The sequence below is a fragment of the Miscanthus floridulus genome, chromosome 17 (genome assembly GCF_019320115.1).
Source record: "Miscanthus floridulus cultivar M001 chromosome 17, ASM1932011v1, whole genome shotgun sequence".
Taxonomy (NCBI): Eukaryota; Viridiplantae; Streptophyta; class Magnoliopsida; order Poales; family Poaceae; genus Miscanthus; species Miscanthus floridulus.
This window is the reverse complement of record NC_089596.1, coordinates 38,134,372-38,205,773: the sequence shown is the minus strand read 5'-3', so window position 1 is coordinate 38,205,773 and position 71,402 is coordinate 38,134,372. Positions and strand designations below refer to the sequence as shown.

The 71,402-nt window shown below is 43.5% G+C and overlaps 4 protein-coding genes, 1 long non-coding RNA gene and 3 pseudogenes across 6 annotated transcripts; 6 read left to right on the top strand and 2 right to left on the bottom strand.

Annotated features, from left to right (window-relative positions):
• The first annotated feature begins 29,450 nt into the window (after positions 1-29,450).
• On the top strand, positions 29,451-40,845 carry LOC136516808 (uncharacterized). The gene is made up of 3 exons (XR_010774125.1): positions 29,451-29,556; positions 40,489-40,640; positions 40,730-40,845. It is a non-coding gene; the product is annotated as an uncharacterized lncRNA (long non-coding RNA).
• A 2,396-nt stretch (positions 40,846-43,241) lies between these two features.
• Positions 43,242-44,085, bottom strand: LOC136515049 (RING-H2 finger protein ATL8-like; annotated as a pseudogene).
• A 2,070-nt stretch (positions 44,086-46,155) lies between these two features.
• Positions 46,156-48,783, top strand: LOC136515557 (uncharacterized). The gene is made up of 4 exons (XM_066509114.1): positions 46,156-46,167; positions 47,166-47,439; positions 47,609-47,921; positions 48,007-48,783. Exons 1-4 carry the CDS (start codon positions 46,156-46,158, stop codon positions 48,047-48,049), a joined length of 642 nt encoding a protein of 213 aa, XP_066365211.1. The 3' UTR covers positions 48,050-48,783.
• A 14-nt stretch (positions 48,784-48,797) lies between these two features.
• Positions 48,798-49,884, top strand: LOC136515556 (uncharacterized). The gene is made up of 2 exons (XM_066509113.1): positions 48,798-49,233; positions 49,305-49,884. The coding sequence occupies exons 1-2, from the start codon at positions 48,798-48,800 to the stop codon at positions 49,769-49,771; spliced, it is 903 nt and encodes a 300-aa protein (XP_066365210.1). The 3' UTR covers positions 49,772-49,884.
• An 804-nt stretch (positions 49,885-50,688) lies between these two features.
• On the top strand, positions 50,689-53,732 carry LOC136515555 (uncharacterized; annotated as a pseudogene).
• Positions 53,733-55,021: 1,289 nt separating this feature from the next.
• LOC136515554 (uncharacterized) lies at positions 55,022-56,096 on the bottom strand (annotated as a pseudogene).
• Positions 56,097-57,617: 1,521 nt separating this feature from the next.
• On the top strand, positions 57,618-60,612 carry LOC136518035 (nudix hydrolase 11-like). 2 transcript variants are annotated; one of them, XM_066511686.1, is made up of 4 exons: positions 57,618-58,026; positions 58,126-58,268; positions 59,736-59,855; positions 60,006-60,612. In XM_066511686.1, the coding sequence occupies exons 1-4, from the start codon at positions 57,723-57,725 to the stop codon at positions 60,231-60,233; spliced, it is 795 nt and encodes a 264-aa protein (XP_066367783.1). In that variant the 5' UTR covers positions 57,618-57,722; the 3' UTR covers positions 60,234-60,612. The 2 variants fall into 2 exon arrangements, with proteins under 2 accessions (XP_066367783.1, XP_066367784.1); XM_066511687.1 differs by having other exon boundaries at positions 59,955-60,078.
• Positions 60,613-60,907: 295 nt separating this feature from the next.
• LOC136518721 (signaling peptide TAXIMIN 1-like) lies at positions 60,908-61,678 on the top strand. The gene is made up of 2 exons (XM_066512409.1): positions 60,908-61,161; positions 61,260-61,678. Exons 1-2 carry the CDS (start codon positions 61,043-61,045, stop codon positions 61,381-61,383), a joined length of 243 nt encoding a protein of 80 aa, XP_066368506.1. The 5' UTR covers positions 60,908-61,042; the 3' UTR covers positions 61,384-61,678.
• The last annotated feature ends 9,724 nt before the right edge of the window (positions 61,679-71,402 follow it).

Below are 71,402 nucleotides of genomic sequence, written 5' to 3'. Positions count from 1 at the left end.
CTTACCCTATGGCTTTGAATCTTGGGGCGAGATTTCTTTTAGGGGGAATGATTGTAACACCCCGGGTGTTTAAATATTAAAAACTAGGACATGTCATCATATGCATTGCAAGGCATTGGTCATATTGCAAACTTTGATATGTATTCACTAAAACAAGTTTACCTTTATGTTATGAGTGTTGAATTGGATTGTTTGAATCAAGTTCAAAATTTGGTCTGGATTTGAATTTTCGAGAAAACCCTGATTTTCAGCATTTAAATCCTACCCTAAAAACTCATTTCAAAATCTAAGCATATTTTGGGGTTGAGCCCAAAACCAAAAGTGTAGAGCTTGACAAGTTATACAAAGTTTGTTTTTGGAGTTTTCAAAGTTGTTATGAAAAATTTGAAGTAATTCAAAAAGGCGTACTTCGTTAAATGTTCCCTATTTGAATTCAAAAGTTCATTTCAAAATGTAGACCGAATTAGGGATTAGTTATAAAAGCAAAGTTGTAGAACTTGGAATTTTGAACAACTTTTATTTTTGGAGATTCTTGAGTTGTTACACAAATTTGGGAGTAATTTGAATTTGAAAATGAAGGGCAATTCTGGTAAATTCTGTGAACAAGTGTTCACCGCCTAAGCTACACCGCCGACGACCTTCGGTTTGCTTCCAGGCATGGTCGTGGCCATCTTTGGCATTGCGCTGGCGCGGTGAAGGCCACAGCGCAGCTTCCTTGTGCTTCTGAGCCACGCTATTTAGCCTTGGCCGTCGCTGTTTGTCCCCGCTCTCTTGCTCTGTTTTTCCGACGCCATGGCCATAACTCCGGTGAGCTCTCACCGTCGCTTTAGCGCACTCCTACCGCTGAAAAGCTTGTCATAGCTCCGCCTGCTGCTTGCGTGCCCAACCAACCCTGTTTTTGTCATTTGACTTCACCGGGAACTCGCTGTCCACGCCCTTCTTCCTCGCGACCAGGCAACCTCACCCGCGATCCCGTTTCAGTCGTGCCCAGCACTGTTGCGGTGAGTCTCTGTCCTTGCCGAGCCATGATTCAGTTTTGCCACTGATGCCAGTGGTGCTTTGTACCTTGATGCTTGATCAAATTGTCCACCACAGCCACCTGGAGCACCACCGTCGCCGTTGCTTGCTCTACCGTGACCGCTGTGACCAGTCGAACTGGCGTCTCTAGTGCTCCTCCGACCTTGTGCTCTACTCAGTCGCGTTTGGTGTGAGCTACTGATGCTTCCTGGGCCATCTGTTTAAGCTTTACAAGCCTCACATCGCCAGCATAGCATAGCCACGCCGTCGAGGCCACCATGGCCGGCGTAGTGCTCGGTCCAGTCCGTAGCTAGTCCAGCTTGTGCCCCAAATCGATGCGCCTAGTCGAGGGTAGTGTTTTGGTACCTTGGTCGTCACCGTTGGTCTCACCGTCGGCGAGATATCGCCAGTCAGTGGACGTGTCGCCGGAGTCAAAGCCTGAGGTTGAAGATAACATGTGGGGTCGGTTGTCAGTGACTCAGCGTTCAAAATGAATTTTCTATTTTTCAGATTTGAATGAATAGTGATATGATTTGTTATTTTTGTGCAGAATTATTTAGAGTTCCAAAATTATGAAAATTTTTGTGTGACCTCTCTATGATGTATATTATTTAAGAAAAATATGAAATATTGTTTTTCAGTACTTTTTGAATGTGATGAAAATTACTCAATTAATTAATAAATGGGTTTCCATGATTTTTCTAGGCTTAATTAATTATCCAAAAATTATGAAAATTGTTTTGGCACTTAGTTATCATGTAATGAACATTTACAAAAATTTTGAGGTCAATTAGAACAAGTTGATTTATTTCATAATTCTTAATTAAATAATTAATTCATAAAAGCAAATAGTAACTTTTAATGATTTAAGTTTTGATTGAATTTTTGATTGAGTGATGTCCTTGGGTCATTAGTTGGTAATGATCTTTGGCAATTGATGTAAGTAGTATGAAAAAGATTTGGTTAGTTTGACTTGTAACTGTACCGCGAAGGAAAGTTGTATGCAAATTGTTAATTTTTGCATCCATCATCGAGCATCATGTTTCGTATTCCGCATCATGTTAAACATGGCATTGTTACTACGTGTAGTGAACGAAGGTGAACACGTGGTAGTTAATCAAGTTGCAGAGGAGGTTAATCCGTCTATTGAGGTCGGATCGAATACTTGTGAAACGTCGCAGGAACCGAACTTTTCCGTCAACGAAGGCAAGCCCCGGATGCATACAACCCTACCTTGTGTTTTACAAATTAATTTCGCTTTTGCTTTTCTTTACTGCATTAAGTGATTAGGAGTTAAGTAAAAGCCAAATTGGTGCATTACCAACATTGTTTTTCCATATCTACCTTGTTACCAGATTTATTTCATAAATAACTAGTTATGCTTAGTCATGCTTAGCTGGGTGATTACCTATCACCTGAGAATTTTAAATGGATCTTTGGTTACTTATGTTATCATGAGATATGTGCATGGGAAGAAATAAATCTAGATCGGGCGGACTCGGTGTGTGAGAGCCACAAGACATGGAGGTCTTATGAGCGGCTTCTTTCCGCCTATGTCGATTAAGGTCCGTACCGTTGTTGAATTGCATGAGGTGAGACTTTGTAATACTAACCACATACTCCGATAAGCCTTAACTTGGTGATTCTAGTACGAGAATGGCTACTCGCGCACTAGGAGTGGAGAGATGGTGGGAATAGCGTGTACCCACGTGGCCATGGGACTGGAATGGTGGAGTACTGTATTCTCGGGATGGCGTGGACCCATTCTTGTTTTAGAAGACCTGAGGATAGGTTGGTATATGTGGGTCAGGGACCTGCATATATCGTGTGGTCTGGAATCCCTAGCTGGGTTATAATCGGTTCGAATCAGTCGTTGCTCCTCGGTTATGGAGACTTCAACTCACTGTTCATCATCGTAGTTTAATAACTAAAACTTGAGAATGATTTGTGAAGGTGTTGGTTATGAAGTTTCATGATCTTAATGCGGATCGTGTCATCTTTGTATATGATTTTATGAAGTTTTAACTGTCGAAATAAAGAATTTGTAAAAAAAAGGCTTTTACACAAAAAGAACTTTGATTATTGCTAAAGCCCTACCTTGAATCCCTGAAGCCTGCATTCCTGAGTTTATCAGTCTTATTTCGGTTAAGTCTTGTTGAGTACTTTTGTACTTAGGGTTTATTGACCCTTGTTGCAGGTGAGCCTCATGAGCAGATCTGTTTTGGATCATGCTGCATGACTTTTGTTCGATCTGACGATGAGAAGTAAATGTGTGGCCCTTGGGCAGGGTAGTTTTATCGTGTGTTTTGTATTATGTAATAATGCCACTCCACTACTAATATGGTTTGTAATAATTATTGAACTTAGTTTGTAAGGTTTGAAACAACTAGGTTTGTAAACTAAGTTATCATAAGACTTCCGTTATTTTACTCTGATGTATATATTTGAATAAATGTTGTAATATTGCAATGACTCTATAATGTGATTCTGCTCGGAAATCAGTGGATGAATTCGGGATTCCCCTGAGGACACCCGATAGTCTTCTTAAGTTACCTGGAACATATGCATAGATGTCAAAGGTCGTTGGACAGTGACAGGTGCATGTAGGCCCTATAATTTAGGAGGTTCTGCCACAGTGCAGGAGTCGGCGGGGCAAAGTTAAAATCAGATGATCAATTTTGGCACATCAGGCCACATACCGTTGTCGGCTCAGAAGATAGCACCATTTGTTCAGAGGATCCATAGAGATATAGATCCTTATGTCTATAATCAGAGACTTCAAGTAGCAAGCCAGCAAAGGACCCAACAGATTGAGATTCCATAAGGCTATCATTATGGCACGGATTATAACACCCTCCACATGATACCAAATCCAGGATATCAAGGCACACGGGATTTCAATCCATAGATGGGTCAACAAGTACCGAGAAATCCAAATCCGCAAGCTGATGAGTTGCTGCTCAAGGTGACCGAGATGATGAAGAATCAGTTTGGTCTAAAGCCAAAAGGAATGACTTTTTCATACAAACGCCCATATCCAGAATGGTATGATTTGGTCGCCCTTTCTACAAATTACAGGCTCCCAGAATTTGCCAAGTTCACTAGTCAAGACGATACAAGCACAATAGAACATGTCAGTCGGTATCTTACACAATTGGGCTGAAGCGTTAGTTGAGGATACCCATTGAGTTCATTTCTTCTCCTTGTCCCTGTTAGGGCCAGCCTTCACTTGGTTCTCGTCACTACCAGTGAACTCCATTGCCAATTGGGCTGACCTAGAGAAGAAGTTTCATACATATTTTTACACTAGGGACTAGGAGAAAAGAAAATAACCGATTTGACAACCATGAGATAGAGGACTAATTGAATCGGGCACTAAATTTCTTTAGAGATTCTGAGAGATTAAGAATATGTGTTTCTCATTGAGCTTGGCCGATGATCAACTAGCTGCTTTAGCCGTACAAGGAATGCTGTCGATGTGGAAAGAGAAACTGCTAGGACAGGAGTTTGACAACTTGGGTCAATTGGCTCAACGAGTGGTAGCACTTAATAGCCAATTCCACAGCATACGTAGAGATACCCGATTCCAGAAGAGTACCTCAGTGGCTGAAGCTTACGATCCATATTCAGTCAATGATAGCTATGAAGATGAAGAATGAAGAGGTTGCTATAGCTGAATGGAATTGGGGCAAGAAGATAGTGATGGTGTCAAATCCTTGGGGAAGAGGAGTTGAGGAGAGTTATGACTTTGATGTTACCAAATCGGACAAGCTCTTCGATTTCTTGCTTGAGAAGGGGCAGATCAAGTTGCTCGATGGTCATGTCATGTTGCCCCCTGATCAGTTGAAGAACAAGAAGTTATGCAAATTCTATAACGCTACTTCTCATTCCACTAATGAATGCAGAATCTTTAGGTAGCATATACAGAGAGCTATTCAGCAAGGGAGGCTCAAATTCGATACACCTTGGAAGATGAAAGTCGATGATAATCCTTTCCCAAGAGATTAGAACATGATTGATGCTGGGCTGTTCAAAGGAAAAACTAAGGTCCTAACATCGATCAAATCGAGAGAAGCTGGGACAGTCGATCCCGAAATGCAAATATCGACTGATGAGTACAGAGAGATTAGAAGATGTCGTGCTGAACAAAAGAGCCGATACTGAGCAGAGGAAGACGTCGAAAGCAGAGACTGTCAAAGCCACGGGTCATATCTCAGATTCTGTTGAATAAATGGCAGCGGCAGAAGGAAAAGGATTATCAACATTGGTTAAAAGATCAAGCATACTAGCATCAATTAGAAGAAGAGAGGTATGAAAGGGAACAAGCTGAATTACATTGGACTTGCCCCTTCTTTAGGCATTGCTGGAATAAAGGTTTGAAGTTGCCTACCAGACATGACTATCTAGAATGTAGCAATCAATATCAGGAGTATAGACAATCTTGAACCAACCACCGGTCTATCCATGCTCAAGATGCATATCATCATAACAACATGGATCATCATTTAAAAAATGAAATTGTTCATGATCGGTTGGGAAAAAGAGTCATTGGACAGGACTGGGCTGATCATGAAAAGGAAGGCACTGAAAGAAGATACACGTGGTAGGAAAGCTAGTGGTGCCCAGGAGATTTGACGAGAAGCCAAAAGAGGAGGGTGCAGCGCCTAAGGAACAGAGAGATGGAATAGGCTCAGGCACCCGCTAAAACTCAAGTATGGCGTACCAAGCAGATAGCTGATAAGAGGCAACCATCGGCTAATATCCAAATGGTTTTTCTGTTACCATCAGAATTCATAGCTCCGGTAGATCAGAAAGTTTATTCAGACTTCGATGAGTCAGAGTATGAAAAGATGGTTGCCATGTTAACAGTTGTGCAGCAAGCAATATTTGATAAGCCAGCCAAGCATCGACACTTAAAGGCTTTATATATGAAAGGTTTTATTGATGGGAAGCCAATGAACAAGATATTGGTGGACGAAGGTGCTTCTATCAATCTTATGCCATACACCACTTTCCGTAAGCTTGGCAAGGGACCAGGAGATTTGCTTGAGACCGACATGATGCTTAGAGACTTCAGAGGAAATACATTCAAGACCCAGGGGGCAATAAACGTTGAACTAACAATCGGGTGTAAAACCCTGCTCACGACATTCTTTGTCATTGATGGGAAAGGATCATATAGTTTACTCCTCGGTCATGATTGGATTCATGTGAATTGCTACATACCGTCGACCATGCATCAGTGTTTGATTCAATGGCATGGAGATGATGTCGAACTGGTTCGTGCTAATGAGTCCGTAAGCATCGTAACAGTCGATCCAGTCTTTTGGGAACTAGGCGATTTCAAGTGTTTTCTGGCAAGTCATGGGAAGGAGGCTTCATTAAGATCAGCAATGTAAGCCAACAGCCAATGCAAGCTATCGCCTTTGAGAATTTATTTTAGTAAAAAATGTTACGGCTTCATATCGGCCATTGGAATAAAGGAAAACAAGTATTAGTTATGAGGTTTAGGCCAATGTATGAATGCTAGATAAGGTGGCGAATTCAGAGTTAATGGATTTGAAGAAGTCATGTTTCACTTGATAGGATGTTTGACCTAGGGTTGATTGCTCGTTTGACTTTTGATGTGAAAGTTTCTATGGTACGTTATCCTGACACCCAGGGCAACATTCGATAGCCGATTCATTCTCGGCTCTAATAGCCAGTAACAAAGTAGTATCGCCTCTAGTTCAAAAAATAAAAAATCTTCAAAAATAGTTAAAGCCGATACGATATGTATCGCCTATAGAACAAAGAAAAAAGAAAAAAAACAGTCATACACATAGGTACCAAATGGCTGAAGGAGGGAAATCGAAGGATTCTCTTAATAGAAGCCGTGTTTTCAGACTCAACTGGATTAAAATCAGAAGTCTAGGATTGGTTGTTTTAACTCAGCTCTTTAGTCAAAACAAAGATACGATGAGACAATAGGAAAGTATGGTCATACATGCATTAACTTATGAATTACAAGTTCAAGACATCCTGGATAATTTTCAATAGTTCTAGCCGGATGACATCAACTTCTGCAATCTTTTGCTCGTACTCTTTGGCTGTTCTAGGAGTGTTCTCAAGACTGCTATGAATGGCTCTGCTTCTTTTTACTTTGGCCAGCAATTCCTGTTTCTTCTATTTGACGACATCGGGGATTTGGGCCAGAGTAAACTTGCGACGATCAATAGCAGCTTTCACGCTTTCCTAGTTCCTTCTCAAGTTCAGCACATTTGATTTCTAGATGGGAAAGCTCTGGATTCGGTCCTAGAGGAGGAATTTTTCAGATCATCAATTAGCCACATCAACTCTTTAGCCTCTTGCTTGTTGGAGCTGTCCTAGGCCATCAAAGCTTCGCGGTTAGACATGTTTCTCTTAATCTTTTTTGCCTTCAGAGCTTGATCTTCAAAAGAAGACAAATATAACAAGACTCTAGAGAGGGTTGGAGATGGATCACCCTTTATAGCCAAGAAGACTCTCTGCATCGAGTCGGTGTCTTGGATCAGATTGGCTATGTCCTTCTCGAGCATTGGCAATATATGTCTTAGCCACTTTCTAGGTCTCTTTCCGACTAGGGCTTCACTAGGAGAAGTAGCTGACGATTTGATTTCATCCTCATCAAAATATTCCTCAAAATTGAGAGAATGGCTCTGGGCTAGAAGATTGGATGCCTATGTACAAGAGAAAACTTGATTAGAAGGTTTGGCTCGATTTATCGCAAAGTGAACAAGAAAGAAGATATGGCGCCTTCTCTATAGCGACCTCTATCAGAGGGGAAGGGGCAGCTGATGATGCTCCAATAACATCTAGCTAAGTCAGGCTCTAAACTTCCAACGTTGTTATCTGTAATGATAGTGGAAATTTTTAGTTCACAATCAGTCGTGATGGAAAAGACGTATAGTTTCCTTACCATCAGGTGTGTGCCAGATTGGGGGATTGGCAGTCTGAACACCGACCACAGGATTATTCCCAATGTCAATTGGATCATTGCCAATAGGTGAACTACCAGATTCCTGTTCTTGCACGAATGTTTCATCAAAAGATGTCTAGAATAATGAAGAGCCAAATAAGAGGTGGGGATAACAATGAATCAAGAAGGATGCTCCAGTAAATTTCAAAGATGGAACTTACATTTTCTGTCGTTATGAGAGTATCGGTTATTTCAGCCGAGATCGGCTCCATTCGTGGATCAGCCGATGAAGGTTTAGCTGGGGCTGAATCAAATGCCTAGGGATAGCAATCCGGCACCCAAAGTAGACTGTGACGCAATGCTCGATAACTATGAAGGAACGAGATTAGAAAGTTAAACACCAATCCAAGGAAAAGGTGAATTGATTACCTAAACAGCTGATGGTCTCGTTCTATGCAGTCTCTTCCCAGTAGTAGCCTTTTGAGTTACCACTGGAGACGCCTTGCGCTTTGGGGGGTGACATGTCACAATTGTGGGAGCAGTAGGGGTTCTCATCAACCTCTTCAAGGAAGGTGCGGCAGATCCCATCCTTGAAACTGGGCATGAGGGTTGGTAATCTATGGGACGCCATCTCCTATCCAGGCTTGGAGGGTCGAATTCGATGTCCTGAAAGGATCAATCAGAATGATTGGCAAAAGGATTTGCCAAGTAGTCTATCTGAAAAGGGAAATAAAAGATTACCTCACTACCAGAAGCAAATTCCTCGTCCAGAGCTATACATAGAGGGTGGACTGGCCCATAGAAAAGATGGGAACACCATTCTTGCCACCAGGTGTTGAAGAGGCTGGAAGAGAAACTGGCTTTGACCCAGTCATGTAAGGAAAAAGAAGGAAGGTCTGACCTCAATTGAAAGATTCTGGAAGCTTCCAGCACGTCGCTGACATCTTCCCTCGGCTTCAAGATGTTCTCAAAGAATAGGCAGGGGGGAAGGTGGCTGAGGCCAAACTAATGGGCCATAAAAGAAGGGTTGTAGAACTCTCAGGTCAGAGGATTGCCCAGGGGTGGAGGAGCCTTTGACCATTTTGCCATGACCATGATGAAATTTGGCCGAAAGAACATAGGGCTTGATAAAGGTATTAAAGATCGTGGCCACTATCTCGTCTGAGTAGCCGGACTCAAATCGGAACTTGAATGGAAAGATCAGTTCATCATCCTCCTTATAAGGTAGCCAAGTCAGGATGGCTACATCAAACCCTCTGTAAAGATTTTTGAAGAAGTGGCCAACATCGAAATCAATGGTTATGGCCGATGCAGCCTCACCATAATTCATACACTGTTGGGTTCTTCCTTCTTCGCCTCTGTATTCCTCATCAAAATTGGAGGAGGGAAAACTCAGATCTCTGAGATCAGGCCTTATTGACTTATGCATGTATAGATTGAGCCATAATTGTATCAGCCACCAAGGGCCACTGATAGTCTATACTGGTTTATTCTTCAGCAGTTGAGCAGCCACTTGGTACATCAGATGATAAGCAGCTCCCAACAAATATTTTCCAAGAGGGATATCCTTACCTAATGGCAGGTGTTCTGCCATAAGTTTGTAATTATAAGTCAGGCCACAAGACGACCCACAAAAGATAAATTTCTCTAGCCACATATTCAGAAAGGCCACGTACTCTTGTTCACTAACAGATGATCCATCCTCAACATGATTCAGAATGTAACTCGCCCATCCGGTACAGTCTGCTATCGTGGCCAGTCTTTTGGAACTAGCACTCAAGTACTCATAAGGTTGCATTGATCCAGTAGTTCTAAGGCTGGTCAACATATATACATCGGCCAGGGTAATGGTCATCGGGCCATGGCCAAAAATGAAAGCACTTAGAGCATTGGACCAAAAATAAGAAGTAGAGATCAGGAGTGAATCGTTTCTCTCCATTTCGGACAACAAAAGTGTCAGACACTGGTTCAGATCATAAAGCTCTCAATCTCCACCGTTCTTCATGGATACCCTACAAAACTAGTCTCTCCATCCCTTAGGCGCTTTAGGCTAGCTTCTGAAGGGAGTTTTGTTCCAAGAAGACAAGTCCACTATGGACCTTTTAAAAGGGATCTAGGGGGGTTTCTTGGTAGATAAAATTAGATGGATTAGGGTCTCCCATCGGCCTCGAGGAAGTAAGCATTAGGGACAACAGCCGATGGAATCAAGATCTCGTTCTTCATTTCCTAGAAATTGGATATAATAAATTCAAAAGGAGCAGAAATACGGGGTAACGCCCGACACCTGGAGAACGGAAACTGGAAACATACCTCAAGAACATGATCATAGGTCGCCATCATAGCCGAAGCAAGTTCAGATCTAACAAAGATAGCTCGAATAAATGGTTTGACGGAACGACGGATTTGCTAGGGTTTGGGTCCCCGGTAACGGCGGTGTCGGCTGTTGAAGTTGGCTCCAGAAAAAAGGGGAAAACAAAAAGGCTGAGTGCATCAAAAGAGGCACTATTGATGTTATGTGAGGCTCAGGCTGAAAAGTCAGGAGTTATGTGTATTTCTCGGATAAGGACGGTTTCGGCACGGTAAACCGATGAGTCAGAATTTTGGGATAAAACCATTTTATCCCAAAATTGGGGGCATGTGTTTACACTGAAATTTGGGAGAAAGAACGCTGGGAACTCGCAGGCTTTCAAGGTTGTGCCAGTCAAGAAAGATCGACGTCAGCCGATTCGAATACAACTCTGGGATCGAATATATTAGGGTGACGTCAGCAGACAGCAATGATGAACTACGGTTGGCACCAGGAAATTACATGTCGGACTCTACAAGAAAGGAAAAATTAGAGTCCAAGTTATCTTAAATTAGGAATGTTTTCATTTTATGCCCAAGGTTGTAAACAAATCATGCTCAGGTAGGACTCATGTTTAGGCTTCGGGTATAAATACCAAACCCCGGCTATTGTAAAATCAATCAATCAATCAAATACAAATCAATTACTTTTTTGGCTCCTGGCCACCCCTTAGGAGTAGGAGTAGAGTAGATCTCGGTGAGTTCTTCGGCAAGTACGGCTGCATCGATCTGGTCGACCTCCACTGCTTGTTGTAAGTACCAGTCATGGTTTATACCTCTGTCCGTATGGCTACATCGATCCGGTCGACCCCCACTATGGCTCTGGTATAAGCTAGTTATCGACTCTTGCCTAATTCAAGTATGGCCTATGTGATTCTGCCTCACACCCCACTGCTTGAATTGGATCAAGGTCAAGTTATCGACTCTATCTTAGAGTGGCAGTCTTTGGTAGATTCATTAAGTTACCGATATTGCTTATTGCTTTCATTGCTTATCTAATTACGAACAATATCACTCTGCCCTGATTGAGATTGATCTGGATCGGCCTCATATCTTGTTTAACTCATTGTTTGCTAATCTAAAACTGATCTAATCTACATCTTAAGCGATGAGTTATGTTTTTTATCGGCTGTTTTGCTGTCAATCTTAATCGTGCATAGCGTGCGGTTAAGGCATGTTCGATCTTGAGTAGATCTATCGGTTAGCGAGAACTATTTTATGGCCCGCCATCACTGGCCTATGGGATTCTGCCTCTCACCCCACTGTTGGCACTGTGGAGTGGGGATCGCTGGTTGATAGATCCGTTCCTAAGAAAACGTGACCTTAACTGTGCGCTATGCATGAATCGGCTGTTTAGCCGATATCGAATGCTTTCACGAATAGTTCACATCACGAGATCGTTGAAAGTAGAGATAAGTTGAAAGATGTGTTAGCCCCATGATCTTGTTATTGTATTACGGCCTGCATGATTCTGCCTCATGCCCCACTGATATTAGTAATGAGTTAGGGTCGTCGAGTCTATTGTTGTTTCTATGGCCTGCATGATTTTGCCTTATGCCCCACTGGTCATGGCGATAGATGAGATCTAACATGTTCATTAGATTTATCTTTATTAAATGATTACGTGATGTTGAATTATTTCTTTATATAAAAAGAAGTTCGGTTACTCGTAATCATTGGCTCAATATGGACCGATCATCATTGATATCTTATTGCCATTGATTAATATTCATTTAAATGATGTTTATCCTGAATGATAACCAATTCTCTTCACACAACCCCATGAGCCCTAACTGACTTATTCTCATAAATATACTGGAATCGGCTATTTAACCGATTTCCTTTCATATCAGCTCTCACAGCCGTACATTCAGGGCTGTCTAGCAACACCGGCAAGTCTTGCCCTTAATTACTGATGAACTTTCTCTCCTTGTCAATTGCAGGGTCAAATTGACTAGCATGCCTCGGGAGGATTGCGCAGGATCGACCACCCCTGCGCTAAAGCTAGGCGGATCTGCTCCATCGAGCGGAGCCTTCTGGCTTGCTGCGTGTGTCATCGGCACAGGACGAAATTCTGTGTTGACACTTTCCTAAACAGAGAGTTGGAGGAGATCTATATGGATCAGCCTGAATGGGTTTGTAGCAAATGGTCAAGAAGGCAAGGTGTGTAAATTATTAAAGTCATTATATGGCCTAAAATAAGCTCCTAAGCAATGGCATGAGAAGTTCGACAGAACTTTAACATCTGCTGGCTTTGTTGTGAATGAAGCTGACAAATGTGTGTACTATCAGTATGGTGGGGGTGAAGGAGTCATTTTGTGCTTATATGTTGATGACATACTGATCTTTGGATCTAGCCTCAAAGTGATCGAGGAGGTGAAGGAATTTCTATCTAAAAGTTTTGAGATGAAAGATTTGGGAGAGGCTGATGTTATTCTTAATATCAAGCTTCCAAGGGAAGGTGATGGTGGGGTAACTCTGTTACAAACCCATTATGTGGAAAAGGTGCTGAGTCGCTTTGGGTTCAGTGACTGTGCACCTACTCCTACACCTTATGACCCTAGCATGCTATTGAGGAAAAATCAAAGAATAGCAAGGGATCAGTTGAGATATTCCTAGATCATTGGTTCGCTCATGTATCTTACCAGTGCAACAAGGCCTGACATCTCATTTGCTGTGTGCAAGCTGAGCCGGATTGTGTCAAACCCGAGAGATGATCACTGGCGTGCTCTTGAGAGAGTAATGCGCTGCCTAAAAGGGACCATGGGCTACGGTATTTGTTATACCGAACATCCAAAAGTGTTGGAAGGCTATTGTGATGCCAACTGGATTTCTGATGCTAATGAGCTTTATGCCACAAGTGGATATGTGTTTTCGCTTGGAGGTAGTGCTGTTTCCTGGAAGTCTTGCAAGCAGACTATCTTAACGAAGTCTACAATGGAAGCAGAACTCACAGCATTAGACACTGCTGGATCTGAGGCTGAGTGGCTTCGTGATCTCCTTATGGATTTACTGGTTGTTGAAAACCCCATACCGACTATTTCTATGAACTGTGATAACCAGACTGTGATTACAAAGGTTAATAGTTCTAAGGACAACTATGAAGTCCACAAGGCATGTTAAGAGACGACTAAAATCTGTTAGAAAATTGAGAAACTCTAGAGTAATAGCGTTGGACTATGTTCACATGTCTAGCAATCTAGCAGATCAGTTCACTAAGGGTCTATCACACAATGTGATAGGAAGTGCATCGAGAGAGATGGGTTTGAGACCCACTTGAAATTTACTATAGTGGTAACCTGTTCTATGTGATCAGAGATCCCGTGAAGTAGGATGGTGAACCAAGCTAGTAGTAAATTGTGAGGAAAGATGCTGTCGATGTTTTACCACCGGCAACCCGTCACGGGGTACTCGGGACGGTGATTTGTTCGGAGGGGTATCGGCGTTTGCAGGAACTTGATGGTAAATGTAGGGAGACAATGATTTATACTGGTTCGACACGCTGGAAAGTCACGACGCCCTACGTCCAGTCTGGTGTGGATAGTATATTGCGCCCTATGCTATTTGTTGTGTTGCGAGGTATGTTGTGGTTGTGAGTTCTGTCGGTTATGTGCCTCCTGATCTAGGGACCCCTGCCCTCCTTTATATAGTCTAGGAGAGGCTAGGAGTCCTAGTCGGTTACAAAGTAGAGATCCTAGTAGGATTACGTGTAACTAGTCCTAGTAGGATTACATGTAGGGAATCCTAGTTGGACTAGGTCTTCTTCTCTCTTCTCCGTAGGGAAACCCCATGGGTCCCATATCGACAAGCCCCCGAGCATTTCATGGATGAGCTTCAGAAGCCTTCTTGTTCTTCTTGGTCTTCGTTGAGTTGTTGTAAATCCATTCTAGGTTCTTCTGAAGTGAAACCTTGAGATGGTCTTCTTTGTCTTTTCTTCGACTGATGTGCACTTTTGGACAAAAGTGCACTCAGTGAGTGTAGCCCCCGAGCCTCTTGCTTGTTGGGACAAGAAGCCAGAGGGTCCCTTTAGTCTTCTTGGTTGCCCCGAGTTCTTTTTTGGTGGGTGCAATTTTTCGTAAAAATTGCACTCACTGAGTGTAGCCCCCGAGCCTCTTGCTTTTGCTTGCAAAAGTTGGAGGGTCCAGATTCTTGTCTTCAAAAATTTTTTGGGGTTATGTATCCCGCAGCCCCCGAGCCTTCTCCGAGTACTTTTCTTTAGAATAGAAATCAGAAGAAGGGTCTTGATGTGTTGTCTTTGTTGTAGTCTTGACTACTTGTATTCTTGGTCTTTCATCCTTGAATTCGAGCCCTCGGGCGTAGTTGAAGCGAATGCCGAGCCCCCGAGCTTAGTGTTTGACTAAGCCGTGATGCTCTTCTGAGTTGTTTTTATTCATCCAGGTCATTTCTAGACTTCTCTGGTTCTTGATGTACCTCTTCCAGGTTGTTTGCACTTCGTCCAGGTTCTTTTTGAACTTGTATGTACCTTATTCGGGTTGTTTGCACTTCGTCCAGGTTCTTTCTGAACTTGTATGTACCTTATCCGGGTTATTTTCTGATCAATCTAGGTTCTTTCTGAATTTGTCTTGGTACTTGTGGCACCTCTTCGGGGTTGTTTTCTGATCGATCCGGGTTCTTTCTAAGTGTTTGTCTTGGTTCTTGCCAGCACCTTGTCAGGGGTTCTTTTTTTATCAAACCAGGTTGTTTCTGGGCTAGCTCTCAGGAGCGTGTTTTTCGTGATCTCATGGTACAGATGTAGCTCCCCTTATCCGGGTTGTTTTCTGATCAATCCGGGTTCTTTCTGAATTTGTCTTGGTACTTGCAGCACCTCTTCGGGGTTGTTTTCTGATCGATCCGGGTTCTTTCTGAATTTGTCTTGGTACTTGCAGCACCTCTTCGGGGTTGTTTTCTGATTGATCCGGGTTCTTTCTAAGCGCTTGTCTTGGTTCTTGCCGCACCTTGTCGGGGTTCTTTTTTGATCAAACCAGGTTGTTTCTGGACTAGCTCTTAGGAGCGTGTTTTTCCTGATCTCATGGTACAGATGTAGCTCCCCTGCATGTTAAACATAAATATGTTGTAAATGACATTCCGGATATGAAGTCAGGAGCATGTCCCATATTTGAATAATTAATCAGGGGCGGGCCCCGGCATCATAAAATGCATATAAACTTTTTTCACGTCTTGCTCTTGCTAGGCCATGCAAATTCCTCAGGTAGTGTCCTGTTACGTTTAAGCACTTGAATCTCACGTATGGTTCAGAGGTTCATTGACGTGACCATCCATTCGAGTAGACAAGCTTCACGGATTAAGGCATGTTCTACCTGAGGACTTTAGCGACCGTTAAGAGAAGACAACACTATGTTTGCTCGCATGATGATTTTTTGTGTCTTCCCTTGCTAGGTCAGTTAATTTCCTAGGTAGTAGCCTATTACGTGTAAGCACTTGAATCTCGCGTATGGTTCAGAGGTCCATTGACGTGACCACCTGTATGGTTCAAAGGTTCTTTGATGTGACCATCCATATGGTTCAGAGGTTCATTGACGTGACCATCCATTCGAGAAAACAAGCTTCACGAATTAAGGCTTACTATCCGAGAAAATTAACAGCCGTTAAGGGAAGATGATATGGCCATAGAGGCATACGAATAATATCCGGAATGTAAAAAATTAAAGCGTCACTTAGCTTGGTTCATGGTAGAGTTGTCGATCGCCGCAGCCCAGTAGTCGATTACCATAGCTGGGTTGTCGTTCACCGTAGCCAGGTAGTCGGTTGGCGCGGCCAAGTAGTCGAATGTGCAGCCAAGTAGTTGGCGTAGCATCCGAGTAGTTGTTTGTTGTTACGTCGAGCATAGGCAGAGTCAGCGGGTTGTTGTAGTGGTAGCCGGAATCCGTCGTCGTTGTGGACTACTCGGAGAGTGTTGCGCTATTACCGGGTTGTTGTAGTGGCCTGCTTGCTTCCCGTCGGATGGCTTGCTTCTTGGCCAGCTTAGCCTTGCTTGCTTCTTCTCATGTGCTGGTTGATTATTTTTGATTGAGCTGAGTTGTTGTCATCATGTGCATGTAGTTGAACAACTCGGTGTAGCTTCCTTAACTATTTTGCTTGATTGGTCATGACAAAGTTCCGTGCTTGTCTTGATACGCCTTCTTTCATGGAGCTGAACTCGACGGTAGGTGCGTGCCAGTCACAAAACTTTGTATGCCTTAATCCATATACGCATATATGCAAGACAAAGCTTCTTCATATATCTTGATCCCATGGCTTGCTTGTTCATAGATGCATATATATACACACGTATATGTCGTGGTTTTTTTTCTCAATTGTTGGCCGTGTGTTTTTCCTTCTTGGTCAGGCCCAGCAGCCGAGTTGATCTGTATTGTTCTTGCAGAGGTTTCCGTATCTGAATTGATCTTGGCTTGTTGCGTTCGTGCAGCTTAGGTACTCCTGGTACGTGTGGGTGATCTTTGGAACTCATCGTCGAGTGCTCAGAAGCCGTCGTCGAGTGCTCGGAAATCATCATAGTTGATGTAGTCGTAGAGCTGTTGTTGTTCACCGTGGCAGAGTAATTTTGTCCGAGTAGTTGAAAGTAGCTAGACATGGTGGCTTGGATGGATCGTTGCTTGACCCGATTTGATGCTAGGTCTAGAGCATGCTGCATGTACTGCCTTGTCCGAGTTGAAATCAATCATGAGCTAGAAGCTTAGTGGTCGAACTCGAGTATGACTCTAATATCAGCCAGACTTGGGAGAAGTCAGAGTCGAACTCGGTCAAGATGGATTCAGCAGAGGAGAACGCTGTCGTGTCATTGCAGTCCGCCGAAGTACGATTGTCTGAGCTATTGTAGCCATGCTGATCTCGTGCTGATGTAAGGTTCTCGTATAATATACGAGTGGCGCTGTAGATGCGCTGTTATCATCTCAAGCAAAATTCTACCAGACGGATCGGATCCGAGTAGATGGATATTTAGCCAGCCATGTTGATCTTGAGTTGATGTTGACGATATTGTCGACGAGTCGGCGATGAAGGATACGACCAGAATCTCCATGGAAAAAGCATAGTTGTTGCGGACAGCGTCATTGGAGATGCATGTTGATCCCACTGAGTCCGAGAATATGGCATTGATATCGAGGTCCACTGAGCTCTCGAACGCAAAGCACCGAGAACCCCTACCTGGCGCGCCAGCTATCGATGTTTTACCACCGGCAACCCGTCACGAGGTACCTAGGACGGTGATTTGTTCGGAGGGGTATCGGTGTTTGCAGGAACTCGATGGTAAACGTAGGGAGACAATGATTTATACTGGTTCGGCACGCCAGAAAGTCACGGCGCCCTACGTCCAGTCTGGTGTGGATAGTATATTGCGCCCTGCGCTATTTGTTGTGTTGCGAGGTATGTTGTGGTTGTGAGTTCTGTCGGTTATGTGCCTCCTGATCTAGGGACCCCTGCCCTCCTTTATATAGTCCAGGAGAGGCGGGAGTCCTAGTCGGTTACAAAGTAGAGATCCTAGTAGGATTATGTGTAACTAGTCCTAGTAGGATTACATGTAGGGAATCCTAGTTGGACTAGGTCTTCTTCTCTCTTCTCCGTGGGAAACCCCATGGGTCCCGTATCGACATATGCTTAGTAAGACTCATTTTTGATGCATATCTTTTCTTTCTGTAAGGCAGGGTGGCTTTTGCCTTAATGCGTTCCAAGTGGCTTGTCAAAGCAAAGATGTTGTCCTATAGAACATCTTTTGAGGAACACACCTATATGAGTCAGACTGCTGGTCACAATCTATGAGATTTGGGTGATATCTAAATACTCATGAAAGGCACTGAAGTATGACTTATATGCTTCAAATAGAGGGGATGTCTTTTGCTGCCCAGTATCAGCTAAGGACTTTAGTGACATTCACCTCACACAAAACTATCAATTTAAGGCTTAGTCCATTGTTCAGTTGTGACTGAGTGAAACTATTGTTCTAGATGGATGTTCAACTTAACAGTCTCCATTGAAACACTGATATATAAAAGAAATGTGTTTCTAAGAATACTTTGTTACAAACCCTAGAGTTTGGTGGGGATTGTTGGATATAATATGGGCTTGGCCCATATAATATTTAATAAATCAAATAAAACTCTATGGTATGTAACATTAAGTGTTGCATGGTTTAATACCATATGGGATTTTGACTGAATGCTGACTCAGCTTATATGGTTGGAAATTATTCATCTAAATTGAGAAGTTGAGAAAAGGATAAAGGCATGCCACATGCGCGTGCGCGCCGCCACCGCCGTCGGCCGGGCCGAGGCTGTGGCCGTGGCATGGCGAGGCAGGCAGGCAGGTGGGCGGCTGAGCGTGGCTAGTCTTTTGCCACTTAAATCCACATTATCATGGGGAGTTTCACTCTTTGATGGTGGAGGTGAATAGACTGCGACAGTTACCGTCCCTTCCACTTCTCGTCTCTTAGGATTCTCCGCTGCTTTCGTCTTCTTCCCCGACCGCAACCATATATATGTGTCTTCCGTTAGTTCAGACCCTATCTTTGCAACCACTCCCTAGAGAACTACACTTCCGCAGCCTTCTGGTTTCTCCGTCCCGTACCTCTACGTGCACGGAGTAGCGGGATAGCAGGTGCCTCCAGAACCCTCATCCACCAGAGAACCTTGCACGGGGTGCGCGGCGATTAGGTTTTTGGCGAGCGATCTGTGACTGCTCGTCCACGTACGTCTTCTTCCCGGTGATTGCCCGCGAAACGTCAAGGCGTCTTCTTCCTGGTGATCCATTCGTGGGACTGCACTGTGAACATCTTCCTACATCGACTGTGGTCCACGACTTCGAGCAACGCACTATGTCGACTAGTGAGAATGGAGCCTCCGATGCCCTCGGCATGGGACCCTCCGCTGGGTATAGTCTAATTTCTATACTTTGTGTTTTTACTGTATTCACGAGTATGTCATCTCTGCATGCTATAATGTTCATAAGAAATATACACATGCACATATATGTCGTCACAAACCTGCTGATGTTATTTTTTTTGGATTAAACTGATAATGAAATTGCCTAAATTCCTAACACAAGATCCATTTGCAACATGCAGTTGAGCGGCTAGGTGGGCAGGATGCGGCGGTGGAGCTTTCCGCGATGGTCAGATGAGGAAATGATGATTTTTTGAATGAAGGGCAGTAGAGAGATGAGTGGCCGATTGCGGGGCCGGTCTTTAGACCTAGCAAGCAAGCGTCCGGATGGATAAAGATGGACAGATACCAGCTTTATCATTTCACGAGATGTAGTTTCGTGGCACCATATTTTCACACATGCCATCTCTTCAAGTCTTCTTCTAGCCAGTTTAGTTTGACGTGTATTACATATTCTAAATTATATTTCATCTTAGCTTTGTTTTAATTTAAACTTTTCCAACTTTGAATAAATTTGTAGAAAAATATACTTAGCACTTACAATATTTCACTAAATTCTCTATAAAATATGGCTTGATAACTCGTTTGTTTAAACTTGCTGATGTTAATGTAACTTTTTCTAAAACCTTAACTGAAACTAGAGAGTTTTCATTTAAACAAAAGTAAAGTAAACTATAATTTAGATTTTATAGAGACACTATGGCCCATTTGGTAGGGCGCCTCTCTGGCTTTAGCTCTGGAGGAGCCCTATGTGGCAGAACTGTCCAAAATAACACACTTACCAAGGTGCTCGTCTTCCACCAGACACTAAGCACCCCGAAAGCAAGCTACAATGAGCGGTATCCATCGGGCACACCCCAAGGGAGAACCCGAAAGATCCACATTTTCCCCAAGGATCCAATAATGAGAACGAGTTACAATACTTAATCTATTTCATACATCCAGAGTTACGTAAAAGTACATCATTACATTTCCAAAGTCAGAGTGTGGAATATTAAACAGCGGAATTAAAAGAAACATCTATCGATAGTACGCTAGGATTCTATCTGTGCCCACCAAAAGAATCCTTCACACAACAGAACTTCTCATGCATTACCTGCAACTAGGTAAGTAAACCCTGAGTACACAATGTACTCGCAAGACTTATCCGACTAGTGAGAATAATTTCTCGACTCCAAGGGATATGATAAGCTTTATGGTTTGTTGGTTTCCTTTTTGCAGAAAGTAATACTAATAGTGAGTCCTTATTGATGTCATTATTAATAGCCGTGTTAATGTATTATCTAGCCATTCTATGTAAGCATCTGTTCTACTTTCAAGTAAGAGTTGAGCAATCAGTTTCATTTCATCACCTTTCAACTTTTTAGTTCTTACTATGGTGCTAGACCCAAAACAAGCCATACCGAATTGCCCGGTGATTCATGAATCAATGCCTCCAGCTGGGTGCCCCAAAAACACACGTCCCGCTTATACCCTAGGCACAAGCAGGACTAACCCATCACCCTCCTATCCTGGGTGTCCTAGGTCCTCGTCCAAACTTGGACTCTAAGCCCCCACTCCTGAGTCCTGGACTCAGTGCGGTGCAATGACCTCCACTATCCCCGCCTCCAATCAGTCGGTCCGGAAAGAGCCGGATTCCACGACAAGAGAGCAACGAGTCTTCTCTGCGCCCATACCCAAGTATGTGCTTGGGATAATAAATCTGTGACTTGCCTCAAGACTTATGCAACGACCTGGACCTTAATCGACATAGATAGGGAAAAAGTGTAACCAAGCTATGCCTTGTTGGCCATAGGACGCAACCTTTTACACCCACCAACACCCAAACCATATCCCTGCCTGGTCACCACTTTTACTTTCCACCATTTTATCTTGAGTGATCATAATTATCACATATTGCGAGTAACGATAGGTTACTCACGCTACCAAAATCCTGAGCATAACAGCTACTCGAACTATACTAGTAGGACTCATAGGTAGATATATTTATGCATGTAGTTTCCATAAAATGTCTATAACGTAAATGCACATCATATATAATCAGTGATTATTTAAAATAAGGGTTATGCACTGGGACTTGCCTTGGGCAGGCGGTGGGTTAGCAAAGTCAGCACCAAAAGGCTCTGGAGCTCCCTCCTGCATGAGGATCTCCTCCTCGTACTCCTCAATGACCTCTTTGTAATCCTGTTCGTCCACGGGCATGAACTCTACCAACTCGTGATCTACATGCATGAAATGATGATGCAACACTTAATAATATGGCAACAACAGCTCTTAAAATAAATACATCTGTCAAGTTACTAAGCTAGTCCTACCGACTAAGGTACTAAGTTACCTACTATTACCACTAACAAGTATGAAGCATGACATACATTATCATAGCAACTAAAGGTATTCTTACTCCTACTACCGATTTACTCTATATGTGATAAAACAAGGATAATAGTTACTCTATCCATCAACCTACTCTAGGGCTACAAAAATTACAGTAAGCACATAATAATCTCATGAGTCTAATATAAAAAATTCAAGGCTAAAGCTATCACCGGTTTGCCACAAAAAATCCGACAAATATTAAGCTAACTAATATTAAGCTTTCCAATTTGAATTTATGAACCTATCATTGTAACATCTAACTGTGAACCAACTATACCAATAGATAGATAGCATTTTTATGAACCTAACAATTTTTGTTTCACTATTTTTCGGCACATATAGATTTTTGTACAATTTTACAAAGATCAGCTCATGATGAAATTGAATAAACATTTATTACTTTACTGGAAAATCAGAAATTGATTCCACAGCGTGGCCCGCGAGCGAACGGCTCGGCCCACCCTAGCATCCCGCTCGCGCGCACACGCAGCACCCGGCGCTGGCCCATGCAGCGACGCGCGAACGCGGCCCATGGCGGAGCTCGCGCGTGGCTGGCTCTTTTGCTAAAGAGTCCCCGTTATCATTCCTATTCATGAAGCTCACTCGAACACTATTTAACTGAGTCACTGTCCTCGCATCTAGCACCCTGCTTCTACTTGAATTCATGTTTTCCAAGGTCCTTGGCTAGAACTAACAGAGGTCGTGCCTCTCCGGCCAAACACCGGCGAGCACGGACCTCCCCGACACCAACCAACACCCCCATGGCACTCAACATGCAAAGCGCAACGGATTGATGTATGAAATGCCGCAATTGGTGAAGCACGAAGGTGCGGCCATGCACCGTGGCGGGGTCTAGCCGCGACAACACCAGCACCAGTGAAATAACCTAGCCTCGCACCTCTACCGCTACCCTTTTCCATCTATAGACTACGAGCAATAATATAGAAACCTTATTTGAATCGCTACTACACTCCAACTCGCTGGCCACGGAACGACATCTACACCACATCCGCCGGAGGCGGCCATGCACTCTGGCGAGCCCCTAGCCCTAATCAATCCAACCATCTACCCTAGGAGCAGGAGGGCCTCACCTGTGATGTGAAGGACAGACTAGATGAAGTCGTAAGACACGGCAAGGTAGTTGACCACGTGCGTAGGATTGACCTAGTTCACGACAAGCATGGCAACGGTGTTCCTGGCGACCTGCTGCTCCGTCGATGAAACTACAACATGATTGAGGCAACCAAGTCAAGGAGACACAAAAGCATTGCTCAATTGATACAATGGAGCAATGAGTGACGCCTTGGTCGAGCACTCGCCTCGGAGGCCATGGTGGACCACCGTGGGAAAAAACACCCCGCATTACCTCACTGGTGAACGAAAGCTCATCGGGCTGACTCCACTCGCAAGCTAACTACTAGAGCTAGTTTGGTGCTCGGTTAATTGGAAGGAGGTGGACTACGCAAGGCCAATTGCATGGACGACGCCGTTCGGACTTATGGCGGCCGACAATGGGTGAAAACTTAAATTGGGGACGGGCGTCATACGGCAGCAGCAGTGGCAAGTCTAGCGTGACTGCTGGACCCCAAACCAACCTCCGGACATGCGCATTTACCATCTGGGGCCAGTGTTGCGGTTAGGCCTTGGCGCGGCTCGGCCGGCCGACGCGACAACATTCTAGGCGGCATGACGAGAAACGTGGCATGGCACCATGCGCAGACATGAAGGCGACGGCAAGTGGGGCAAGCCCACACGCATGTAGTGAAGGGGTCAACAGGAGCAGTAGCCACACGGTAGCGACGGACAGTGCACAGCACGACCGGGGTGTAGTTCAACGCGACGACAAGCCACAGGGCTCAGGCAGATGCGATGGATGAGGCAGAGTAGCTAGGCTTGCTGGGCCCAGCATGCGCGTGTGCGAGCGAGGAGCGTGCCAGGCGCGGCAACGATGGTGTAGGCCTATGCGGCGGTTCGAGTGGGTGCGCTTAGGTGAACCGTGACACCGTCTGAGTCGTGGTGACCGCGCTCAGACACTGAAGCCAACCAAGAACGTACCTTTCACGCATTTTAAAGCTGCTAAAAAATGCCAACTCGATGATCCAGTAGCTACACCACCTATTTTACGCTCTAGCTAGTCTATCAGGCTACTAAAAGAAACCCTAAAACCATGCCACTACTTAACCTAATCCTCCTATAAAAATTGCTGAACTTGGCTTCGTCGATCTATTTTCCGACTTACTAAATTGACTAAGTTTCAAACGGTTTTGCGTCGAATCCCATTTCCAAGCTATTAAGTAAGCTATCTAGCGAATCCCGTTCTCGACCACACGTATTTCATCGTCACCTATGAAGTTCGTGCTACAAACTTTACTAAAGTTTTGCATATGCGTTCCATAGCATTTCCGTTCAATAAAAATTCATTTAGAACCCTAAGTAATACAACGCGACATGAAATGTAACATGCGTTTCAGTGTTTCAAATGAACGTTTCAAGTTCCGTATATTGCTTTATACCCTATATTACACATATTTACACACAAGTATGATGCTCATGCAGTGTTTTAGCAAAAAGTTGTACAGTGTAACACCGAGAGTGTTATAAATCTATCCCCCTAAAATAAAATCTCGACCCGAGATTTCATGTGCCTAGTGTGAGAAGGAGATAGGAAGTACATTTCATGTAACAACTACTCATCAGAACCAAAGAGAAGGTGAGGGTAATGCTTCAATATATCTCTCTCTTGTTCCCACGTGGCCTCATCCTCAGAGTGGTTTTGCCACTACACCTTGTAGAACTTTACCACATTATTTCTGGTCACTCTTTCTTTTTCATCTAGGATTTTGATAGGATGCTCAATATAAGTCAAATCAGGCTAGAGGGGAAGTCCTTCAATTTCTACAGCTTCATCAGGAACCCACAAACATTTCTTTAATTGTGATACATGAAACACATTGTGTACCATAGATAAAATATCAAAAAGCTAGAGACAAGACGCCACTGGGCCACACTAGGCCAAAACCCTATAGGGACCCACATATCGGGGAGCTAGCTTGCCATGGACACCAAACCAATGCACCCCTCTTATAGGAGACACCTTGAGGTACACATAATCCCTAGCTTCAAACTGCAAAGTCCTTCACTTGTCCATATAAGCCTTCTATCGGCTCTGAGCTGCCTTCAAGTGACTAATAATAATGACTTGCTCTTGAGCCACTTTGATGAAATCAGGCCCAAAATATCCATGGTCTCCCACTTCAACCTAGTTAAGTGGCGTCCTGTATTTCTTTCCATATAGAGCTTCAAATGGTGCCATCTGAATGCTTTCTTGGTAGCTATTATTATAAGAAAATTCAGCTAACTTCTGGCATTCATTCCACTTCTTAGGAAAGGAAATGGCACAAGCTCTCAACATATCTTCAAGCATCTGGTTCACCCTTTTAGTTTGGCCATCAGTTTGTGGATGATACACTGAGCTTCGGAGGAGATGAGTACCAAGACATTCCTGTAGTTGCTCCTAGAAACGAGAGACAAAAACTGACCCTCTATCAGAGATGATAGTGAGGGGAACTCCATGTAGGGTCACAATCCGATCAAAATATATCTCAGCATACTTCCTGGCTGTATATTTAGTATCTACCGGGATAAAATAAGCAGACTTAGTGAGACGATCCACAATGACCCAAATAGAATCATAGCCCTTGGATGTGTAGGGAAAACCCACCACAAAGTCCATGGAGATATCTTCCCATTTCCAAATAGGATTGGGCAAGGGCTACAAATATCCTAGAGTACGCATATAATCTGCTTTAACTCTCCCACAAGTGTCGCATTTCGTGATGTACTGGGTGATATCCTGCTTCATGTTGGACCACCAGTACAAGTGGCGCAAATCATGATACATCTTGTTGCTGTCGACATGAATAGACAGCTTGGAATGATGGGCTTCACTCAAAATCTTCCTTCTCAACTCCTCATTGGATGGAACCACTAGTCTATCCTTGTATCTCACTACATTTTGCTCATCAATACTAAAGTGAGGGCCATGCCCTTCGGCAATCAATTTCCTGATGTGCGGAATTTCTTTAGGATCTTGCCTTTGCTCTAGAATAATCTGTTCCAGCAATTCTGAGGTCAATGCAATGTGAGCCAACACCTCTGCATGGTTGAGAGACAAAGGTGTTTCCTCAACCTGATGTGACTTTCGGCTCAAAGCATCAGCTACAACACTAGCCTTTCCTAGTGATAATGGACTTCCAAGTTATAATCCTTTATCAATTCTAACCATCTCCTTTGCCTCATATTCAACTCAGACTGAGTGAAAATATACTTGAGGCTCTTATGGTCTATAAAAATATACACTTTATTGCCCAATAGATAGTGCCTCCAAATCTTTAGAGCGTGGACCACAACAGCAAGCTCTAAGTCTTGAGTGGGGTAATTTACTTCGTGCTTTTTCAGTTGGCGCGAAGCATAAGCTATCACACGCCCATCTTGCATAAGCACACATCCCAACCCCTGTCTTCGAGGCATCACACTATACATCAAAGGGTCTATCAATATTTGGTTGGGCCAACACAGGAGTAGTGTTAGAAATGTCTTCAAAGCTTAGAAGGCTTCTTCATAGGCTGGGCTCCAATTAAACTTGGCTTCTTTTTGGAGTAGCTTGGTCATTGGTTGGGCTATCTTGGAGAAATCCAAAATGAAATGCCGATAGTACCTAGCTAGGCCAAGGAACTGATGAATCTGGTGCACAGACTTGGGCGACTTCCAATTCAGCACATCTTGCACCTTACTGGGATCTACCGAAATGCCATCAGGTGTCAACACATGCCCCAAGAATTACACTCGATCTAACCAGAACTCACACTTGCTAAATTTAGCATACAACTTGTGTTCTCCTCAATCGAGCCAGTACTATCCGAAGGTGTTGGGCATGCTCTTCATCATTCTTGGAATATATTAGGATATCATCAATGAATACCACAATAAACTTGTCCTAGCTCCGACATAAAGACTGAATTTATCAAGTACATGAAGAAGGCAGGAGCGTTGGTGAGACCAAAAGGCATCACTAGGTACTCATACAACCCATACCTAGTAGAAAACACTGTCTTTGGTATATCATGTGGTCTGATCTTGATCTGATGATAGCTGGAACAGAGGTCAATCTTCGAGAACACCTTGGCACCAGCTAGCTGATAGAACAAAGTATCTATGCGGGACAAAGGATACTTGTTCTTAACTGTTACCGCATTAAGAGGGCGGTAATCCACACACATCCGTAGAGTGCCATCCTCCTTCTTCATAAAAATGGCTAGACAACCCCATGGTGAAGAGCTAGGATGGATGAAGCCTTTTTTCATCAATTCTTCCAACTGCTTCTTTATTTTAGCCAACTCCTTAGGAGCCATGCGGTACGGGTGTCGAGAGATAGAAGTAGTACCAAGCTCTAGCTCAATGGAGAATTCCACCTCTCTGTCCGGTGGCAACCCAGGTAGATCTTCAGGAAATACATCCAGGAACTCACATACTATCGGAATAGAGGTAAGATCATGAGAGGCTTCAGCAAGAGCAGCAATAGGTAAGACTAGATCTGAGGGTACAAGAAGAGACATCTTATCCTCAGAAGAAGGAAGCTGTAACTCAACAATTCTTTGCTTCAAATCCAAGACTACATGGGCGAAAACTTAAATTGGGGACGGGCGTCGTACGGCAGCAGCAGTGGTAAGTCTGGCACGACTGCTGGACCCCAAACCAACCTCCGGACGTGCACATTTACCATCTGGGGCCAGCATTGTGGTTAGGCCTTGGTGCGGCTCGGTCGACCGGCGCGATGACATTCCAGGCGACATGACGGGAAACGTGGCGTGGCACCATGCGTAGATGTGAAGGCGATGGCAAGTGGGGCAAGCCCACACACGTGCAGCCAAAGGGTCAATGGGAGCAGTAGCCACCGGGGTGCAGTTTGACGCGACGGCGAGCCGCGAGGCTCAGGCGGACGCGACGGATGAGGCAGAGCAGCTAGGCTTGCTGAGCCCAGCGTGCGCGTGTGCGAGCGAGGAGCGTGCTAGGCGCGGCAACGGTGGTGCGGGCCTACGTGGCGGTTCAATGGGCGCGCATGGGCGAGCGGTGACACCGTCCGAGTCACAGTGACCGCGCTCAGACACCGAAGCCGACCGGGAATGTGCCTTTCACGCATTTTAAAGCTGCTCAAAAACGCCAACTCGATGATCCAATAGCTACACCACCTATTTTACGCTCTAGCTGGTCTATCAGGCTACTAAAAGAAACCCTAAAACCATGCCACTACTTAACCTGATCCTCCTATAAAAATTGTCGAACTTGCCTTCGTCGACCCATTTTCCAACTTACTAAATTGACTAAGTTTCAAACGGTCTCACGTCGAATCCCATTTCCAAGCTATTAAGTAAGCTATCTAGCGAATCCTGTTCTCGACCGCACGTATTTCATCGTCGCCTACGAAGTTGCTACAAACTTTACTAAAGTTTCGCATATGCATTCCATAGCATTTCCGTTCAATAAAAATTCATTTAGAACCCTAAGTAATACAACGCGATATGAAATGTAACATGCGTTTTGTGTTTCAAATGAACGTTTCAAGTTCCGTATATTGCTTTATACCCTATATTACACATATTTACACACAAGTATGATGCTCATGTAGTGTTTTAACAAAAAGTTGTACAGTGTAACACCCCTACCAAACGGTTTAGTAGGGGGACCCGTTTGAATTCGTTTTTTGTTGGAAAAAAGATGAAATGTAGCCAAAACGGCTTCGGCTCCTCCGGAGAAACCCTCCCAAACAAGTCATAGGATTCCAATAGTTATTCGAAGCTCAAGTCCAGTGCTTACCGCAGCAGCCATAGACAAGCACAAGCATCCACCACAATGCAGAAATTGAGCTATTCTGAGTACACCACTTGGTAGTTCCCCACTAAATTTATCTTCCATTATAGAAATATATGCTCTTTATCATATAAACAACAAGTATAAAAAACTTATTTTAGTAGGTATAGAAACAAAGTCAACAAAAGGTACTTACCTGACACAACCTACGAAATTTGCATGCATGCAACCATATCAATTTATATTTCATTTTTGGTGAAAATTCTTCACTGCAACATCCAGTTGAGAAACCGGTTTCACCATTATATTGTTTGATATTTTTGTGCATGATTGGACATGCATAGTGAATTTTTTTTTTGAAAACTATTTAAAATTAAAAAAACTTACACTACTATAAAGATATTTCTATGAAACATTTTTATATAAAAACCCATAAGCGCTGCCATAAAAATGTTGGGGATGTTCTATTCTTCTCTAAAATTTGAAATGTGAAACCACTGTATCCAGTCCTGAATACACATGGAGGTATACTATATGATTCACCTCACCTTGTTTTATGCCTAGCACTTGATAATTAAATGTTCATGATTATGTTGAATCAGGATGTTATGATGAAATTGAACTTTTAAACTAAAATAACTCAAAATTTTATATGATCACATCGATGATGCACTACTAGAGAACAGACTTTAGAACGATGTCCTAATTTGGCACTAGCCTCAGTATTTTTTGCCCTCGGAACTAAAGGACCCTTTAGTCCCGGTTGGTAATACCAACTGGGACTAAAGGTCCCTGCCCAACGGTCGTCCGCGGGGCAGGGATCTTTAGTACCGGCTGATATTATCAACCGGGACTAAAGGTTTACCTTTAGTCCCGGTTGGTAATATCAGCCGGGACTAAAGCTTTTAGTCCCGGTTTGGGTAATGCCCCGGAAATAAATATTAATCTTTAGTCCCGGTTTGGCCCCCTAACCGGGACTAATTATTCCGGCCTATACACCAGCTAATTTCTTTCTCCCCGAGCCCGAGCCATTCCATTCAAACTCACTGCCTCTGTTCTTCAGCTTGCTGTTGTTCTTGCTCTCTCCCCCTCCATTGGTGTTGCTCTTCGATTTTGGAGGTAACAAACTTAATCCTCTTATGTTTTATCAGTAGCTTATCTCATTTTGTGATGTAGATGCATATGTAACTTTATATGTTGGACTTTATTATGATTTTATATGTCATTTTTAGCTCAAAATTACATGATGATTTGCATATATGTTTGGATAAACAAAAGTTAAATTAGTTTATCAAAATCACGCCTCGCTCATCCTCGCTGGAGCATGCGCCATCCTCGTCCTCGGCGGCTTACGTGATCTTAGAATTAATTTTTCCATGAAATGAAAAACTTAGAAAATAGTTAGAAAACTGTAGAAAATCCGTACTAGTTGAACTTTCGGACCATGTTCAGCTCGGCAAGCATGTTCTCTGCCGAGCGGTAACGGACGTCAAGGAGGAGCTTTGATTCTACGAGGGAGAGCGGCAACGGTCGTGGAAGACCGTGTTCCCTTTCTCGTAGAATCGGAGCTCTTCCTTGGCCAAGTACGGTGCCGTCCGGTGGAGAAATGCTCGCCGAGATGATCACGTAAGCAAGGTCAACTAGTACGGATGGTTATTTATTAAAACATGTTTTTGAGCTATAATTTGATGGATATTTGATAACTTCATACCTATAAATGTCATCTACAAATGTTACTATCCTCGGCAACCTAAACGCCCGCGAGCTCGCCGATATTGAGCAGGTCACTTAGAATTATTTTTTCCATGAAATGAAATACTTAGAAATCATGCCTTTTATTTTTTTAGAATTAAATTTTCCATGAAATGAAAAACTTAGAAAATAGTTAGAAAATTATAGAAAATCCGTACTAGTTGAACTTGCGGACCGTGTTCATTTCGGCGAGCATGTTCTCTGCCGAGCGGTAACGGACATCAAGGAGGAGCTTTGATTCTACGAGGGAGAGCGGCAACGGTCGTGGAAGAACGTGTTGCCTTCCTCGTAGAATTAGAGCTCTTCCTTGGCCAAGTATGGTGCCGTCCGGTGGAGAAACGCTCGTCGAGATGATCACATAAGCAAGGTCAACTAGTACGGATGGTTATTTATTGAAACATATTTTTGAGCTATGTGATTTCTATGTCATTTTTAGCTCAAAATCATATGATGATTTATAATAGTAAAATCACTTGATAGTTTGGTATTTTACTATTATACATAGTACATATTTCATGGTTTAGTTAGATAAATAAATAATTTTAGTTTTGTTTAAATATATTATTTTAGAAAATATGAAATTTACACTAGTTTGCAAAAATAAGTATAGAAAGTAGATGACAACTGGTACCGGATCCTCGGACTCTCGTTCGGTTGCGAAACGACTGAGGCCAGAACTCCCTCTTATTATCTGCGACAAGTGCAAGCAGAAGATTATGATGGAGTACCGAGTCAAGAGACAGGGACCCAACAAGGGTCGTGTTTTCTACAAGTGCCTGGATCGCGATGTGAGTTTCTTACGCATTTGATTATTATGGCTAATTGACCTACTTTTCTTGAATATTTTTGACTAAATATTTTTTGGCTTTAATTTCAGTGGGAGGGCAATGGATGTGATGGTTGGTACTAGGAGGAAGATTATGCTACATACGTGCAGAATTCGGGTGCACTTGAGGTAGCGGCTGCTGATGATGAGGCAGTGAGCCAGCAGGAGAAGCTTATTGATATTCAACAGATGAATGATTTGTCTGTTTTAGTTGCGTACGGTCACGAAATAATTATGTTACTGAAGTGCATTGTAGTTTTAGTTTGTTTAGTGATAGTTGGGATTGCTTACGTTGTAGTCAGGCTTAGTTAATTAATCAACCGTGTGTGTGTCATCTATGTTGTGTAATAAAATACTTAATTATGTTCAAGGTTTTCATAATTTGTCGTGTAATGCAGATTATGTCACGCCATTGGATGTACAATGTCGATCGCCACTCCCAAGACTTTATTGAGGGTGTGCACTATTTCTTAGGTGTGGCTGAGGCAAATAAGCGGGATGGTTTCATGTGATGTCCATGTGCCATATGTAAGAATTTAAAGGAATATTCAAGCTCAATGAGTCTTCATTCACATTTGCTTAAGTCAGGTTTCATGTCAAACTATATATGTTGGACTAAGCATGGAGAAAGCGGGGTCATGATGGAAGAAGGTGAAGGAGAAGATTTAGACATTGATGACATTATTGCTCAGTATGGTGCCTTTGATGATACTACAATGGGGGGAGATAAAGAAGAGGTAGCGGCAGAAGATGATCTTGGTGATGCTCTTGGCGATGCCATTCGTGATGCACAACAAGAATGTGAAAGTGAAAAAGAGAAAGTTAAGTTCGAGCACATGCTTGAGGATCATAGGAAGTTGCTATACCCGACGGCCAAAGAGGGGCAAAAAAAGCTGGGTACAACACTGGAATTGCTACAGTGGAAGGCAAAGAATGGTGTATCCAACAAGGCATTTGGGAATTTATTGAATCTCATAAAGAAGATGCTTCCGAAGTCAAATGAATTGCCCACCACTACATACGAAGCAAAAAAGGTTGTCTGCCCTTTGGGATTAAAAATCCAGAAGATACATGCATGTCCTAATGACTGCATCCTCTATCATGGCAATGAATACGAGAATTTGGATGAATGCCCGGTATGTAAAGCAGCATGGTATAAGATCAGACGCGATGATCCTGGTGATGTCGAGGGTGAACAACATCCTAGAAAGAAAATCCCTGCTAAGGTTATGTGGTATGCTCCTATAATACCATGCTTAAAACATTTGTTTAGAAATAAAGACCATGCAAAGTTATTGCGGTGGCATAAAGAAGACCGTAAGATAGACAATATGCTGAGACACCCAGCTGATGGGTCCTAGTGGAGAGCGATAGACAGGGAATTTCTAGAGTTTGCAAATGAGGCTAGAAACTTAAGGTTCGCCTTAAGTACAGATGGTATGAATCCTTTTGGGGAGCAGAGCACTAGTCATAGCACTTGGCTAGTTACTCTATGTATCTACAACCTTCCTCCATGGTTATGCATGAAGCAGAAGTTATTTATAATGCCCATCCTCATCCAAGGTCTGAGGCAACCTGGCAACGACATTGATGTCTATCTGAAGCCATTAGTTGAAGAACTTCTAGTTTTATGGAACAAACCAGGTGTACGTGTCTGGGATGAGTACAAACAAGAACACTTTGACCTACGAGCAATGTTGTTCATAACAATCAATGATTGGCCTGCTTTAATAATCTTTTAGGTCAAACAAACAAAGGATATAATGCATGCACACATTGTTTTGATGACCTTGATAGTATATATTTGAAAAGATGTCGAAAGGTCATGTACCTTGGCCATCCTTTGAATCACCAAGTAAGAAAGAAAGGTAAGTATTTTAAAGGTAAGCCAGACCACCGGAAGAAGCCTCATAACCGAACCGGGGAAGATGTACTCGCAATGGTCAAGGATATGAAAGTAGTATTTGGAAAGGGACAAGGAAGTGAATATGTTCCCAAAGATGCTAAGGGACACGCACCCATATGGAAGAAGAAGTCCATCTTTTGGGAGCTACCCTATTGGCAAGTCCTAGAGGTCCGCAACACAATCGACGTGATGCACCTGACAAAGAATCTTTGTGTGAACCTGTTAGGATTCATGGGTGTGTACGGGAAGCCAAAGGATTCACTTGAAGCACGCCAGGACTTGTAGGGCATGAAAGAACGAGACAACCTTCATCCAGAGAAGACAGATGATGGATGTCATTACTTAAGTCCTGCTAGCTACACGCTTAGCAAAGAAGAGAGAGACAGCATGTTCGAATGTCTAAGCAGCATCAAGGTCCCGTCAGGATTCTCCTCCAATATAAAGGGTATAATAAATGTGCTAGAGAAGAAATTTCTAAACTTAAAGTCCCATGACTACCACGTGCTTATGACACAATTGCTTCCAATTGCTTTAAGAGGAATTCTACCTCCACATGTACGTCTAGCCACCGTGAAGCTATGTGCATTCCTCAATGCAATTTCTCAGAAGGTAATCAATCTAGTGGAACTAGCTACTCTACAGAATGATGTGGTTCAATGTCTTGTCAGCTTTGAGTTGGTGTTCTCTCCATCCTTCTTTAATATTATGACACACCTCCTAGTTCATTTGGTGAAGGAGATTAGTATTCTTGAACCTGTGTTCTTACATAACATGTTCTCCTTCGAGAGGTTTATGGGAGTCTTGAAGAAATATGTGAAAGTCCATTCTAAGCCTGAAGGAAGCATCGCCTAGGGCTATGGAATAGAGGAGATCATTGAGTTCTGTGTTGACTTTTATTCCTAACCTTGCCCCGATTGGCGTTCCCGAATCGCGACACGAGGGGAGACTCAGTGGTAAAGGAACTTTAGGGAAGAAAACATATATTGGCATGGAAGATGATTATTTCAATAAAGCACACTACATAGTTCTTCAGAACTCGTCATTGGTGCATCCGTACATCAAGATACATAAGGAGTTCTTACGATCCAAGTTTTCAGGAAAGACTGAAGCTTGGATTAGGCGTCAGCACATGGAAAGTTTCAGTGGTTGGTTGCGAAAAGAATGTCAAGGCGATGACAATATTGATGAGCAACTGTATTTGTTGGCTAGGCAACCATCATGGCATATCCTCACATACCAAGGGTACGAGATAAATGGGAATACATTTTACATAGTTGCCCAAGATAAAAGGAGCACCAATCAAAATAGTGTTGTTTGCATAGATAGCATAGATCCAAATGGAAATATACAAACATATTATGGCCGCATAGAAGATATATGGGAACTAGACTACGCACCTAATTTTAAAGTCCCTTTGTTCCGGTGCCAATGGGTGAAGCTGACCGGAGGAGGGGTAACAGTCGACAAAGAGTATGGAATGACAACAGTGGACCTCAACAATATTGGGTACAAAGACAAACCATTCGTCCTTGCTGCCGATGTGAGTCAGATGTTCTATGTGAAAGACATGTCTACAAAATCAAAGAGAGGAAAAAACGAAGACATCAGCTCAATGATCAATGAGCCAAAGCGCCACATAGTTCTTTCTGAGAAAATAAATATAGTGGGAATTGAAGACAACTCAGACATGTCAGAAGATTATGAAAGAAATGTCTGAATTCCACCCTTCATAGTGAAGAAAGATCCAAGCAACATGTTAAATGATGAAGACACTCTATGGTTACGACAAGATCATAACCAAGGGTCATACGTCAAGAAGAAATTCACTGTTATGCCCGCATGATACAACGATGCACTGTTGTGACATAGTTTTAGAAAGTCTATATGAGATTCAAGAATTTATGACTAGTGTTTGATAAAACTTTCTCAAATGGGAAAATGAGCTATGTAAAAATTGTAGATCTTGCTGAGATGATCAAACTTGGTATTCAGAGATTTTTCATCTGAGGTCATTTAGTGTCTCATTTGAGCAAGTTTGACCAAGTCAAATTTGGTCAAATCAAAAAACAATACTTTGACTCTAGTATTATGAACTCTAAATGACTTCAAATTGAAAAGTTTTGAATACCAAGTTTGTTAAAATCATCAAGATCTACAATTATTGTTTTGGTCAACTTTCCATTTGAGATAGTTTGGATGGTTCAAATTTGTGATTTTTAAATTTCGACGCCTACAAACTAGTTTTCGGAACTCTAGATTGTCTCAAATTGAAAAGTTTTGAATACCAAGTTTGTTCAGATCATCAAGATCTACAATCCTTATATAGGCCATTTTTTCATTTGAGAAAGTTTGAATAAAATGTAGTTCAAATTTCACAAGTGTGTGACATAGTTTTAGAAAGTCTATATGAGATTCAAGAATTTGTGACTAGTGTTTGATAAAACTTTCTCAAATGGGAAAATGAGCTATGTAATAATTGTAGATCTTGCTGAGATGATCAAACTTGGTATTCAAAGTTTTTTCATCTGAGGTCATTTATTGTCTCATTTGAGCAAGTTTGACCAAGTCAAATTTGGTCAAATGAAAAAACAACACTTTGACTCTAGTATTATAAACTCTAAATGACTTCAAATTTAAAAGTTTTGAATACCAAGTTTGTTAAAATCATCAAGATATACAATTGTTGTTTTGGTCAACTTTCCATTTGAGATAGTTTGGATGGTTTAAATTTGTGATTTTTAAATTTCGACGCCTACAAACTAGTTTTTGGAACCCTAGATTGTCTTAAATTGAAAAGTTTTGAATACAAAGTTTGTTCAGCTCATCAAGATCTACAATACTTATATAGAACATTTTTTCATTTGAAAAAGTTTGAATAAAATATAGTTCAAATTTCACAAGTGTGTGACATAGTTTTAGAAAGTCTATATGAGATTCAAGAATTTATGACTAGTGTTTGATAAAACTTTCTCAAATGGGAAAATGAGCTATGTAACAATTGTAGATCTTGCTGAAATGATCAAACTTGGTATTCAGAGTTTTTTCATCTGAGGTCATTTATTGTCTCATTTGAGCAAGTTTGACCAAGTCAAATTTGGTCAAATAAAAAAATAATACTTTGACTCTAGTATTATGAACTCTAAATGACTTCAAATTGAAAAGTTTTGAATACCAAGTTTGTTAAAATCATCAAGATCTACAATTGTTGTTTTGGTCAACTTTACATTTGAGATAGTTTGGATGGTTCAAATTTGTGATTTTTAAATTTTAATGCCTACAAACTAGTTTTTGGAACCCTAGATTGTCTCAAATTGAAAAGTTTTGAATATAAAGTTTGTTCAGCTCATCAAGATATACAATCCTTATATAGGCCATTTTTCATTTGAGAAAGCTTGAACAAAATGTAGTTCAAATTTCACAAGTGTGTGACATAGTTTTAGAAAGTCTATATGAGATTTAAGAATTTATGACTAGTGTTTGATAAAACTTTCTCAAATGGGAAAATAAGCTATGTAACAATTGTAGATCTTGCTGAGATGATCAAACTTGGTATTCAGAGTTTTTTCATCTGAGGTCATTTAGTGTCTCATTTGAGCAAGTTTGACCAAGTCAAATTTGGTCAAATGAAAAAACAACACTTTGGCGGGCTGCAAAAATTTCAGGCCTTCAGTCCCGGCCCCGGCCAGGAACCAGGACTAAAGGGTGTGTGGAATTGCCCACCCAAAAATACCTTTAGTCCCGACTGATAAGCCAAGCCGGGACTAAAGGGTTGGACCTTTAGTCTCGGTTCGGCTTACCAGCCGGGACTAAAGGATCTTTAGTCCTGGTTGGTGTTACCAGCCGGGACTAAAGGGTCCCGGTCTATATATATCGAACGGTTCCTCTATTCATCTTCTACTTTTCGATCTACAACGTCGATCTCGTCGTCTCTGCCGCGTCGAGCTCTACCGCGCCGCCGTCGTCGTCTACCCCCGCCCGGCCTCGTCGTCGAGCCCCGCCCGGCGGCCGTCGAGATCTTCTCCACCGTACCTCGTCCTCGCGCGGCTCAACTCGGCCCCGTGGCCGGCCAGCACGCTCGGCCGCCATGGCCATCCGCCCCTAGCCTGTTTCTAGCTATAGCGCTCCGCCATATTTTTTAGATACTTTTTTAGATAGTTTTTTAGATTAAAATGTATTAAAATTTAATTAATAGTTTATTCTTAGTTTTTAGATAGTTTTTGATATATGTTAATTAGATTTAAATGTATTAAAATTTAATTAGTACTTTATTTAGATAGTTTATTTAGATAGTTTTTATTATAGTTTTGATATATTTAGTAATTATTATTCTATCTCTCTCTATATATGTGTTAGATTTAATTTTGATTTAGTAATTCTATCTATGTATATATGTTAGGTTTAATTAGATTTAGTAATTAATTTTATCTAGAGATTCTATATGTATACATATATATGTACTTAATTATTTCTATGTGTATATATACATATACTTAATTATTTTCATGTGTTGAGAGAGAGAGAAAATTGTATCTAGGGAGATATTCTATGTGTTATCACATGCATATCTAGAGATATATACATATGCACTTATTCTATGTGTTGAGAGAGAGAAAATTGTATCATTCTATGTGTATATATACATATACTTATTTCCATGTTTTTGGATCGAAAGTGTTTTTTATTCGATTCCAAAGCCTATACCTTATTATTGTTTATCCTTATGAAATATTATGTGTTATTATATTTAATTGGATTTAGTAATTCTATATGTGTTATCACATGTACTTATGTTATGTGCCATAGCAATTCTATCCATGTGTTATCTTGAAGATACAAATGGCTGCTCCGGATGATAACTTGAATGATGACATAATGGCGAATATTATCAATGCCGGCACCAAAGCGGATGTAGATGACACGAGTCAGTACTTTGCTGATTATGAGGATATTCTGAATATCCTGGTGGTTGAAGATCAACAAATTGTCGCGTAAGAAAATACTGGCGAGATATATTCGATTATCTATCATCTCTTATAGATGCATGTGTACGTATATTTGTTGTTAATCGTTGTGTTTCTACTCATGTAGCCGGTCTCTGGATCTACATCAACCACCAGCAAGAGTAGGAAAGTCCGAGGGCCAAAAAAGCCATTAGAGGACCGTTTCATAATATCAGAATTCGACACCGACACCGGCAAACCATTAGGACCACATGCTCAGACATATGTCAATCAATGTGGGTTCATTGTAAGGGATAGGATCCTAGTTAGTGCTCGTGAATGGAAGCAGAAGATATCCGCTCCTAATGTTAGTTTTGTATCTGATCGTGACAAGAACCTAGCTTGGAGAGATATCACTCAGCATTTCATATTACAAGCAGATGATGCTTTAAAGGAGCTAGTGAGGGATTAGACAATGAAGAAGATGGCAACATTGTTCTAGAGTTGGAAGAAGACATTGTATAAAAAGTTTATCTTGAAGAATGAAACGTCGAATTTCAATGCTAAGGCGTTTGTCAAGTTGGAGTCCCATTGGGATGACTTCGTACAATACAAGACATCTCAAGAAAGTGAGAAACGTGTGATGAGGAATCAATAGAATGCCCGACAGAAGCAATACCATCATCGCATGGGATCGGGTGGTTATAGGAGTGCTATTCCCAAGTGGCAGAACCTAGAAGCAGAGATTACTGCCAAGGGAATCATACTTGAAACAATAGAGAAGAACTGGCCTCAACGCGCGAAGAATTGGTTCTACGCTCATGGGGGAAACCTAGACCCAGACACTAGCAAGCTAATTTTCGGCCAAAAAATTGAGAGAGCAACACAGAGACTAGCTCGTGCTAGGGAAGAAGCTGATAGTGGTGTTTTCAAGCCCAACAGAGAAAAGGATGAATTGACATATGCCCTAGAGAATCCTGAACACGGTGGTCGAACAAGAGGCTATGGGGCGGTTTCGTGGCTACAAGCATTCCCAGCAGACAAGGATACCTACAGAAGCTGCCAGAGAAAGAAGGATGAGGAGGCAGACCGAATCCGTGTATTGGAGCAATTTGTTAATGAGTCACGACAAGCATTGCTTGAATCACGTGAACGAGAAAAATCTCTTGAGGCAAGAATGCAGGAGGAGATCAAGAGGCAAGTGCAGCTAGCAATGAGTCAAATGCAATCGCAATCAACGCCGGGAGTCACCAGTAGCCCCGTTGGTTAGATAAAAAGCAGTTGTGCTTTCATGGAGCTACCAGTTATTCAAGGTGACGCTGGGTTGCGCTTCCCTATTGATGACATTACCGAGCCTCTAACAAAATGTGAGCTGCACATTCTAGATGGTAATAATGCATCAATCATGGTGGCTGTTGGGGTTGTATCTCCAATAGACCGAACGAAGACACCAAGAATCCATGGGTCAGTTATTCAACCTGGATATGCTAGCGTCTCGGTCGATAGAGTGCTCAAAGGTTACAACAATGTTCCTCTTGACATTGAAGGCGGTGATAGAGAGAAGACACTAGGAGAAGCAAAGAAGACATTTATTCAATGGCGCAAATGCTTCATCATCATTCCTGGGGCGCCACAGCTTCCCCTACCTCACCCTAGGTACAAATGAAAGTGAATGAAATATTATTTTCTATTAATTTTATATTGGCTTAAAAAATAATTGACCCACAACTTGTTTTTGTAGCAGGGTCTCCCCCAGCCTAGCCCAATCATTCATTCCCCATCTCATCACAGCGTCGCGAGGGGCGAGACGACTTCATCTCCACGGTGATCTCCAACTCCTACACTGGCCCCATCGCCTCCACAACGATCTCCAACTCCTACACCGGCCCCACCGCCTCCACAACGATCTCCAACGCCTCCACGTCGGACTCCAACACCGGCCTCATCGCCTCCATGCCGGTCTCCAACACCGCCCCCACCCTCTCCACAGCGACGCACTACAAAGACGTCTAAGGTCCCGGCGGCAAAGAAGACCCCAAAAAAAGAGTTATTTCTCAAGAAATACTTCCTGAAAAGACTGATGAGCAAATAGCAGCTGAAGAAGACAAAAAAGTGAAAGATTTTTTTATAGATATCCAAAAGCAGAGACAAGCGAAGCTTAAGGAGAAGTCGTACTTTTACATACCACGAGATCAGCTGAGGCAGAAGGTCGAAGCTCACAAGAAAAAGATGCTTGAAGTTCGTAAGCCTCCGCCACTATCAGACTATGACCGCTCCCTCGTGAAGTCACATGATGCACATAAGAAAAGGAAAAGAGCATCAGGGAAGGATGTCCCATAGCTCGGACAACAGAAGCAACCAATGTATAATCTTGTTGTTGCTAATGAATATGGTTCCAACATAGAAGTCTATCGACTAGACAACTCTAGAGAAGTGTCGGTTCAAGACTTTAATGTTTTTTTGAACAAACTGGTTTAACCTTGGATCAAGTGACGGGCAAAGCTCCAATCCAGAACCTGGAAGTTGATACCTGGAAGACTTATAAATTTGGCAAAAGTCTATATAACCCTACGGCTCTGAATGAATTGGGTACGCAAATGTACTTTCTCAACAAGTGGTACATGCAGGCGTGTGGCAGGGGTGAGCAGTGGATCTTTGTCAGATTTAGAGACCATCATTACTTCCATGGCGATGACATCTTACATATTAGTTTCGAAGAATTGCATCAACTATATCACTTGGACGCTCTGGACAAATCAATCATTAGCTCCTTTTGTTTGTAAGTGATTCTTACTTTTATTTAATAAACTCACTTCCATGCGTACGTGTATATAATTATCCTCACATGTAACTTATATTTATATACAGATTCCAGATGTCAGAGCTCCAAAGAATACAAGACACCAGTGTTGGCTTCATTGATCCTTATATCGTATTCAAAACCGATATTATTGTCAAGGAGCACTGGGTATCTGAAGCATAGACGAATATCATAAAGTTCTTCGTGAAGCAGCACGACAAGACAACAATATGTTTTCTGTACAACTTTAATAATAATATAGTCTACACATTTTATGTAATATCAATACAACTTATATGCATGTACGTGTGTGTATAAACCAATGCAGGTTTCACTGGATACTCATTGTCATTGAGTTAAACTCAAGTCGGTTAGTAATCTTGGACTCATTGAGAAAAGAGCGAGCACTATACCAAGATATGATAGACATTATCCATGGGTAATTTTGATCTCTCGCGCACAACTATTATTGAATAGACTTTGCCATAATTTATTAACGATCGTACATTATTGGTCGCACAGGGTTTAGAAAGAGTTTATTCGGCAACACCGCAAGGATTGCAAGGCACCACTTAATGTAGTTGAAATACCAGTAAGTTGTACTATATATACTTCCTCGCGTGTTTAATTACTATATCGTACTTCAATTTATGTGTGAGATGATGAGAATAATCTTCTTCTCGTACAGTGGTGTTTGCGGCAGCAACTAGGTAATAACTTGTGTGGATACTACGTTTGTGAATTTATCACTGCACACATAAGAAAAACTCCTAAAGATGTCCTAAGAGTACGTATATGAATATATATATATATATGTATTAATACTGTTCCTTTTATTTCAAATGCAAGACTGAATGGTTGAAACGAAGGGTCATGCAAAAAGATCATCTGAAAGCAGTTCAAGAGTCAATAGCAGGATATCTTCTAGAAAAAGTGCTAAATCCCAACGACGAGTTCTACTTTGATCCTAAGGAACTAATGATGTAAATTAAATGTTTATTGATATCGTTATTTTTGAGAACAAGATTATGAAAGTGTTGTATATATACATATATATCTATAATATATATAGTTTCATACTTTATTCGAATATAATAATGCTCGAGATGAGAATTAGATGTAATTATATGCGTGCGTGTATTTATATTAGCAGCGTAGAATACGTACATTAAAAACATATTATATATTAAACAAATATGTGTAACTGAACTGAAAACAAATTAAACAAAAAAAAGAAAAAGAAAAGGAACCTTTAGTCCCGGTTGGGGTTACCAACCGGGACTAAAGGGTGCGGCCACGTTTGCTCGGCTGGAGGGCCTTTAGTCCCGGTTGGTAACACCAACCGGGACTAAAAGGTCCCTCTTTAGTCCCGGCTCGATGACCCGGGACTGAAGGTTCCACCTTTAGTCCCGGGATCGTTGTCCCGGCGCGGTAACCGGGACTAAAGGCCGTTACCGCTCGGGACAACAAGTCTATCCTGTAGTAGGGATGACTATTAGTTTTTTTACCCAAGAACAAGAATATAATCACAACCACAAAAGACACAATGATTTGATTCACATTTCAAATTTAGAGCGATGAAAAAGATAGTCTGATATATATGATCGCATTGCCTTGTTTCTATATCATTGGTTTTATATATGAGTAATATATTTTTATGTACAAACAAACATCATTGTTGTGGTAAGTAGGACCACACGAACATCATGTATGAGATGAGGTTCCTCTGTGGACAATTTAACTGTTAGTATTAATGCCATCATTTTTTGTGACAACAATGACAAGAAAATTGGTATTTTTATTGATGGTTCACAACCAAGAGGAAAACATTTTTCCTTAATGGTTGAAATGCATTTTCGTGCCGTTTTCGTATGACAGTGATAGAAATCCATATTTGATGGCCCAAAATTTTCTTGTTAGGAAAGAACCGATAAGGAAATTGTTTCTGTTGGTGCTCCATTTGGCAAATATTTCCCTATCATTTTAGGTCTTCCTATTGAAACAATAGAAAAATTATGTTTCCAATTTTCTTGACAGTAATTTGTACTCCCTCCGTTCCTTAATATAAGGCATATAGTTTTTAGCACCAATATTAACCCACGACTTGGAGAAGGATGTGAGACCGAGGCAAAAAAGGAAAATCATGCAATCTTCTCTCTCCCAATCAGATTGCTTCATAAATTTAAGGGATTGGTTGGGGCATGTGCTATGTACAGTGGGAAGGTTTCCAAACTAATCGGCGTGGGAGTTAATACGTACCTATATTTTGGAATTTTCTTTAAAAATCTATATGGCTTGTATTAAGGAACGGATGGAGTATTTCCTTGTCATTTTGCACCCATAGGGCAATTCCATTTTACAATAGTTTTCATATTGTACCCTTAACAAACTAGATCAATCCCACCTAAATAACTGACCTTAAGGAACATATCTATTAAAGTCTATTTCATTGTCTTTCTTTTTTCCATAAGGACAATTTCAGTTCAATCAGGTAACACAAAAACCTTGAGCATTCCTCCTTTTATCTTTTATTTATTCTCACTAGCAGTGGTATACATGTGATACTCCATAGACAGAACACTACATATATATACATGTATATCCTACAAATTCCAACCAAATCATCCAAATTGCTAATTCACTTCCCTAACAAAGAAAAGAATAATAACACAAAGCTACTCCTAGCATGTACCTCTAACATACACTCTCTACACTTGTGCTTCCAGGTCCCTCTCCCCGTCGTCGAGCAGCCCTTCACGCGTTGGCTGCGCCATTGATGTGGATACCAGCGACGGGCCGACCTCTTGGTCCATCTCATCGCATCCCTCACAAGTTGTTCTGATGTCTACCTCGGCGCGACAGACGGGGCATGTCGAGTGCTCCCTTAGCCACACGTCGACACAACCTCGGTGGAAGATGTGCATGCACGTCGGCAGCCGCCGCGCTGCGTCCCCCTCCGCCATCGCGCCCAGGCACACGGCGCACTCTCGCTCCTCCTCTCCATCAGCATCCTCCTTCCGATATGTGAACTCCGGAAGCGCAGCTATGGCTTCGGCATCCAGCCCCATGGGCGGTTTCTTTTCTGCTGGCTCTACTACAGCGGCAGCCTCAGCAGCATCCCGTCTCGCGGACCGTTGCACGAGGTACCACCGGATGGTGCACAGGATGAGGAAGATGACGAGGAGGGAACCAAAACTGATGCCGAGGATGGCGATGTAGGAGGTCGTGGTGCAGCACGTGTGTGTGCCCACGACGACTGTGGCAGCATCATGGCGCGAGGAGTATGGTGCGCCGACGGCGATAGAGACCGCGAAGCAGGACTGGTCTGCAGGGAGGCAGCCGCGGCGATTGGGACCTGGGCCACCACGCCCGGTGACGAAGGAAAAGAAGATGACAACGACGAGGATGGTTGTCGCGATGGCATTGCGACAAGCGCGTGGGATCAATCGAAGGAGGCGGTGCATGCGCCTGTGTTTGGAGATTTTGAAGGTGTTGGTTGCATGCCATGGCTCGGTAGTGTGGGTGTTGTGAGCGAACTGCGGGCGAGAGGCAAGGTTCTTGGCCTCTTCGGGTGGGAGGGAAGATACATTGACCGCCACGGCGAACCCATTTGACAAGAATAGGTTGGTTGTGCAGAGTACCTACTACTGGCCTCGTCCTTTCTCCATTTTCTAATTTATTTTAGTTTGGTTATTGGTTTAATTTTACTTATTAGCATGTGGCATTTAAACATATAGAGAAGTATTGATTATTGTATTTCCATCTAACGTTAAAGATAATAACTTTCTTCATTACTGCAGTGGTGATGACATGTAGATCTCTGTTTGGCCTAGTGAGTTAAGAGGGAGAGATGAGCAATGCAAATGATTGGTGTATTACTACCGGAATCGAAGGCTTTGCCGAGTGTCATATTCTTTGCCGAGTGTATTTTATCGGACACTCGGCAAACCATCTCTTTGCCGAGTGCCAAACTAAAAACACTCGGCAAATATTCTGACACACAGCAAACTATCTGTTTGCCGAGTGCCTTATTAAAAACACTCGGCAAACGGTTTGACACTCGGCAATACTACTGAAAAACACTCGGCAAACTCCGGCACTCGGCAAATATAGAAAAAACACTCAGCAAATTACGACACTCGGCAAACATCGCGCCACGTGTCCCTCCGTGAAAAGAGAAAAATAAATAAAAAAACGTTTGCCGAGGACACTCGGCAAACTCTTTTGTTTGCCGAGTGTCAGATCTAGGACACTCGACAACATCGCACCACGTGTCCCTTCATAAAAAAAAATAAAAAATAAAAAAATAAAAAAAATCCTAGGCCGAGTGTCAAATCTAAGGACACTCGGCAAACTCTGCTTATAAGGCCCACGCATGCGTCTGGTTACTTCCCTCACATCTCACACCACACCGCAGCGCTCCCCTCCGACACGGGATGGCAGGCACCACCCCTCCCCACCCGCCGGCTCGGAGCGGGCGCCCGTCCACCTGAATCACACAGATCGGGACGCCGGAGGAGGAGCAGCGCCGTTCCGCATCGCCGGAGCAACAACCACGGGCGCGGAGAGGCCCGCCCGCCAGCAAGCGCAGGCGCAGGTAACCGCAACCCCTCTCCTCGTCCCCTCCCCTCCGCGGCGCCGGCGGTGACAAGCGGGGCTCGCCTGCTCGCCTTACGCACCGCTGGCTGCAGGCAGTATGGCGCCCGGCGGCTGCCTTCTCGCCTCGCCGCCCAGACGCAGCGCGTGCGTGCGTCGTTGTCACGAGTCGTTTCCTTCTGGGGGCTCTCAGTCAGATCCCGTGGCCTCTGCTCTGCGATGCCTCGGTAGGAGGTAAGTGCCCGTTTCAATCTTAGACGAGTGCGGATTCGGCCACATCTCACTTCACTTATGATTTATCACCTCGCTATCTGCAGTTCAAGCTTGGATCCCTGGATCCCATACCATCGGTCTCTCGGAGAGTGTAATCCAGCGAGCGTTGAGTTGAAGCCGTGCAAGTGGAGATGAGGACTCTGAAGAAATCCGACAAGAAAGCTGCCCTCGACTTCGCAGCGCGGAGTTTCAATGTCACCACATCTAGTTCGTGTGTTTCTGGCTACTGAGTGATATTATGTTGTGCTGTATTATGTTATTATGCGATTGCCAGATTCCAGACTGAGTGTATTAGGCATATCTGCATCAATCGGTATTATACTAATGGATTTTTGCTGAGCATTGTGATGGTTGATCTTATTTAATTGTGGAATCCACATCATGCATTTTTCTTATATACAGTACATTTGGAGAACTGTCAGACATCGTATGGATTCTAAGTGGTTTTAATGGTGTTCTAATGTAATTATTTTTTTTTTCTTTGGAAAATAGGTTTGCAGTGTAATTCAAAAAACACTCGGCAAACCTTTTTTTTTTTGCCGAGTGTCAAATTTGACACTCGGCAAACCATTTGCCGAGTGTGCGATAAAAAACACTCGGCAAATAGCTGTTTGCCGACAAATCAATGTCGTGTGCTGTATGCCGAGTGTAACACTCGGCAAATCGTTTGCCGAGTGTTTTTGGGCCTTTGCCGAGTGCCTCTGGCACTCGGCAAATCTACTGTACCCCGTAGTGATAACAGTGGACATACATGTATATCTAAGCCCTATTGGGAATACATGTATGTATGATCCATTGTTTGCAAGGTCTCATTTTTTTGCATTCTTTTGCAATTCATGAGGATAGAGTAATTTGGAACAATATGCTTAGTGATGTTGCTTTTGATGTAATTTGATTCCGTTTGCACAACACAAGCAACAATATCTTCAAAGATAATGGTTGGTGTCTCAAGTGCACCAATATCACATGATTGCATTATGTGATTTATCATTATGCGAAATCATACGCACTCATGTGATGTTTCATACAAAGCAATTATTTCAGAATGGTTGGTGGAAGTAGCCACTATAGTTTGCTTGAAGAATCCAAGAGATGGTTGTTCCACCTTACAAGAATACAAAGCCAATCTAAGATCGATCTGATAAGTAGCTAGCATATGTATGTTTCTTCTATAGAATGTTCCATGATCTATTGGGCCATTGAGATATCTCAAAAATTTTCTAAAGCCTACCCAGTGACGCTTAGTAGGAGTAGCACTATATGGATTGCTAGCAAATTTATGATATTACAAATTCTATATCTGGGTTAGTGCTGATAGCAAGATACATAAGTACTCCAACGACACTAAGGTTCCTTTATTGGGCTTTCCGACGTGCTTTTGCTTTTGGAAAAGACAAAAGTCAACCAAAAAACCTAAAAGTCACATGTGGTTTTGTTCAAAAGCAGTTTTCACTGTAGTTTAATTCCAAAAGCTCATCTTATCTATTTTTACTGGCTTTTGGATGGACAACTTTGAGAAAACTGCCCATTGCCACTGGTTATGAGAAAGAAAAAAACGGTTCGCTGCCTTCTATTCCTCCGCATCCGCCCAAGCCCCAGACTCCTTCCGCGCGTATGGCCGCGACCGCCGGCTAGGGTTCCTGGTCCGCCGCCACCCCCGCCCGAGGCGTGCTCTGGCCGGCCGCCGCCCCACCGGACCTGCCCGACGCCGGCCGCATCCCAGCTCGACGCCGTCCATCCGCATCCCCGCCCGACGCCGGTGCTTCCGTGGTTGGCCGCCCACTCTGCACGGTGCCCGGCCGCCCGCCCAGCGAGCTGCAGCACCGGCCGCCCGCCGCAGCCAGCACCAGCCCCCAGCGTGGCCCTTGTCCTCAACCGACTCGTCCCCTGCCGGCGCCGAACCTGCAAGGTACGTCTGTCTCCCTCTGTTCCAAATAGATGCATGATTAGCTGCTGGGTAGGAGAATGGGTGACAAATTTGGTTCAAGAATGTATGATTGATTACTTGCTGCGTTGTAGAATGCATGATTAGTTGTTGTTGCCTGCAAATTGATTGAAATGTTTTTGTTTGGTTCAAGAATGGGTGACAAGGCAGATTGGAGTGATGGTTTTTTTGAGGCATTTGTTTGATGCCTGCAAAGACGAAATAGAAGCTCAGAATAGGCCGATGGGAATTTTCACCGCTACCGGTTGGAAGAATGTTGTTTCCAAGTTTGCAGAAAAATCCGGTGATAGGCGAACCAAAAAAACAATTGAAGAACAAGTTAGATGTCTTGAAAAAAAGGAATGTTCAATCTTTATGGAGTTCAAGAATTGTGCTACTGGTTTTGGAAGGGATGCAGAAAAAAAACTGTTGATTGCTCGCAGGAATGGTGGGATGAATACCTTGCTGTAAGTACTGTGCTGTCACTGTACATATATTTTTTCCTGTTATTTGTTGTAGTGTGTCTTGCTAATTTTATTTATTTAATTTCAGAGATGTAACAATCGTGAGAAAGGAATCAAATGCAATCACATGAAGTTTCGAAAGCAAGGACCAAAGTTTTTTTATGATATGCATATCATTTTTGGCAAGGCACATGTTAGTGGGTCTTCGGCATCCTATCCTGGAGATATATCCTCCGATGAGGCAAGTGACGAGGCTGTAGAGGAGGTACCAAAACCTGCAAAGAAAGCTGAGAAGACAGGGAACTAAGGAAAAAGGAAATGCAAGGGGTCCTCCACTGCTGTTGCAGACAAGGATGAGAAGAGCCCATTTTTTCGTATGTACAAGAACACTATTTGAAGATCGAAACTGCAGCAGAGAGGATCTCCACAAGTGTTGAAGCATCATCCGCTCCTCCAACCAATCTCGTTCCTTCCATTGCTGAGACCGTGCAGATGGTGATAGAATGTGGGGTGGAAGAAGGAACTGCTCTAATGTATATAGCCTCCTCCCTAATTCTTAAGCCTGACTTTAGGGAGCTCTTTAGCTCTCTACGAACAACTAAAGGAAGGCTCGATTTGATCGAGAGGGAGCATGAGAAGGAGATGATGAAGCGGCAGTGATTTCTTTTCATGTGTTCCAGATTATTTTCATCTCATAAGCGAGAACATTTGCCTATGTTGAACCAAAATAAGTTTCTCTGTGTCGAACCATAATTTGCCTATGTATTTTTATAAGATGTTTCGGATGAGCCCTGAGATTTTTGAGGCACTTCATGACTTCTAGTCTGTACCTATGGATTGACCTCAAGCAACAATGTTTCATCTACTGAGTCATTGGATATGTTCTTGTGGATTGTCGGAGGACCACAATCATTTTCACAAGCTAAAAATCGTTTCACACGGTCACTTTGGATAGTTAACACCAAGTTTCATGAAGTGTTGAAGTGTTTGCGCAAGTTAGCTAAGGACAATATTAAACCGAGAGATTCTACTTTTTCTACAGAGCATGAAAGGGTGAGAGAGAACCGTTTTTGGCCATACTTCAAAGGAGCAATTGGAGCAATAGATGGTTCACATGTTCAAGTGGTAGTGCCAGTGGACGAAGTGGTTAACCACACAAATTGTCATGGATATACATCTCAGAATGTGCTAGCTATTTTTGACTTCGACATGAGGTTTACCTTTGCGGTTACCGGTTGGTCGGGTTCTGCACATGACACGCGCATCCTCAATCATGCATTGGCAAATTTTCCTTCATTTCCTGTGCCTCCTAAAGGTACTAATGGTTTCCTGTATTATGTTAGCAATAGTTGTATTATTATGTACGTTACTAACTTGGTTTTGTAGGAAAATATTATCTTATGGAATCAGGTTACCCAAACCGAACCGGGTATCTTGCACCTTTCAAAGGAAGCACCTACCATATACCAGAATTTCGGAATCGTTCAGGGCCTCCTCAAGGAAAGTATGAGGTGTTCAATTTCTTGCATTCATCCCTTCGTAGTATCATTGAAAGGTCTTTTGGAGTCTTGAAGCAGAAGTGGCGTATTTTGAAGGGCATGCCAAGTTTCTCACCTCGTACTCAGAAGCATATCATTACGGCTTGTCTTGCATTGCATAATTTTATCCGTGACAACAATTTGTGTGATAAGGAGTTCAAGAGATGTGATGCTGATGAGGATTACTTGGTAGAACATACAAGTGGCACAAAGCAAACACAAGGGGATGGTAGTGAGGATGTGGAGAACGAGGATACCATGAATACCATTCGTACTAGGATAGCTGATGCTTTGGTTAGTCCGAGAGAAGGCTAGTTATGTTGATGGATGACATCGTTGTCTAAGCCCTTTGATGGATATTGTTCTATTTATGTGGACCAATCACTTTGCTGAGGATGAAAAACTTTAGAAAATTATTTTTTTCCTTGCTAAAATAGTCATTGAAATACGAATTAGTGAACAATTATTTTGTTATGAGTAATTTGCATAAAAACAGGTCCCCAGGCCTTCAGGGGCATTACAGGTATTTTTTACACAACCTACAGTTTGACAACAACTCTAACCAAATGGCCTTCTGCTTTTCCCACAACTGTTTTTCCACAGCCTACAACTCACAACAGCGTTTCCAAAAGCCACAACTCAACCAAACAGGGCTAAGATATTGAACCTAGTTCCAAAATCTCTTTCCATTTCTCCCTTGGTCTAAGATGGGCCGTTCTCTATATCTAGAGATCTGACTACCAAGTGTTTTTTGATGGGTATGACCCGTCCATATTGGATTTCTCTAATATTTTCTGGACATAGACAGCTTCCTATAAAAAACTATAGTCATTGGCGGAGCCAAGGCCCGACACCCTGGGCCATTGGCTGGGCTCCTCCGCTACTTGCGCTTTAGGCCCAAAGGCCCAGTACAGAGGAAAAGACGAGCGCTCGAGGGCAACGGCGCGGACGCACGGTACCGAGGAGGCGCCATTAGGCTATCTCCAACAACAACACCCAAAATACAAGACCCATTCGTCCCTTGGGTAGTGCTACAGGCAAAAGGTTCAATACCTATTCGGCATCTTCTCCAACAACGAGACCCAAAAGAGAATCCTTTCTACAAATGGGTTTCCAGCAGAGAGGATGCCCATATTTGGGTTGTGCCTCTCATGCAACCCAAAATAGGTCTCCCATATAGGTACTCTGTTGGAGGCTGATTTTGGGTCTCTTGCTACTCATTTTAGGTTTGGATGCCCGTATGGTCCTTGTTCGAGACAGTCTTACTCCATGGCGGGGAGGCCGAAGCAACGGTCTATGCGCCGACCTCAACCCTAACCCCAATCCTCCTTCATTATCTCTCTATCCTTCCTCTTTTCCAATCCTGAACCCCAAACGAAGCTGATGGATTTGACCTCCCCTTGCTACTGCTTCTTGTGAGAGCAACTACGGCTAGCGGTGGCCGGTGGTCCGAGTCTGGCGAGGTAGAGACGGCGACTGGAGGCAGCCGCGGACAAGGCACAAGCGCCGCCTGCTACCCTACTATATTGGACATAGCCTAGATTGAGCAAAAAATGCAAATGGTAGAGAGGAGGCTGAGCCAACTAGGTAATTTGACTAATTTTAGTTATGAATTATCTAATATGCAGAGGTTAAATTTGATGGATAATCTATGACCTTGCCCTTACGACTGTTTCTTACATTTTTTATTTAGGGATGAGGCATTTTTTGGTTGATAGAAGGACTTGTCTTGATGTTGGTGGAAGTAATGAACCTGAAAGACATCCAAACATAGAAGAGCCACATGAAGCTCCAGGTCATCCGGAACCAGAACCAAACATGGACAATTTCACTAGTGAGTTTGATCCTAATGAAATCGTATGTGATCCAGCTCTTAGAAAACAAATATATGAGTATGCACCTGAAATTCAAGACCAAGTTAGGAGAGCATACATATTGAAAGGTCCATCACAACCAACAAATATATTGAAAGATCTAGGTTCAAGGGGCTTTTCTGTGGGTTGGTATAAGAAATATAATTGGTTAGAATATAGTGAATCCAAAGATGCTGGTTATTGCTTTTATTGCTTCCTTTTTAAGCAGTCGGGGAGGGCACAACATTTTGGTTATGATGTATTTAACAAAACTGGTTGGAGAGATTGGAAACATGCATACAAAGCATTACCTGAACATGTTGATGGTGTAGGTAGTGCTCACAACAAGTGTGTTCAGAAATATGGTGACTTTAAAAATCAAAGACAGAGTGTGCAGAGAGTATTAAACAGAGCTAGTAAACAATCGGAGGAATTATACCAAACTCGTTTAACTTCTACTTTACGATGTTAAAGATATCTCTTAAAGCAAGGACTATCATTTCGTGGGCATGATGAATCTTCTTCCTCTTTGAACAAAGGCAATCTTCTAGAGTTGATTGATTTTCTAAAAGACAACAATGAAGAAGTCAGGAATGCCTACGATCGAGGTGGATTAAATTGTAAGATGACTTCCCATGATATCCAAAAGGATCTTGCAAGGTGTTGTGCAGAAGAAATAACTGAAGCAATTATGGAAGAGATTGGTAATAGGCCATTCTCTGTTCTCATTGATGAATCACGTGATATATCAGTGAAAGAGCAAATTGCTATTATTTTAAGGTTAGCAACTAATATATTGTGTCAGTTCTATTAAGTTGTCTAATTCTGTACAATATTCAGTTTTATTAGTGTTTTTTTAATTGGTGCACTACTGCAGGTATGTGAATTCTAAAGGGGTTGTTGTTGAAAGATGTCTTGCTCTTGTACATGTCAATGAGACTACAACCGATGCATTGAAGGAAGCATTGCTTGCTGTCCTTGACAAGAACAAGCTATAAGTTTCTCGGATACGAGGGCAAGGATATGACGGGCCTTCAAATATGAGAAGTGAATTTAATGGACTGAAAGAAAAGATTCTAGATGAAAACCCATATGCATTCTTTGTCCACTGTTTTGCCATCAGTTACAGCTGGTTGTTGTTTCTATTGCGAATTGTTGCTCTTCTGTCATTGATTTCTTTGAGTATATATCTTTGATTGTGACCACCATAAGTACATCATGCAAGAGAAGGGACAAACTAATTGAAAACCAGCGTCAAAATACTCTACGGCGTATTGAAACTAGCGAGGTATCTACAGGAAGAGGCTTGGATCAAGAAACTGTCCTTGCTAGGCCTAGGGATGCTAGATGGGGTTGACATCATGTTACTTTGGTTCGCTTGTCCCAAATGTAGGACTCAGTGATAAAGGTCCTTCAAATAGTTCATGAAGATGGACGAGTGCCAAATCAAGCAGCTGGTTTGATACAAAAAATGGAGTGCTTTGAATTTGTTTTTATTATGGTGCTTATGCTAAAGGTTCTTGGCATCACAAATGAGCTCTCACGTGCCTTACAAACAAAAGGTCTCAATATTGTTAATGCTCTTGAGGTTAGTTCTTATTCAGTTGTTCCCTTTCTTACAATATTGCTTTTCTTATTCAGCTATTCCCTTTTGCTATTAATCTGATTGCACTTATATAATTCAATTGTAGCTTATCCATGATGTCAAAGCTCAGTTTAACACCATGAGAGAAAGTGGCTGGGATAACTTATTTGATGAGGCAAGACAATTTTGTGATTTGAATGGTATTCCTATTCCAAATATGGCTGCAGAAATACCAGTGAGAGGTCGTTCAAGGCGTGACGGATTTACTGTTACTAATCTTCATCATTATCGTGTTGGGATTTTCTATGTTGTTCTTCATAAAATATGTGCTGAAATGAATCATCGGTTCACTGAAGCGACGACGAAGCTATTGATGTGCTTTTCTTGTCTTGATCCAAAGAACTCTTTCTCTAGTCTTGATGTCAACAGTCTTGCTCGGCTTGCTGAAATTTATGCTGAGGATTTCTCAAATCATGATCGTGGAGTCATAAGGGGACATTAGAGTCATAAGGCTCTTCATGTATGGAGGCATGCTGCCTTTGCTAATTGTAAAGATATTGAAAGTTTGTCCCAGAAAATGGTTGAAACCGAAAAACATTTGCTTTTTTCATTGGTCTACAAGCTCATTGAATTGGCCTTGTTGGTGCCGGTGTCAACAACTACTGTTGAAAGGGCTTTCTCATGTATGAAGACTATCAAGTCTAAATCTCACAATAGGATTGCTGATGATTGGTTCAACAACTTGATGATCTGCTATATTGAGCGAGAACTATTCAATTCACTTGATGAAGCTACTATTCTTCGGCGGTTTCAAAACTTGAAGAGTCGTAAGATGTAGCTGCCTCGTAACCATGCTTGTGGGGGTGGGCATCTGTAGTTACCAATTACCATTTAGGTTTATCTTTTGTGTTTCATTATCTAAGTCCTGAACTTGTGTACTGAAAAATCATTTTAATATTTTAATTTGAATCTATCATGGTTTCCTAATTTTATATGTATGTTATATAATATAGAGTTAAATACATCAGCGGTACTCGAACTTGTAAGGTTGTGTCACTTAGCTCCACGAACTCTCAAAATGCATTTCTAGATTCCTTATCTTGATTTTTGGTTCACCGCAGGTCCATACCACTTTGTCAGCAATATTTTGCTTACATGACATGCCAACATTGGCAGTCAATTTTACATTTAACCCCTCACATTCATTTTGCGTCTCCTTTATTTGTTTCCCACGATTGCACATGAAGCTCGTCGGGCCATACCCACGGTGATGAGTACATGCTCGATCTTCCGAGAGGTAGCCGGTAAGTTCGATTTGTGAAGATCTCGACGTTGGCGATCCGGCTTCAAATAAGACACAATTCAAACCCTGCAACCGTTACACCACTGCTCCGTTGGTTATCAACCAAGCACAACTTGATTGACCTCGCCAAGAAGGCTTTTCCTACAAGCGAATCAAAGAGCACAAGCAAGAAGGTAAAACACGCAATATGAAATTACAAATATGAATGACGCGAATATCAAAAAAGGATTCAAGAACTCGGTTCCAAAGGACTAATCGACACAGTGGAGGAGATCAAGAACGGGGGCCCTGGATCACTATAAAAGGATTTGTCACCACAGTTACAATGAACGATTCAGTTCCTCGATGGAAAACTAAACTCTAAACAAAAACCCAATTGTGTAGCAGCGGCGGCGGCTGTGTTTATAGTCTAAGACTCGACCTAGGGTTGGGGACGGCCAGGGGTTGGGCGCCCACAACTTGGGCTTAAGGACCGACATGATACATGGCCAAGTTGGCCCAAATAGGTGACGCAGCACCTTGCCGTGGTCACATAGAATGATCCACGGACCTTCTGGAGCTGGGACCAGATCCAAAACAACGGCGTCATCGTCCCCTTTCCAACGCATCCAAGAACGGCCCATTTCGATGTCGTATGAGGAAGTTATGACCGAAACAGTGACGACGTGTCTGCTGAATCCGAGGGCGACGTGGCAGCTGAGTTGGGAACGAATTGGAACTTGGGAAAGACCATGGCGTCGGTGTGTCTAGCGTGGCGATGTCCTCATCACACGAGGGCTCGCCTGTGCCGGCGACAGCACGCCATGCGTAGTTGGCGGCCAAGATCACGCCCGTGCGGCACTAGCGGCCATCACGGTTCCAGTGTCGTACCGGCTGCTCCAGCGTCTGCTGCTGCACCCTTGCATTCAGCTATTCCACCAGGTGCTCCACCGCTCTGCTGTCGACATGAACGATGCCGTAGGGGTCAGGCCTACGGACAACAGCGGCGGCAGCTGCCCACGCTCCACTACGACAAGCTCGTGCTGCTGTTGCTTATGTGACTATACGGTTGGTGGGTCACTAGACCTGGCAGTGGCGTGCGGGCTCAGTTTGAGCATGACCTAGAGCTCCTCCTTGACGAGGTACTCTGACGACGCCGAGTTGGGGATGCCACAAGCGAGCGGATAAGCGCGGACGGCTGCTGCAATGTCCGGGTTGGAGCGGCGGCTGCTGACACTGCCGAGCTCCACACGGAGGAGGTCTGTGAGCGGTGGGTGGGGCAGCGCGATGGAGGCGCGGCACATCGTGTTAGCGCACATTAGCACGTTCCTAGGCTCTCCTTGAGTCTAGCTAGTTCTGACCGAGAGATGGACATGCATACGTTCCTAGCTATGACCGTGATGTACATGTATATAGGCATAAGCCTTGATGAAATACAAATTGAGTTTTTATCATTCTTCTTTCTCATGCTTACACAGCGGACATGATCTGGGTTCGCACGAAGCCACGGGTCCACGCAGCGGGAGTGGAAGGTGCGCGAACAGGCGGGCAGGAGGCGGAGCTCGCCGTCGTCATGGAACATGCTCTAGCACATGGCACAGTCACGCGACAACCTAGGCACCGAGGTCAGCGATGAGGCCAGCGTGAACAGCACACATCTGGAGCGCAATGAGCCACTCCGCCTCTGCCTCCGCCACGGCCACCGCATCCCCTTCTCCCGCCTGGCCGTGCGTCGGCAAGCGCCATAGGTGCCCCCACCGAGGGGCGTGCCATGAGCGGGAGTGGCGGCGCCTGCGGTGGCGGCTCGAGCTTGTGCCCGCGTGCACTGGAGGCCAATGTCACGCCCCTACAGCACCGACGACCGAGCTCGTGCTTGCGCATGACATCTTGCTTATGACAGCATGCGCCAGCGGGCACCATGTTTGCCGCATGGAGCTGCTCGTTCTCTCCTCGCTAGACAATGACAACATGGCCATGGCATGTCGTTCTCCTCGCCTCTCTTGCCTACCGCCGCTCCTGCTGCGTGAGCGCACCCATACTCAGTCCCCGCGAATCACAGCGTGGCTCTCATCCATGGGTCGCGAGCTATGGACGTGCCAGACGAGGGGTCTTGGGTTCGAGCTTAGTGTTGGAGCTATTTCTGATGGGGTGGGTGGGCAGCCGTGAAGAGGCGGAACCAGGGGGGCCAGTAGGGGCCGCGGCCCCCCAATGCGGCCGAAATCTTTTTGATCCCCCTGTGCGGCCAAGCCCATAGCCCAGCATGCAGCGTGGAAGATTTTAGATCTCCATCCCGTGATTTATGTCAGAATTGGAAGCAGAGGAAACGTCACGGACGAGAGGAGACTCGCGTCACATCGCATTCGCACCGTACCGAGATGGGCGCCGTGGGCATCGCCGTGAGAGCGTGCGTGCCTCCCGCTCCCGCTGCCGCGGCCACTCCAGCACCCTCCGGCTCCATGGACGCCGCCCAAGCCCAGCGGAGCTGCGGAGGAGCAAGCCCTGGATGACTGGGCGCGTGCTCATGCTCGGCCTCGGGCGTCGGCGGCACCGGCCGCGTCGGGGGATCCACAGACCACTGCCACCTCGCTCTCCAGGCTCTGCCCCGACCTCGACATCCTCGTTGCCAGGGACCAGTAGGTGCAGTAGTCTAGCCTTTTCTGTTTTGGATGAAATGAATCGATGCCACTTGCAGGTGCTGTTGTTCCGTTTTAATTTGATTTGCCACTTTGCCAGGGAGAAAGGCAAATCCGTTGCAGCTAAGCTTTTGACCAATCTAAGTTCGTCCAGGTCGACACCGGCGATGCGTGCATGCTGGAGGAAGCGATGCAGGGTCATATCAGTACGTATGTTTTAACTGATGGTATAGCTTCACATTAGCAGCAAATGTTCTCATATGGATTCACATTATCGGTACTCCATACATTTGTCTGGCCCTCCTTTATCATTTTGCTGGTTCCACCACTGCAGCCGTGGCCCATGGCTGGTGTATGAAATGGAAAAGATGAAGACGACAGTCTGGAAGAAAAGAGAGGGTCTATTTTCTTAAAGAAAAGTAAACCTAAGAGGTTAGATGTAAAAATGATTGCCATATTGGCATGCTAAAATACTGCTGACAAAACGGTATGGACCTATGGTGAACCAAAAATCAAGATAGGAGACCTAAAAATATATTTTAAGAGTTCGTGGACCTAAATAACACGTCCTTACAAGTTCGAGAACCGTTGATGCATTTAACTCTATAATATATTCATGTGCATTGCTGGTCACTGTTAGCTCGGCGTATTGTCTCCCAGGCTCTCGAAAATTCCTGGCTCCACCACTGTATGGAGTTAAGAAAATTTTGTTTGACCCAAGAAAAACCATATGTGATTATTTTGTGACGGAGGGTACAGTCGAGCAGTTCGATTAGATAGCGGTGCCCGCTGCTTGACCCAAAGGGCGTTGGCCGTTACGAGTCACATTTACCTTTGGGACGGCGGACGGCGGCGACCCCTCCAACTCCCACCTTGATATCGCCGCTGCTGCGCCGTTATCACCGTCGCAGCCATGAGACCTTTCCTTACCCGCCTGTTCACCTCCACTCACATTGCCATGGCCTCCTCTTCCTTCTCTTCCTCTCCGTCTCGGCGGTTGGCCCATCTCACACGCCATCTCGCCTCCTCTTCTTCCGGCGAGCTCTCCTCAGTGGGCGCCCCTGCCGCCGCCGCCGCAGATGCCGTCCCCGCGAAAAGCCAACGCTCGGCCGTCTCCAAGGTCCACGCCGCGGTGCTGGTCTGCCTCTTCGAGGACCCCAGCAGCGGGCCACGGGTCCTTCTTACCAAGCGCGCTTCCTCCCTCTCCTCCGACTCCGGTAGACACCATGACTCTGGCTAAAGCTTTTGCCTATTGGATTTTCCTCTGGACGATTCCTTCCTTGGAGTGCTTCAATCAATTTCTTGAAAATTGTAAGGGGAGGTGTCGTTACCCGGAGGGAAGGTGGAGGATGGGGACGCAGATCCGAAGGCCACAGCTCTACGGGAGGCGAAGGTGGAGATTGGACTGGATCCGGCCCTTGTTTCTGTTGTTACAGTTCTTGAGCCTTTCATATCAAAGGTAAGCCATAATTGTTGCCGGTACTAACAGGACATCTATGAAAGAGCTTTATGATTTTACCGACCAATTCTTGTGTAGAGTCGTATAATGGTGTAACAATGTATTAAGTCAAGCTATTTTTGATATATATATATATATATATATATATAATCTTGACTCATTGTAGTGCAATACCTCCTCAAGTATACATGCTTGCAGCATTAAGATAGCATAACAACAATTCGCATCAAGATATCTCTTACGGTGTCAGTTCATTTTGCAAACATCAAAATTCGATGCCAAACTTTGATTGGAGGATCAAAAATTTGAAATACTGATAGTAAACAATCAAATGTTATGCCCAACTTCAATTAAAATCTTAAAATAAAATTCAAACTGAAATTCTGAAATTGTATGTCTGAATGTGGAAGACCTTTATGTGGTGGAGTATCATTTTCGTTTTCTTTATATATGGCCTGTTTAACTTTAAGCCCATCACATATTTTCATGCTTTGATTGCACATCATGTAACTTTTTTTGCTCTTCGATTAGATGCCATGTCATGAATTATATTAAGCTAGTGGCCAGAATAATTAAATGTACAAGTATTGGGGGCCTAAGAATTTGATCTGAATATTTAGGGAGGCAAGTGGTATAAGCTTATTGGTTTAGTTTGATAAGAATCAGAGCTGAGCAAATGGTTTTGGTCTAGCCATTAAAACCATGCCTACAGTAAAAAGCAAGGGAAGCAAGTGAGCATCAGTGAAGGTGCAATTGACCGATGAACAAATTTTCAAGAAATGTTTAAACCAGGGTTAAACTCCCCCAGTGACGATGCAACTTTAGAGTTTGAGGTAGGGGACAAGTAATGCGATCTCAGGAAGAGGAAGATATTCTAAACTTCTGACTGCACAAAATACTATGAATAAAAAAGAAAACCCTTTGCATATAAGCATGTAAATATCAGTATTAACCTGCTATCAGGAAGAGGTGTACTACTGTCATGTAAAATCATTCAATCAAAATTAAGGAACTGTCAATGGTCATAACTGGTGAATATGTTGTCAAAGGCTTGTTTCACCATTTGTGTTGTCAAAGGTGGGTTGTTTCACCCTGTTAATCTTTTTTTTTTGGCCCCAGACCCCGCACACAGCGGGAGCTCTCTGCACTGGGTATGCTCTTTTTTTTTAATCTTTTTTTTGGCACAATCCCCCCCTCCCTTTTCTGTGCTGCGTCAGCCTTCCTTTTAAAGTTTCTAGCAATCAAAGATTTACTCATTAGCTTGGCTCCATCTTTTTGGAACTGATGCCAAGGAAAAGGCTTTTAATCAAATATTGAAAAACAAGCCATGCATGGATTGCTGCACTGAGTATATCAGTTTGACATGCATCTCTACTTTCCTATATCTGTGATGTGACACATGCTTTTCTACTCTTCCAATGGAATTGCAAACTGTCCAGTACTTATGCTACAACCTTTCTTTTGCAGAATGGCCTCAATGTTGTTCCTGTAATTGGCATGGTCTCAGATAAAGCCTTATTCAAGCCTGTCTTAAATAAAGCTGAAGTGGAGGACATCTTTGATGCACCTCTGGAGATGTTTCTAAAGGTAGTTGTTTCTCTATCATATGTTGTAGCACAGCAACAATTTTGTTTATGTTCCTTAATTCCTTTTCGCTCATTAGATTCCTTATATGGTGTGAGTAAGAACATTGCATTGCATTGCATTGCATAGTTTTCACTTGTATCGCATCAACAGGACGACCACCGGAGGACAAAACAAATGAATTGGATGGGCATAGATATTCCTGTCCAGTTTTTCGACTACGAGGCAGACGGCAAAAAGTTTGTAATTTGGGGCTTAACTGCACACATCGTGACGCGTGCGGCGGCAGTGATTTTTGGGAGGAAACCATCATTTGACGAACTTCCCAGACCCAAATATGCAAGTGCACCTGTTGCTGGCACTAACGAGTCCAAACCCTGATGCAGCATAATCTGGATGTAAAGTGCACCTGTTGCTGGCACTAACGAGTCCAAACCCTGATGTAAGGGGCTGTTTGGTTCGGATCTTGGTGCATGAACCTTGTTTAGCTGTAGAATCATGTTTCCCACTATGTGTTGGCTGGGGAAGGTACCAAAATTTGCTTGGTATATTTATCTACAGTATATAGATAGATGTAAAATGTATTTTGAGTATAGCACAGCAAATAATATTGAAACATTTGCCCGTAGTTGGGCGCTTGGTGAAAGAGGGAGGAGGCCTGGTGCTGCTTTGTAAAAGGAAATGTACAGTAAACTCCAGAAAATGTATGCCACACTCTAAAAATTGAAGCTTGTGATTGCTGTCATGCTAGAAGAGTACTACTACCTGGTACCAATTTCCTTATGCTTAGTTTAGGAATGTTATTATATTCAGATAGTCTTAGTCAATACTTTTGACTGGCACGTTTGTAGCCGCCCATTCTGTTGAACCTGCTAAATCAGTCAATAGGCGATCACGCAGTTTGTTGACAGACACGGAGGGTCCTCTCCTCGCAGAAAGCGACATGGAAACAGCTCCCTCCACTCACTCGTGATTGATTCCGGTTGTTATTAAATCAAATAAAGGTTAAATTAAATAATAAATAATAGGAGCAATAGCACAGTCAACAAGGCAAGTCACTCGCTACCATATATAAAATAACGCAAAACGATGAGACCACCCTGGCAAATTAGATAGTACTAGCAAGGATCGCCTAACTAATCAAGCAAGCAAAGGAAGAGAGGAAAGGAAGACAAGGCGGCCCGTGAGTGATGTGTTGCTGCGGTGGCGACGGCGGTGAGTGCCGGCCGCTGGGCTGGCTGCTGGGGCTGCCGTTCGCGCTGCTCGCCGTCCTCGTCTCCATCGTCGGCGCCATCATCTGGATCATCGGGTAAGTTGCTGACCTTGCTTCGATTTTGCCTCTGCTTGCGTGCGTGTGAATTCTCAGCGGCGACAGCACGCGGCCTTTGCTGTGATCCGTACGTGCAGGCTGCCCATCTCGTGCATCTGCCCGTGCTGCCTCTGCGTGACGGTGGTGTTGGAGGCGGCGGTGGAGCTCATCAAGGCGCCGCTGCACGTCATGACCTGGTTCACCTCCAAGATACCCTGCTAGACAAGTAGTCGGAGTACCACGTCTAGGCTTCATTGTTCCTAGCTCCATGTACGATGGTCGATGGGTCATGTTAGGCGAGGATGATTCATGTGAGGCAAATTGAGTTGTGAACGGATTTTTTATGTCGATCAGTATTCACTATTCAGTATGCATCTTCTTGTGTTTCCTCGTGGCTTGATTTGAAGTCGAGAACTTGAGAGAGACTGATCACTAATGCGACTGCTTCTCGCAGGCGTGAACAACGATCAATTTGTTGGAGGTGACTGGTGAATGAGTAGATTATATATAATTCTGTTTTTACCTCTATTTTCTTCGTTTCTGCTCTTGTCAGTTTCGATTGTAATTTTCCATGGTGATGAGAGCACACGGGGTTCGTCAATTGCTGATATGATGGGCGTAGCTTCGTAGCAATTCAGACACAGGAACAAGGCTACGAAGGTCTGTCACATGTGGCTGTCAATTGGAACACGGCAGTACCTAACTACGTATAAAATGGGGCAATGCATGAGCAATATATAGACGCTAATTTTACTTGCAAAATGAAAGCAAATTTAATAACATATTTTTAATTTAACATGTCTGATAATTATCGAGGAACAATATAGATTAAGTAATATATTTGTAGATGTATGATAATTATTTTAGAACAATGGAGATTAAAAAGCAATATATTCGTTTTCTTTTCTCACCCATGACAAATGTTTCTTAGGTAACATTCTAAAATTCTAACACCTAAATTAGAAGAAAAATATAATTATATGGGTACAAAGTATTACAAGTCTACAATACTATACAAATAATTAATTTGGATTAAAAATAAAAAGGAAAAAAAATACCTTAGGCCTAAACAACTGATCGATGATCGTAATTCATAAGAAGCCAAGAATCAAGTTGTCGTCGTCGTGGAGCCTGCCTGATCGTCGTCCTCGTGCGCCGTGTCCGTGTCTCCGGCCAGCTCCGCGTGTGTAAGGCACACGTCGCGAACTCACGATCAGAGTGTGCTGTGTGCAGCATGACTCCTCGTCTCCTCTCTATCCGAGGGCCGTGTGGAAAGGAAACTAGGAAAAAAATGTTGATATTGTCTTTTTGGACCGCCTGGCCAGTTCTATGTCTCTCTTCTTATTAGTTTACTAATGCCTAATAGACTATAGGGTCTAGAGGTTTGTATACCTGAGCTTGAGCCCCTCCTCCGCTTAGGCCCTCGGCTGTCGCACCTCGTGCCCTGCCCCTAGGCCGGCACTCTGCATGAGCAGAATCTCAAGCGTGTCTAGAACGACAGAGCAGAGGCTGAGTACTGGGTATACAACTGGAATTGGAGGCAGTTAAGCCACGACCGGTCGCGCTATACGAGGACCCATCGGCTGTCCCCGCCCTATTCTTCTCCGTGGAACCGCACTAGCTCGCTCCCTCCCTCAATCTCCACCACCGGCCCCGCCTAACAGCTCTCTCGCCACGGGCCCCGCCGCCCGCTGTCCACCGCCGCCGCTCCACCCCCGCGCAAGAGCTCAAGCACCTCGCCCCTGCCGTGAGCTCTTCATGGATTGTAGAATCAAAACTGGATTGCTGGGAAAGAGAAGACCTGGATTCGATCTTCCATCTCCCTCTTTCCCAGCAAGCCTTTGAAGAGCAAGACCTGGATCCTAAGACCTTTGATGTCTGGACCTTCAAATGGGGGCAATAAAAGTTACTCCTCCAATAGATTCTACAATTTGGCTTTCCAACAAATGGATGCTCACCCCATCTTCACCTGGCTCTAGAAGTCCAAGTGCATGCCAAGAGTCAAATATTTTGGTTGGCCCATCCTGATTTATTGAACACGAAGACAATGCTAAGGCGCAGGAACCTCAATGTGGTCGACAATGATGTTCTTTGTATCCTCTGTGCTGATAGATGTGAAGAGGATGTGGATCACCTTTTCTTCGCTTCTCAAATTTCCAAACGCTGTTGAAATGCAATTAGCTTCTCTTGGGATGAGACTCTAGGACTGTATCCAAGATTGGTGATGGCTAGAAGTCAACTCAACCTGCCCTTCTTCGCAGAGGTTGTCCAGATTGCAAGTTAGGAACTCAACTGGCTCAATAAGGATGCGTCATATATCCTAGTCAACCGAACATTTGCAAATCTACGGGAAGTCCAATAGGTGGATGCTCACCCCATCTTCACCTGGCTATGGAAGTCTAAGTTCACGCAAAGAATCAAATTCTTTGGTTGGCTCATCCTGACAAACAAACTGAACATGAAGACAATGCTAAGGCACATGAACATGAAGTCCAATAGTTACAAATCAATCTGGCTTTCCAACAGGTGGATGCTCACCCCCATGCATCTTCACCTGGCTCTGAAAGTCCAAGTGCACACCAAGAATTAAATTCTTTGGTTGGCTCATCCTGATAGACAGACTAATTAAACACGAAGACAATGCTAAGGCACAGGAACATGAAGTCCAACAGTTGCAAATCAATCTGGCTTGCCAACAGGTGGATGCTCACCCCATCTTCACCAGGCTCTGGAAGTCCAAGTGCACGCCAAGAATCAAATTCTTTGGTTGGCTCATCATGATAGACAGACTAAACACAAAGATAATGCTAAGGCACAGGAACCTGAATGTGGAGGACAATTATGTTCTGTGTGTCCTCTGTGCTGATAGGTATGAAGAGGATGTTGATAACCTTTTCTTCACTTGTCAATTCTCCAAACGCTGCTAGAATGCAATTGGCTTCTCTTGGGATGAGACTCTAGGACTATATCCACTAGGACTATATCCAAGATTGGCGATGGCTAGAAGTCAACTCAACCTGCCCTTCTTCACGGAGATTGTCCTGATTGCAAGCTGGGAGCTCTCGAAGATTAGAAATGGTAGGATTTGCAGCAATGGTAGAGTGGGCTTCAATTGCTAGTTCATGAGTTTTAGGAACCAATGTTTACTTCAATCTATTCTTTTCAAGGAAGATATTAGATCTTTCTTTTGCTTTTGGCTGGATGCCATCAGTTAAGACCTTTTGTAAGTTTTTTATCTCCTCTTTTAATTAAAATTTTAAAGTATTGTGGGGACCCCCCCATAGTTTTTGCCCTTAAAAAAACAATTGCACATCATGATATGATTTCTTGGGATTATACTTGGGATCATGTATGGCATTAGAAGCTAGGAGGCCGAGCACAACAGTTTCATAGCATGACATGATTTCTTAGGTTTAGAGCATCTCCATCAGATATCCTATCCGATCTCCTATACCTAAAAAGTAGTGTTTTAAGAGATAGAGGAGCTACAATAGATCTCCTATCTCATCTCCTATACCTATAACTTACTAAAAGAACATCATCTCTTCTAAATAAAGGAGACACCCACCTCTCCCCTATCCCTAAATAAATATAGGGGTCAAGTTTTAGGTAATCTGCTGCAGTAGTAGTCTCCTATATTCTAAATTGATTTTAGGATACTCTCTTGAAGCAACTTATAGGGGATGATGCATTATGAGAAATCCAGTAGAGATGCTCTTATGCATTGGGATGGAGGTGTTTAGTAGTTTGGTACTAGTCTTATTTGGTCTCTCTACTGTTATACTTTTTGAAAGCTTCTTTTCATCAAACGGGGCAGGGACTTTATATAATGAATGGCAGTACAAAACTCTTAGAGACCGAAATAAAAGATTTTATGCCTTAAAAAAATATTTGGGTTTGTTCTAATTTTCAGCCCAGTCTAGAATCTAGATAGGCACAGCCCGTGCGCTCACTTCTGGCACAATTATTTGTTTGGAGAGATTTTGCTAACTATGGAGACCTTACTGGTGCACTTCAGGTTTGACCATTTTGACATGTGTTTTGACACAGTAAGCAATTCTTTTTATATATAGAGAGAGATGGGGGCTAACTTCTTTGAATATGTTTACACGTGAGTCCCTGTATGAAATTTCTTCCGTTTTTCAGGTTACAGACAGTAAATAAAACTAAGCGGTCGTCCGTGCGAAACACGGCACCCAAAGTCCACTGTGCAGCCAAAATCCATGCCTAGCTAGAGACGATCTTTATTCGCTCGACACTGAAATCCTGACCGACGGTCCAACCAATCATAACCATCATAGGCTAACTTTCGTTAAGCAGTCCAACAACTATCCCTCTCTAACGGATTCATCAACTCAGATGTTGTTTACCGACTCTGTCTAGCTTCCCATCATCACAAGATGTCTAGATCAGTAGCCACATAATCACCTGTGCTAAATGCCTTTTATTTGATCGCTGTTATCCAGCTTGGGCGACGCCTTTCCGGTTTCCACACTGGATTTCGGTGGCAGATCTGAAGGCGGCTTTGGCCGGAGGCTATATAATAGAGTATTGATCCGAGGACCTTTCATTAGCTGCCACCTTATGATGACTGATGACAACAATGTACTGATAGTTGTATACATATATACTCCTCCTATGGCTGCAGCTAATGAACCTGCATCGTTCTGTTAAAGTGTGCATGAGCTGCTGTACTTGGAGAGACCTGTGCGGAAGAAAACAACTGCATTGTCAACAGTCTAATGATCGATGTCTGAATTCTGACGATGATTTCGAACTCCTGCTCATTGCAGGCGCTTGATGCCCAGACTTCATTCAGCCTTGTTCAGAAAAGCCCCGGAATAGACAGAAGAGTCGGTCTGTCTGCTACCCAAAAATAAAGGTCGTACACGCTGCCTCGGCAACGTGTGGCGCGTCGCTTTAAGCTCTGTTGCCGCTGGACATGACATCTATCCACTCTCCTGCACAGCTCGAGTAGAATCGAATCTGTTGGAAGCCACTAAAGCCAGGTTCAGCTGCCTGCACATATGCTTTTGATCGATCAAATCACGAATGAACTATTGCTCCATGTGCAGAGCCGTGTGACCATGGAGCCTATGCCTATAGGCTTAGCTCCAGCGGGACGAAGCTGGATTGCATCTGCACGCATACAGGTCACACCGTGGCCTCACTCTAACCTTCCAGCCGGAGCTGGTCCTGCGCTTTGAGAGTGTGTTCAGCGGCGGCGGATCAGCGAGCATGCAGCATATCCTAGTCACCCAAAGTTTGCAAAGCACGTGTGCCGTGTGCGTGCCCGGCGCCCCTGCAGTGCATGCTCTGCTTCTGGAGGTGTCATCGTCCAAGTTGGCCTCTTGGGCCAGCTCCATCCGCCTTCACATACCATACGTGCATGAACCGGCGATAAGAACTTTGGACATGAACCAGCTCCATCTTGCCAACGAATGCCCATGGTGGTCCTGTCCCGGTTGGACACAGGACCATGCTTATTTGCAGCCATGCCTGCATTTCACGTGCAAGGTTTCCATTTGGGGCTTGACCCTTGATCGGATATGGTGGCTTTTCAAGCCTTGCTGGGAGACGCAGGTTATTGGCACCCTGTGTGCGTGTGCGGTGGCGCCGAGCATGGGGTGCCGCCGCCTCCCGCCTGCGTGCGGGGGTGTGTGTGCACGCACGTCTGTGTTTAAAGAAAATACATTGTGAAGCATTGTGTAGCACGTTATTATGGGGTTTGCTAGTATACATGTCCAAACGGGCCGCCCAGGCACGGCCAGGCACGACACGCGGGGCATGGCGGCGCTGCCGTGCCGTGCCGGCCCAGGCACGGCACTATAGGCTATTAGCTGTGCCGTGCCGTGCCGCTCGGCACGGCAGTCCGAGCGTGCCCGTGCCGCTTCTAGCCTGACGCGACGAGGCCAACGTGCTGCCGGCTCCTTGCCGAGGCCGTCGCGTTGCACGTCGAGGCCGCTCACGCTCTCCAGCACGTCAGCACAGAGGCCATTGCGCCGCCACACCACCACACTGACGTCGCCCTGCAACTCCCCCACGTCGCTGCAGACCTCGCGCCGCCGTCGTCTTCCACTCTGCCGTCGACCTAGGGAGCAGAGGAGCCGCTGCGTCTCGCCGCCGCCCCTGGAGCCACTGCAGTGAAGGGCCGTGAGGCTGCTGCGGGAGGGAATTGGGAACGGGGAGCGGCGGCTTGGGAGGGAAGGCACAGGGAGCGGTGGCCTGGAGCGAAGTCACGTCCCGCGTGCGTGATGGAGTCGGAGGAAGCGGCGGGGTGAGGAACTAAGGATGGGAACTCAGAGGTGTGGGGGATTAGTTTTAAGCCTAGGGTTTCATCCAACGGCTGATATTCATCTAAAGAGGATCCAACGATTGGAAATAGTCGGGCCGCATCGTGTCGGCCCAAAAACCATGCCGTGCCCGGGCCGGCACTACGGGCCGGTGAGGTGGCCCAGGCACGGGCACGATGCCGGGTCGAGCCAAGCACGGGCACGAGGCAGGCCGTGCCGCACCGGGCCAGTGTCGTGCTTTTTCGGACCGAGCCCGTGCTGGCCCAGCGGGCTAGGCCCATCTAGACATATATTTGCTAGTTTCCTTTCGGACGATAGTAATTGCATATATTTTATATTAAAAATGTAGCATAGTTCGTTGCAATTTCTATAGTCATGATCTGCATTTTTCAGTTCCGAGAATAAAAAATTTGTTAGACAAAACCACAAACCCGACAAAATCTAAAACGTGTTGGCACAAAAACAATTTAACAATTTACAATTATTTCTATAGAGGAGTATTTAACATATATGAACGGCTTAATTCGAGGGTATAAATATATTCACTGCAGAGGACCATGGAATCCGGAAGGTAACAATGGCTTAGTACACTAGCTACCACAAATTACTATATAATAGTCTGATTAGCGCTGCGCGCGTGGGTTGCGTGGGGACGAAAAGGTCGAACAGTACTAAACAGCGGTCAAAGCCGGAGGAGCCAAAAAAAAAAAAGAAAAAAAAAAGAAAAAGAAAAGGTGAACAATAATGAATAGTAGTTGGACGTGCTCAGAAGTTAGACTTGCTGCATGGTTAAAGGAAGTAGTTATTATTGCCGGTTCTAAATCCGACGGTGAAAAAAAAATAGAAAATATGTATGTTTTTCGTGCTTCAAAGCCAGGACTTCAACATTCACATTCTCTCAAGCGTCCATACCATCTAAGCTACGTGATACTTGTGACTGTACAACTAATGTGATTCATTTAACTGCACAATTTTAAATCTTATATTATATATTTGACACTCTAAATGATCTCAAATGAAAAAGTTCTTAATTGCAAAATTATAAATCTTGTCAAGTACTACAACTTTGATATAGACTTTGTCTCCATTTCACATTGTTAACCTATCACAGTGATGATATTTAGGGTAGTGGTATCGCCTCTATTTTTGAGGAATCAGTATCAATCGCCTCTATTTTACAAGGAACAAAAGCTACCTACTACATAATAGCCCTAACTACCCAGTCTAACCCTAAGTAGAAATGTTTCAGTAGTAAGCAAAGCTTATGCTGGAACAGTGGCATGCACGCAGAAGATTAGAATCCCCGTCGAAAAAGACACAAATTCATGAGAGAACAAAGAAAAGAACATGTTCTCCCATGCATGCTCTAGTCCAGCTTCGAAGCAATGTGAGGGGACCAAATGTGAGTAAGATTACATGTGAAGCTAAACTGCACATCAAATCACCAAAGGTATAAAGAGAGCCTAGACAAGTGCTATGTTCAAGCTTAACTGGCAGAGTGGCAGTACAGAGCCTTGGCTTTGGTGCTGTTTTGATGCTTTGGTGCTCCAGTAAAGTACCAGTAGTTGTTTCCATGTTGTTATCACTATATACCGTTTTGGTTTTGAATGCTCTTTTGATCTGCCTAACTGATTTTGGTCCTGATTTGAGTGAAAAGGTCTGCAAAATGATGGAGTACACTGCACTGCCTAGTTTTCTTGTGGTATATACAACTTTTTCCCTCTCTTTCTCTCTCTAAAAAAAAAGCATGCTAAGAATTTTTCAGAATTTTGTCCCAAAAAAGGTGATGGCGATCGATATATAAACTCCTTAGTTCTCACCGTTAATCCGCCTCGTCCCTACCTTGATTTTGAGCCCTTGCTTCCTGTGTACAGAAAACTCATAGTATAAAGTTTTGTATAATGCGCATATCATCGATCGCTCTTGTACAGAGTGGTTCTTTTGTGGTGCCAAAGAATAAAGAGGATTATTATGCGTCTAATTTGATATGAGATGTTTCTATGATCACTGACCTTTATTCCCTTATTATTCTGTATTTGTGGTGGAACAAAGTGGCCAAGCTAGCTAGTTACTATTGGCTAACATACTTTTGGTCCAGGTATGCAAGAACATGCAAGAGCAAAGGTCTGTGAATCACACCACTACGCCTATTCCCTAACACTGGTGCACGCAAGAGCTAGTAGCTGAACAAAGGTGATAAAAGATGATGTGAGAGCTCGCAACTGACGTTTCACTGGAAGAGGCAACGATTTTGAGGTCACCCAATCGCCTTGCTATCAATCAGTTTTGTTCTGTATCTCCACGGCCATGGACAGTCCATGTGTGCGTGTGATATGTATACAGAATATGCCGTTTGGATCAAATAATTGGATGCATGCATGCTTGCACATGGGTGTGCATTGTTGAAGGTGAAGGTGACTTGGGTTCTTATCAGGTTTTCTTTTGCATGTTGTTCCTGTCAAGAAAAATCAATAAACTGTTTTTGCTTGTGGGGTCATATATATGGATGATTGAGATTGCAAGGAAGGAAGGTTCTTTGGTACTGATGATTCGCGAGCAGTATTTCTGCAGCATTGGAAGGCTTGTTTAGTGCCATGCTTTTGCAGATGCCTGTTTTCAGGATTGCAGCATTTTAAAACTGTCAGTTGATGGAGAAGTTCAAAATAGCTGCAAAAATAAGATAAGGTACATAATTCCTGCTATTGGTACTATTGATCTATCTTTGCATCCATGCATAGTTCCGTTGAAGCTGCATTTTCCCATCCAAGCTGAAAATTCGTAGACGCCATGGATGCTGCATGACATCCACGTCAAAATGAATGGATGGGCGTATGAACAAAAAAAAATTCCACACTACTACATAATCGATTTTTAGGGGCGGCTCGTAATCATTTGTAGAAGCGGTTTGACCAGCCCTCCCTACCGAACCGTCTTTACAAATCATGTATTTGTAGGGGCGGTTCCCAGGCCACCCCTACAAATCGATTTGTAGGGGCGTCTCGTATTACCAGCCACCCCTACAAATTGATTTGTAGGGACAACTGTAGTACCAGCCGCCCCTACAAACAAGTATTTGTAGGGGCGGTTCAATCTAGAACCGCCCCTACAGTATGTTTTCCCGCAAAAAAAAAAAAAAAAAATTTACAATTCAAAATCGCGTTACCGAACGTCCCGCGACCAACGTTCCGAACCGCGTTCGTGTTGCCAAACGCCCCGCGACCAACGTTCCGAACCGCATTCGCGTTGCCGAACGCCCCGCGACCAACGTTCCGAACCGCGTTCGCGTTGCCGAACGCCCCGCGACCGCGACTACAAGTACAAGAGTATTCTATAAACTACAATTACAAGTCCAATTCACAAGAATATATACAATCCATCATTAAATATATAAATTCCATACACATTGTTATCAACGTCCTAGAGCTAGCCTTTCAGTCTCACGAAGGTGTTGGTACTGAGAATTTCTACCTAAGTCAGACTCTCGGTCATGGTAGGCGCCTTTGAAGTGTACAATCTGGTCCAATATGAAGTTGCAAAGGTCGCCGACGAGCTCTAAGAGTTGGTCATCTTTGTATGGGTCTCTTTTCATTCCTTTCTCTTCTCTCCACTACAAGAGAACAAGTTTCGGTTTAGTATTTCATACCATGTATGAAGTTTTTATATTACAGGTGAAGAGGTTCAAACTTACCTTAAGGGGTGTCTCTTGTAGGCACCGGTGTTACTCATCATAGAACATATATAGTACCCATAATGTACACTCCCAGGCTTCTGCTTGGGGCACTGTGTGTTTTGCATATGAAAATATTAAGTAATGCTTTTGACAGCCATGTAACGGAATATTGAAGAAGTAAGTTACACTTACCGCACATAGTGTTTTTATAGCTAGCTTTTTCTTCCTTACTGGATCATGCCTTCCATGATGATTAGTGACATAGAACCTAAATGGCC

Excerpts from the sequence above, each read along its gene's own strand:
- LOC136515557 (XM_066509114.1), top strand. Across the intron at positions 47,440-47,608 it reads GCCGGCGCCGAACCTGCAAG|AATGGGTGACAAGGCAGATT; the intron begins GTACGTCTGTCT and ends GTTTGGTTCAAG. Across the intron at positions 47,922-48,006 it reads GGTGGGATGAATACCTTGCT|AGATGTAACAATCGTGAGAA; the intron begins GTAAGTACTGTG and ends ATTTAATTTCAG.
- LOC136515556 (XM_066509113.1), top strand. The coding sequence starts at position 48,798 with ATGTTCTTGTGGATTGTCGGAGGACCACAATCATTTTCACAAGCTAAA. Across the intron at positions 49,234-49,304 it reads ATTTCCTGTGCCTCCTAAAG|GAAAATATTATCTTATGGAA; the intron begins GTACTAATGGTT and ends TTGGTTTTGTAG.
- LOC136518035 (XM_066511686.1), top strand. The coding sequence starts at position 57,723 with ATGAGACCTTTCCTTACCCGCCTGTTCACCTCCACTCACATTGCCATG. Across the intron at positions 58,027-58,125 it reads CTCCCTCTCCTCCGACTCCG|GGGAGGTGTCGTTACCCGGA; the intron begins GTAGACACCATG and ends GAAAATTGTAAG. Across the intron at positions 58,269-59,735 it reads TTGAGCCTTTCATATCAAAG|AATGGCCTCAATGTTGTTCC; the intron begins GTAAGCCATAAT and ends TTTCTTTTGCAG.
- LOC136518721 (XM_066512409.1), top strand. The coding sequence starts at position 61,043 with ATGTGTTGCTGCGGTGGCGACGGCGGTGAGTGCCGGCCGCTGGGCTGG. Across the intron at positions 61,162-61,259 it reads GCCATCATCTGGATCATCGG|GCTGCCCATCTCGTGCATCT; the intron begins GTAAGTTGCTGA and ends CCGTACGTGCAG.